This window comes from Phyllobates terribilis, unplaced genomic scaffold, assembly GCF_046119375.1.
Source record: "Phyllobates terribilis strain yellow unplaced genomic scaffold, ASM4611937v1 Scaffold_2__4_contigs__length_985480577, whole genome shotgun sequence".
Taxonomy (NCBI): Eukaryota; Metazoa; Chordata; class Amphibia; order Anura; family Dendrobatidae; genus Phyllobates; species Phyllobates terribilis.
Genome location: NW_027362762.1, coordinates 237,102,484 through 237,174,572, shown reverse-complemented (window position 1 = coordinate 237,174,572; position 72,089 = coordinate 237,102,484).

Sequence of the window (72,089 nt, the reverse complement as noted above, 5' to 3'; positions counted from 1 at the left end):
GTAAATTGGTGTGTGTGCAATATATGTAAGAGCACGTTCACACATGTCCACTAGACAGAAAAAAACGAAGACAGAAACACAATGCACAAATAACCTGAGGTAAGTAAATGAATTGCAAGTGCATGAAAATAATAAAGGGTACTAATTTTGATCAAAATAATGCATAAACCATCCCTCCTCGTCACGGCGACCCCCATGGTACAGTCCTAACTCTAATATTAAAAACCTTACCGTTTGTCAAGTGACATCATACATGTAAGATAAAGGCAGAGAGGCTGAACCACTGATGGACACAGAGACATGGAAGCAAGATGGGATAGACTTTCCAGCTCAGGCAAAAGGTGGACACACCCTTATATGCACTCATGCACATTAGACTGAAAAAAACTGAAGATCTGAACTGGAATGTAAATTGGTGTGCGTGCAATATATGTAAGAGCACGTTCACATATGGCGACTAGACAGAAAAAAATTGATCAAAATTATGTTAACTAAGTACCCTTTATTATTTTCATGCACTTGCAGTTTATTTACTTACTTCAGGGTATTTGTGCATTGTGTTTCTGTCTTTGTTTATTTCCAAAAATCAGTGGCAGACACCAGCAAAGTGGCATTTATTTCACTACAGTAGAAATTGTAGAATTAGCAACCAAAACCTCTTCCACTACAGCCAACTTAGCAGATGGAGACTCAATCAGAAGTGCACCATCCTCTCCAGTCGTTCACCACATGTCATACTTGTACTCTGTTGTGCAGGTGCACAAGCTGGTCTAAAAAGTGTGTGAAAGGACTCACAGAAATTGCTTCTGCCACTTACACTACTGCTGCTAATATTTTGGCGTTGGCGAATTAACGTGCTGTAGGTTGGAAGTGTAAAGCTGCAATGAACTTTATGTACCTCATTGCTGGCTTGGGGAAAACCTATGTTAAGGTTGTGTAAAAGCGTGTTTAGATACTCCATCATTCGAGGGTCCCTTTCCAGGGTAGGAAGCATCTGGCAAAATTTACTCTTATAATGTGGATTTAACAGAGTGGCAACCCAGTAGTCAGCACTATTTTCAATCATAACTATACGGGGATCATGTTGCAGTTAGTGCAGCAAGATAGCACTCATATGTCAGCCTCTTTCCTGATGTTCAAGCCCATGCTGTGTTGGTGGCTGGGTAATTCTGATGCTTGCTTCCTCCGTCCCCTCCCGCCAAACACGAACAGAGAGGGGATGATTATCCTCTTCATGTTCCAACTGTTGCTTGCCCATCACCTCTTCCTCTTCCATTTGCTCCTCGCCTTCACTAACACCTTCACTAGCAGTTTTTCTGGTATCGCCAACCCCCCTCGATCGCAGTGAACCACCCTCCCTTGGATCCCTTAGATGTCCCATAGTGTATGATGTTAGTAACAGAAGAAAGTATTTTTTAAGTGTGGATGAGGCCTGTATAACATAGGAGATATGCTACGAACAATTTCAAACTAAGATGTCCCCTACTGTATCACATTAGTAACAGAAGAAAGTATTTCTTTTATTGTGGATGAGACCTGTAAAACATACGAAATATTCTCCGAAATAATTCAAACTGAGATATCCCCTGCTGTATAACTTTAGGAATCGAAGAAAGTATTTTTTGACTGTGGATGAGGCCTGTATAACATAGAATATATGCTCCAAGATATTTCAAATTCAGATCTAGCCTGCTGTATCACGTTAGTCACAGTAAAAAATAGATTTTCTTACTCTGCATAAGCTCTGCATATAGCTGAATTTCACCACCACTAAAATAGTATGTGGCTTTTAGCCAATTGTATCACATTTGTGACACAAAAAATCTTTTGTGGACTCTGCCTAGCAACAGAAAAAAATCTATTTTTTTACTCTGAAAACAGCTGAAGTTCACCGCCACTAACGTAGTAGCTGACGTATAGCAGAGTGTATGACGTTTGCCACACAAAAAATTTTTGGTGGACTGTGGCTAGCAATAGAAAAAATATATTTTTTTATTCTGAAAACAGCTGAAGTTCACTGCCCCTAACGTAATAGCTGACGTATAGCAGAGTGTATCATGTTTGCCACACAAAAAAAAACTTTTGTGAGGTCTGCCTGCCAACAGAAAAAAAAATATTTGCTTTACTGTGCATACAGCTGAAGTTCACCCACCAAAAAAATGACAAACTGGGTTAACACAGCTTGCACTATCACATTAGCAAATGGAAAAAAAAAGTTTTTTGTGCTCTGCACTCATTCAGCTCTGCTGAATTTCAATCCCACAAAATAAAAAAGTGGCCTACAAGGGCTTGCTTGCTTGCATTATCACATTAGCAAGTTCAAAAATAGATTGAAGGTCTGCATGGAGCACAGACAGTACAACCGGTGCACAACACTGTTCTATGCCATAGGCCCTGCTCTTTCTGTCAGAATCTCAGTAATTGCAGAAGAATGAAAAAACATGCTACAAGGTAGATTGAACAGGTACACAGCACAGGACTTATCTACACTATCTGACTTCCACAGAAGTGCCCATCTATCTAGCTAATATCTCTCATTACACAGGAGCTGGGTGCAGGAGCAACTTCTATCACGAGTAACATGCATAAAATGGCGCTGAGGGAACATTGACGCTTTTTATATAGAGAGGACATATGATTTCAGCAGCCAATTGCAGAAGCCCTTGTGTCTGGGACACTGTGGATACTTCCTGCACTCTGATTGGCTAACCGCGCTTTCGTGACTTAAAGTTACCACCTATGGGAAAAAAAAACACAGCGCGCGACTGATCTGACCTGTTCTGAGCTATTACCAGCCCCTCCACTCATCTACTACGTCCCCCCGCTCATCATGCACAAGCACTATGCTAGCAAAACTGTTAAAAATGCTGTAGTTGCCCCGCAATCACGTAACCACGTAAATTCGCAAAACATTATCGATTTTCCCGAATTTAACAAATTTTGCTCGCCTTTCTGATCATGAATCTGAATGTGCCACATTCGTGTCGAACTTAAGTTTGGAGATTGGATTTCGAACATATTTGCTCATCACTAGTGCTGACTAGAGATGAGCGGTGTTCGACTAGAACTGTTCGCCAATCTCAAATTCGAGCTGTTTTGGGTGGTGTTCGAGTTGTTCGACGAACCCGAACGATTTGCAAAAAATTCGGCTGTTCGAGGTTATGTTCTATAACTGTTCGTGCACCAAAAGCGTGTCCTGCATGTCTGGCGCTATTTAGAGCACCAATCATGCAGGGATTGTCTGCCACTCACTGTAATGCCACAGCCATGGTGGTTGTGCCATTATAGTGATTGCCCAAATCGATGGGAACAGTGCTCACAGTGAAACATGAAAAGCCGGCAATTCAGCAGCGGCATACACCGGTACCCGACAATTTAGAACCGAAAGAATAGAGCTTCACACATAGATTATATAGATAGAAACATGTCAGTCACATATATATGAAGTACAGGGACAGTGTTGCTTACTGTACTTGTCATTTAGTGTAAAGGATTTATCAAAAAAAATAATAGTGTTTTCATGCACTGTCTCTTTAAAAAAGCCGGCCGGCAATTCAGCAGCGGTACCCGACAATTTAGAATAGAAGGAATAGAGAATCACACATAGATTAGATAGATAGAAACATGTCAGTCACATATATAAGAAGTGCAGTGACAGTGTTGATTACTGTACTTGTCATTTAGTGTAAAGGATTTATTTAAAAAAATAATAGTGCTTTCATGCACTGTCTCTTTAAAAAAGCCGGCCGGCAATTCAGCAGCGGTACCCGACAATTTATAACAGACAGAATAGAGCATCATACATAGATTAGATAGATAGAAACATGTCAGCCACATATATACGAAGTACAGTGACAGTGTTGCTTACTGTACTTGTCATTTAGTGTAAAGGATTTATTAAAAAATATAATAGTGTTTTCGTGCACCGTCTCTTTAAAAAAGCCGGCCGGCAATTCAGCAGCGGTACCCGACAATTTATAACAGACAGAATAGAGCTTCACACATAGATTAGATAGATAGAAACATGTCAGTCACATATATATGAAGTACTGTGACAGTGTTGCTTACTGAACTTGTCATTTAGTGTAAAGGATTTATTAAAAAAAATAATAGTGTTTTCATGCACCGTCTCTTTAAAAAAGCCGGCCGGCAATTCAGCATCTGTACCCAACAATTTATAACAGAAAGAATAGAGAATCACACAAAGATTAGGAAGATAGAAACATGTCAGTCACATATATATGAAGTACTGTGACAGTGTTGCTTACTGTACTTGTCATTTACTGCAAAGGATTTATTAAAAAAAATAATAGTGTTTTCATGCACCGTCTCTTTAAAAAAGCCGGCCGGCAATTCAGCATCTGTACCCGACAATTTATAACAGACAGAGTAGAGCTTAACACATAGATTAGATAGATAGAAACATGTCAGTCACATATATAATAAGTACAGTGACAGTGTTGGTTACTGTACTTGTCATTTAGTATTAAAATAAAGGATTTATTATTAAAAAAAATTGGCGTGGGGTTCCCCGTAATTTTAGTCTCTAGCGGAGGTTAAGCAGACAGCTGGGGCAGATGTTTGAAGCCTGGGAAGGGGGTAATACCCACGGAGCTTCCCAGGCTACTAATATCAGCCCCCAGCTGAATACCTAGCCTTTACTAGCTATTAAAATGGAGGACCCCCCCAAAAAAAATGACGTGGGGTCCCCCCTAATTTAATAGCTAGCAAAGGCTAGGCAGACAGCTGGGGGCTGATATTAATAGCCCAGGAAGGGAGCCATGAATATTGGCCCCCTCCCAGGCTAGAAACACCAGCCGTCAGCCGCCCCAGAAATGGCGCATCCATAGGATGCGCCAATTCTGGCACTTAGCCTCGCTCTTCCATGCTGCCCTGGTGCGGTGGCAGGGGGTAATAGGGTTGGGGTTGATGTCAGCTTATAATGCCAGCTGACATCAAGCCCAGGTTAGTAATGGAGAGGCGTCTATAAGACACCCCCATTACTAACCCCATAGTCAAAGTTAAAAGAAAACACAAACACTCAGAATAAAGTCCTTTAATTGAAATAAACACACAATTCTTTATTGTTCTAAATTAAACTATACTTACCGTCACGCCCATTCCAGCTGAAGCCAACGATCTCCTGCAATAAAAGAAAAATAATAAAGCAACCTCATCCTTACCTTTCCATGGTTCCCACGACAGCTTCAGCTCTGCTACATCGAGATGACAGGCTGGACCGCAGCAGAACGCTGCCATCCAGCCTGTCATCCCGCAGACACTGAGAAGCGCAGGCATGCTTGCGCTCTGCAGTGTCTGGCTGTGACGGCATAAAGATGAGACGAGTTCATGTCCAATGAACTCGGCGCACCTCATGCACGTCACTGACAGCGTGGGAGAATTCTCCTGCAGTCAGCACTTCAGCGTGAGAATTCTCCCACGCTGTCAGTGACGTGCATGAGGTCAGCTGAGTTCATTGGACATGAATGAGCTCACCTCAAGCACGTCACGGACAGCGTGGGAGAATTCTCACGCTGTAGCGCTGAGTGCAGGAGAATTTTCCCACGCTGTCAGTGACGTGCATGAGGTGAGCTGAGATCATTGGACATGAATGAGCTCACCTCATGCACGTCACTGACAGCGTGGGAAAATTCTCCTGCACTCAGCGCTTCAGCGTGAGAATTTTCCCACGCTGTCAGTGACGTGCATGAGGTGCGCCGAGTTCATTGGACATGAGCTTGTCTCATCTTTATGCCGTCGCAGCGAGACACTGAGGAGCGCAAGCATGCCTGCGCTTCTGAGTGTCCGCGGGATGACAGGCTGGATGGCAGCTTTCTGCTGCGGTCCAGCCTGTCATCACGATGTAGCAGAGCTGAAGCTGTCGTGGGAACCATGGAAAGGTAAGGATGAGGTTGCTTAATTATTTTACTTTTATTGCAGAAGACATTGGCTTCAGCTGGAATGGGCGTGACGGTAAGTATGGTTTAATTTAGAACAATAAAGAATTGTGTGTTTATTTCAATTAAAGGACTTTATTCTGGGTGTTGTGTTTTTTTAAATACTTTACAAGAAATTCATGGTGGTCATGTCTAATATTGGCGTGACCCCATGAATTTTGGGCTTAGGGCCAGCTGATAATGCCAAGCTGGCCTTAACCCCTTTATTACCCAGTGAGCCACCGCACCAGGGCCCTGGATGAGTTGGGTACAGCGCCAGAAGATGGCGCTTCTATGAACGCGCCATTTTCTGGGGCGGCTGTGGACTGCAATTTGCAGCGGGTGGGGCCCAGAAAGCTTGGGCCTCCCTGCGCTGCAGATTCCAGCTCCCAGCTGCCTAGTTGTACCTGGCTGGGCACAAAAATAGGGCGAAGCCCCACGCATTTTTTTTTTTAATTATTTCATGAAATTCATGGAATAATTAAGAAAAAAGGGCTTACCTATATTGTTGTGTCCAACCAGGTACAAATAGGCAGCTGGTGGTTGGGGGCAGCCCGTCCCTGCCTGCTGTACCTGGCTGGACACAAATATAGTGCGAAGCCCCACGTCAATTTTTTTTTAATTATTTCATGAAATATTTTTTTTAAAAAAGGGCTTCCCTATATTGTTGTGTCCGGCCAGGTACAAATAGGCAGCTGGTGGTTGGGGGCAGCCCGTTCCTGCCTGCTGTACCTGACTGGACACAAATATAGGGCGAAGCCCCACGTAAATTTTTTTTAAATTATTTCAGGAAATTCATGAAATAATGAAAAAAAAATTGATGTGGGGCTTTGCCCTATATTTGTGTCCAGTCAGGTACAGCAGGCAGGAACGGGCTGCTCCCAACCACCAGCTGCCTATTTGTACCTAGCCGGACCCAACAATATAGGGAAGCCCTTTTTTTCTTAATTATTCCATGAATTTCATGAATTTTAAAAAAAAATACGTGGAGCTTCGCCCTATTTTTGTGTCCAGCCAGGTACAACTAGGCAGCTGGGGGCTGGAATCTGCAGCGCAGGGAGGCCCAAGCTTTCTGGGCCCCACCCGCTGCAAATTGCAGTCCGCAGCCGCCCCGGAAAATGGCGCGTTCATAGAAGCGCCATCTTCTGGCGCTGTACCCAACTCATCCAGGGCCCTGGTGCGGTGGCTCACTGGGTAATAAAGGGGTTAAGGCCAGCTTGGCATTATCAGCTGGCCCTAAGCCCGAAATTCATGGGGTCACGCCAATATTAGACATGACCACCATGAATTTCTAGTAAAGTATTTAAAAAAAACACAAACACCCAGAAAAAAGTCCTTTAATTGAAATAAACACACAATTCTTTATTGTTCTAAATTAAACCATACTTACCGCCACGCCCATTCCAGCTGAAGCCAATGATCTCCTGCAATAAACGTAAAATAATAAAGCAACATCATCCTTACCTTTCCATGGCTCCCACGACAGCTTCAGCTCTGCTACATCGAGATGACAGGCTGGACCGCAGCAGAACGCTGCCATCCAGCCTGTCATCCCGCAGACACTGAGAAGCGCAGGCATGCTTGCGCTCCACAGTGTCTGGCTGTGACGGCATCCAGATGAGCCGAGGTCATGTCCAATGAATTCGGCTCACCTCATGCACGTCACTGACAGCGTGGGAAAATTCTCACGCTGAAGCGCTGAGTGCAGGAGAATTTTCCCACGCTGTCAGTGACGTACATGAGGTGAGCCGACTTCATTGTCGGCTCATCTGGATGCCGTCACAGCCAGACACTGAGGAGCGCAAGCATGCCTGCGCTTCTCAGTGTCTGCGGGATGACAGGCTGGATGGCAGCGTTCTGCTGCGGTCCAGCCTGTCATCTCGATGTAGCAGAGCTGGAGCTGTCCTGGGAACCATGGAAAGGTAAGGATGAGGTTGCTTTATTATTTTTCTTTTATTGCAGGAGATCGTTGGCTTCAGCTGGAATGGGCGTGATGGTAAGTATGGTTTAATTTAGAACAATAACGAATTGTGTCTTTATTTCAATTAAAGGACTTTATTCTGGGTGTTTGTGTTTTTTTTTTAACTTTGACTATGGGGTTAGTAATGGGGGTGTCTTATAGACGCCTCTCCATTACTAACCTGGGCTTGATGTCAGCTGGCATTATAAGCTGACATCAACCCCAACCCTATTACCCCCTGCCACCACACCAGGGCAGCGTGGAAGAGTGAGTCTAAGTGCCAGAATTGGCGCATCCTATGGATGCGCCATTTCTGGGGCGGCTGACGGCTGGTGTTTCTAGCCTGGGAGGGGGCCAATATTCATGGCTCCCTTCCTGGGCTATTAATATCAGCCCCCATCTGTCTGCCTAGCCTTTGCTAGCTATTAAATTAGGGGGGACCCCACGTCATTTTTTTGGGGGGGTCCTCAATTTTAATAGCTAGTAAAGGCTAGGTATTCAGCTGGGGGCTGATATTAGTAGCCTGGGAAGCTCCGTGGGTATTACCCCCTTCCCAGGCTTCAAACATCTGCCCCAGCTGTCCGCTTAACCTCCGCTAGAGACTAAAATTACGGGGAACCCCACACCAATTTTTTTTAATAATAAATCCTTTATTTTAATACTAAATGACAAGTACAGTAACCAACACTGTCACTGTACTTATTATATATGTGACTGACATGTTTCTATCTATCTAATCTATGTGTGAAGCTCTATTCTGTCTGTTATAAATTGTCGGGTACAGATGCTGAATTGCCGGCCGGCTTTTTTAAAGAGACGGTGCATGAAAACACTATTATTTTTTTTAATAAATCCTTTGCAGTAAATGACAAGTACAGTAAGCAACACTGTCACAGTACTTCATATATATGTGCCTGACATGTTTCTATCTATCTAATCTATGTGTGAAGCTCTATTCTGTCTGTTATAAATTGTCGGGTACCGCTGCTGAATTGCCGGCCGGCTTTTTTAAAGAGACGGTGCACGAAAACACTATTATATTTTTTAATAAATCTTTTACACTAAATGACAAGTACAGTAAGCAACACTGTCACTGTACTTCATATATATGTGACTGACATGTTTCTATCTATCTAATCTATGTGTGATGCTCTATTCCTTCATGTCTAAATTGTCGGGTACCGGTGTATGCCGCTGCTGAATTGCCGGCCGGCTTTTTTAAAGAGAGTGTCTTCTGAGCAGTTTGTCAGCTTTTGGACACCTTTGAAGGTGTTTTCTATGTGTTCCTATGTGTTTTTGTTTGCCTGCCATTGGTTTTAACGGTGTTCGACGGTGTTCTAAGGTGTTCGACGAACAGTTCGACGAACAGTTCCTCGAACATCCCGGTGTTCGACGAACCGAACCGAACCCGAACACTACGGGGGTGGCTCAACACTAGTGCTGACTACAAAATTGCATCATGCTTGTTCTTGTGTGGATTTTCTTTGTGGATTTTACTCTATTCTGTGCTCTTTAATAAAGTAGGATGAAAGCCGCAGACAAATCTGTATTCATTTATTATCCTTTTAGATTACTATACCAAAATTTCTCATCTTGTGCCGATTGTAATTTTCTTCTCCATTACATCACTATAAACTGTATTACACTTAAAGGATTCCTATTATAGTATGTTAAGTGACTCATTTTGACTTGGTCCAATACATGGGACATTTCATATACTTTGGCTCCAATTTACTCTTATTCATCAAATTGTGTTTTACTGTATTAAATATTTATTCACTGCATGAAATATTAATTTACTTGCTCTTTCCTTGCTCCTCTTCCTCTGCATATGCTGTGGTTCTAATTATGAGCCTTTGTGTCTTAAACATCATTGTATGGACATTGGATAGCTGATTTGTAAAAAAATAATTTATGATATTTTCCTAACTTGGTTGATTGAGTTTTCTTAGGTACGGTTTTTTGATTATATACTGCATATGGTATTGAATGTTCCTTACAGTGTAAGGCCAGATTGTATAATGGATACTTCCTTTTATTTTATCAGTTTCACAAATTCCACAATGAAATCCACTAGCAACACATGGATTTATTGCGATTTGTGACCAAATCCGCAGCTGAAATTTTCCACAACATATGAACATATCTGTCCCCTGTAGTGTTTCCTTCTTTGGCTTTCACTTTTAAGAGTTTATCTTGTTACACAATGTTCAAATGCTTAATAAGATCTTTGTAAGTTCTTAATATTGCTATCCAGTGTAATTTGTGCTGTCTTTAATACGGTACTCAAATGATATAATAATACAGGAAAATAGAAAATAAACTATATTATTATTTTGTAACATTGCTAAATTATAATATTGGTTGTTCAAAAATAATAGCTTACCATGCTTAATTGCTAGAGTTAATTGCCATGTAGTGTCTACTTAACAACATGATATAGTGTCCATTAACAGCACCATACAGTGTCTACATCAGAGTACTGTTTATTGCCCATAAAATAGTCGTATGCAATACTAAAATAATGGCATACAGTGCCAAGTTCCAATTAACACACTCATTTGTCCATGCACATGCATTTAAAACTTGGACATTTGGATACATACTCACATTTACTACGCACTTGTAATGTACATTTCTTTAGCATTTGCATGCTTATTCTCCTCAGAGAAGAAAATTAGCAGTGCTAGACCATCTTTACTCCTGATGCTGGTACCAATTAAAGATGAACGGATTGATCCATGGAGAATCAAATTTGAGTCAAAATTCATGAAATTCATGGTTTCATGCGAGTTCAAACATTTTGAGATCTGTTTACCTGCTCACAGAAACACCCCAAAACACTTGTACAGTAACATTTCCAACACTGCTGAAACATAAGAGAACAGGTTAACATAATTTTCCATTGCTGCGTATGCCTCTTCATAATGCCCTGTATAAGGTGCCAGAGGGTGCTTGCCATGCTTCAGCTGCTGCTCCATGACACCCTGGCGCTTTACAGGAAAATCATCCATCTGCCTCTATTCGGAAGGGATTAAGGTGCTCTTCATAGCACCTGTATTGAGCCTTAGGCTCCGGACGTTGCAGGAATGTCTGCAAGGAATTTTGCAAGGCCTCATACTGCACAAAACAATATGTACTCCACTTGCTATCAGTCCACTGCACCATGAACTTGACCTTGTCACAATAGCCAACGAATTCTAACTACTCTATCCAAGAAGCGCACAGTCTTGTCCCTATCACTAAGCCCTCCCCATGTGGGCTAGTCCCAATACACAACTATATCTGTCCCTGTATCTTGTTGCTGGGCACATGTCCCTTACAAACACTATGTATCTTATAACAGTATGCACTAAGCATAGTACACTTACAGTGCCTATCACACCCTATCTTATGTTCTAAATCTTATTCTATATCTTACCCTATACAGTGCTATGTTGTACTCTACAAGCATTATGCATTACATTTGCACTATGCATGTATCATATTACAGTCTATATCACAATACACAATAAATACTGCAGGATATAGTTCACACTTTTATTTATTTATTCTACTCACTTATATAGCGTCATTAATTCCACAGAGCTTTACAGACATTATTGGCTCTGTTTCCATTGGAGCTCACAGTCTAGATTCCCTATCAGCATGTCTTTGGACACTACACATGACACAATATATGTATAAAAACAAAAGCCACTTATGCACATGACGTCATTGTTGTATTTAGGGAAAAGAACATGACAGTAAAGTCCACACACACTTGCAGCCATGACATCTTACGGATCACACATTGTACAGTGGTGGTCAGTACCTGGGCCATCACAGATCAGCGCTTCCCAGCAGAGCACAGTTTTTACAGCAGAGCCATTTACCATCTACAGAATACTGGGTAAGTATCTCTCTCCTGTATAGTGTTAGCTCTTATGGTCAGCAGGTCCTGTCTCTCTCTCCCTCTCTCTCACCTGTAGAGTGTGAGCTCTTACAGTCAGCAGAGCTCTCTCACTCTCTTTGCTGTAGAGTGGAAGCTCTTATGGTCAGCAGGGTCACTTCTCTCTTGTTTGTAAAGTAAAGTGTTTGCTCTTATGATCAGCGGTGTCCTCGCTCTATCCTTTAAAGTGTAAGTTCTTATGGTCAGCATGGTCCTGTTTCTCTCTCCTGTAGAGTGTAAGCTCTTGTGGTCAGTGGGGTCCTCTATCTCTATCCTCTTCCCCACATGTATTTCTGAGCAATTACAAGCTTTTCAGTATTAAAATTCAACATTTTTTGAGAAAATTCAGCAAAGTCGGTGAATTTGAATTTCAAAAGATCCAGTCATCTCTACTATGAATAGTCTAAATATTCTATTCATTGCCTTGTATCCAGCACAATTTATTTAGAGGTCACACAAAGAAATATCATGTACTGGAAAAGTGCATTCAAATGATCTAATATATTACAGATTTCATCCAACGATTGTGGTCCCCACTATTACCTTTAATTTTTTTCTCTCTCTTCTTTCTGGGTCCATTTGTTTTCTTTTCATACTGTAGCTTTGAACATTTTAACAAGCTGCTGTCAAACACTTAATTAAGAATGCAAATCAGGTGATGCCAGTTTGATGGTTTACTATATACAAGGACTGCAGCATGATTGTAATTAAAAGTAATAATTTCTAAAAGCATTTTACCTGCTTCTCCTTCTGTTAATTTGTTGAGAAAATGCAAACTCAAGCAATGCAGATAAAATATACAGTACAGACCAAAAGTTTGGACACACCTTCTCATTTAAAGATTTTTCAGTATTTTCATGACTTTGAAAATTGTACATTCACACTGAAGGCATTAAAACTATGAATTAACACACGTGGATTTATATACTTAACAAAAAAGTGTGAAACAACTGAAAATATGTCTTATATTCTAGGTTCTTCAAAGTAGCCACCTTTTGCTTTGATGACTGCTTTGCACACTCTTGGCATTCTCTTGATGAGCTTCAAGAGGTAGTCACCGGAAATGGTTTTCACTTCACAGGTGAGCCCTGTTAGGTTTAATAAGTGGGATTTCTGGCCTTATAAATGGGGTTGGGACTAGTGTTGAGCCACCCCCGTAGTGTTCGGGTTCGGTTCGGTTCGTCGAACACCGGGATGTTCGAGGAACTGTTCGTCGAACTGTTCGTCAAACACCTTAGAACACCGTCGAACACCGTTAAAACCAATGGCAGGCAAACAAAAACACATAGAAACACATAGAAAACACCTGCAAAGGTGTCCAAAAGCTGACAAACTGCTCAGAAGACACTCTCTTTAAAAAAGCCGGCCGGCAAATTCAGCAGCGGCATACACCGGTACCCGACAATTTAGACAAGAAGGAATAGAGCATCACACATAGATTAGATAGATAGAAACATGTCAGTCACACATATAAGAAGCACAGTGACAGTGTTGGTTACTGCACTTGTCATTTAGTGTAAAGGATTTATTAAAAAAAATATTAGTGTTTTCATGCACCGTCTCTTTAAAAAAGCCGGCCGGCAATTCAGCATCTGTACCCGACAATTTAGAACAGAAAGAATAGAGCTTCACACATAGATTAGATAGATAGAAACATGTCAGTCACATATATAATAAGTACAGTGATAGTGTTGCTTACTGTACTTGTCATTTAGTGTAAAGGATTTATTTAAAAAAATAATAGTGTTTTCATGCACTGTCTCTTTAAAAAAGCCGGCCGGCAATTCAGCAGCGGTACCCGACAATTTAGAACAGAAAGATAGAGCATCACACATAGATTAGATAGATAGAAACATGTCAGTCACATATATATGAAGTACAGTGATAGTGTTGGTTACTGTACTTGTCATTTAGTATTAAAATAAAGGATTTATTATTAAAAAAATTGGCGTGGGGTTCACCTTAATTTTAGGCTCTAGCGGAGGTTAAGCAGACGGCTGGGGCAGATGTTTGAAGCCTGGGAAGGGGGTAATACCCACGGAGCTTCCCAGGCTACTAATATCAGCCCCCAGCTGAATACATAGCCTTTACTAGCTATTAAAATGGGGGACCCCCCAAAAAAAATGACGTGGGGTCCCCCCTAATTTAATAGCTAGCAAAGGCTAGGCAGACAGCTGGGGGCTGATATTAATAGCCCAGGAAGGGAGCCATGAATATTGGCCCCCTCCCAGGCTAGAAACACCAGCCGCCAGCCGCCCCAGAAATGGCGCATTCATAGGATGCGCCAATTCTGGCACTTAGCCTCGCTCTTCCACGCTGCCCTGGTGCGGTGGCAGGGGGTAATAGGGTTGGGGTTGATGTCAGCTTATAATGCCAGCTGACATCAAGCCCAGGTTAGTAATGGAGAGGCGTCTATAAGACACCCCCATTACTAACCCCATAGTCAAAGTTAAAAAAAACACAAACACCCAGAATAAAGTCCTTTAATTGAAATAAAGACACAATCCTTTATTGTTCTAAATTAAACCATACTTACCATCACGCCCATTCCAGCTGAAGCCAACGATCTCCTGCAATAAAAGAAAAATAATAAAGCAACCTCATCCTTACCTTTCCATGGTTCCCACGACAGCTTCAGCTCTGCTACATCGAGATGACAGGCTGGACCGCAGCAGAACGCTGCCATCCAGCCTGTCATCCCGCAGACACTGAGAAGCGCAGGCTTGCTTGCGCTGCTCAGCGTCTCTCTGTGACGACATCCAGATGAGCCGAGTTCATGTCCAATGAACTCGACTCACCTCATGCACGTCACTGACAGCGTGGGAAAATTCTCACGCTGAAGCGCTGATTGCAGGAGAATTTTCCCACGCTGTCAGTGACGTGCAGGAGGTGAGCTGAGTTCATTGGACATGAGCTCACCTCATGCACATCACTGACAGCGTGGGAGAATTCTCCTGCACTCAGCACTTCAGCGTGAGAATTTTCCCACGCTGTCAGTGACGTGCATGAGGTGAGCCGAGTTCATTGGACATGACCTCGGCTCATCTGGATGCCGTCACAGCGAGACAGTGAGGAGCGCAAGCATGCCTGCGCTTCTCAGTGTCTGCGGGATGACAGACTGGATGGCAGCGTTCTGCTGCGGTCCAGCCAGTCATCTCGATGTAGCAGAGCTGAAGCTGTCGTGGGAACCATGGAAAGGTAAGGATGAGGTTGGTTTATTATTTTTCTTTTATTGCAGGAGATCGTTGGCTTCAGCTGGAATGGGTGTGATGGTAAGTATGGTTTAATTTAGAACAATAAAGAATTGTGTCTTTATTTCAATTAAAGGACTTTATTCTGGGTGTTGTGTTTTTTTTAAATACTTTACTAGAAATTCATGGCGGTCATGTCTAATACTGGCGTGACCCCATGAATTTTGGGCTTGGGGCCAGCTGATAATACCAAGCTGGCCCTAACCCCTTTATTACCCAGTGAGCCACCGCACCAGGGCCCTGGATGAGTTGGGTACAGCGCCAGAAGATGGCGCTTCTATGAACGCGCCATTTTCCGGGGTGGCTGCGGACTGCAATTTGTAGCGGGGGGGGGCCCAGAAAGCTTGGGCCTCCCTGCGCTGCAGATTCCAGCCCCCAGCTGCCTAGTTGTACCTGGCTGGACACAAAAATAGGGCGAAGCCCCACGTACTTTTTTTTTAATTATTTCATGAAATTCATGAAATAATTAAGAAAAAAAGGCCTTCCCTATATTGTTGTGTCCGGCCAGGTACAAATAGGCAGCTGGTGGTTGGGGGCAGCCCGTTCCTGCCTGCTGTACCTGGCTGGACACAAATATAGTGCGAAGCCCCACTTCAATTTTTTTTAATTATTTCATGAAATTCATGAAATAATTAAGAAAAAAAGGGCTTCCCTATATTGTTGTGTCCGGCCAGGTACAACTAGGCAGCTGGTGGATGGGGGCAGCCCGTTCCTGCCTGCTGTACCTGGCTGGACACAAATATAGTGCGAAGCCCCACTTCAATTTTTTTTAATTATTTCATGAAATTCATGAAATAATTAAGAAAAAAAGGGCTACCCTATATTGTTGTGTCCGGCCAGGTACAAATAGGCAGCTGGTGGATGGGGGCAGCCCGTTCCTGCCTGCTGTACCTGGCTGGACACAAATATAGTGCGAAGCCCCACTTCAATTTTTTTAAATTATTTCAGGAAATTCATGAAATAATTTTAAAAAAATTGACGTGGGGCTTCGCACTATATTTGTGTCCAGCCAGGTACAGCAGGCAGGAACGGGCTGCCCCCAACCACCAGCTGCCTATTTGTACCTGGCCGGACACAACAATATAGGGAAGCCCTTTTTTACTTAATTATTTCATGAAATAATTTAAAGAAAATTGACGTGGGGCTTCGCAGTGTTTTTGTGTCCAGCCAGGTACAACTAGGCAGCTGGGGGCTGGAATCCGCAGCGCAGGGAGGCCCAAGCTTTCTTGGCCACCCCCGCTGCAAATTGCAGTCCGCAGCCACCCCGGAAAATGGCGCGTTCATAGAAGCGCCATCTTCTGGCGCTGTACCCAACTCATCCAGGGCCCTGGTGCGGTGGCTCACTGGGTAATAAAGGGGTTAGGGCCAGCTTGGCATTATCAGCTGGCCCTAAGCCCGAAATTCATGGGGTCACGCCAATATTAGACATGACCACCATGAATTTCTAGTAAAGTATTTAAAAAAAACACAACACCCAGAATAAAGTCCTTTAATTGAAATAAACACACAATTCTTTATTGTTCTAAATTAAACCATACTTACCATCACGCCCATTCCAGCTGAAGCCAACGATCTCCTGAAATAAAAGAAAAATAATAAAGCAACATCATCCTTACCTTTCCATGGTTCCCATGACAGCTTCAGCTCTGCTACATCGAGATGACAGGCTGGACCGCAGCAGAACGCTGCCATCCAGCCTGTCATCCCGCAGACACTGAGAAGCGCAGGCTTGCTTGCGCTCCACAGTGTCTCTCTGTGAGGGCATCCAGATGAGCCGAGTTAATGTCCAATGAACTCGGCTCACCTCATGCACGTCACTGACAGCGTGGGAAAATTCTCCTGCACTCAGCGCTTCAGCGTGGGAGAATTCTCACACTGAAGCGCTGAGTGCAGGAGAATTCTCCCACGCTGTCAGTGACGTGCAGGAGGTGAGCTTAGTTCATTAGACATGAGCTCACCTTATGCACGTCACTGACAGCGTGGGAGAATTCTCCTGCACTCAGCGCTTCAGCGGGAGAATTCTCACGCTGAAGCGATGAGTGCAGGAGAATTCTCCCACGCTGTCAGTGATGTGCAGGAGGTGAGCTGAGTTCATTGGACATGAGCTCACCTTATGCACGTCACTGACAGCGTGGGAGAATTCTCCTGCACTCACCGCTTCAGCTTGAGAATTTTCCCACGCTGTCAGTGACGTGCATGAGGTGAGCCGAGTTCATTGGACATGAACTCGGCTCATCTGGATGTCGTCACAGAGAGACGCTGAGCAGCGCAAGCAAGCCTGCGCTTCTCAGTGTCTGCGGGATGAGAGGCTGGATGGCAGCGTTCTGCTGCGGTCCAGCCTGTCATCTCGATGTAGCAGAGCTGAAGCTGTCGTGGGAACCATGGAAAGGTAAGGATGAGGTTGCTTTATTATTTTTCTTTTATTGCAGGAGATCGTTGGCTTCAGCTGGAATGGGCGTTACGGTAAGTATGGTTTAATTTAGAACAATAAAGGATTGTGTCTTTATTTCAATTAAAGGACTTTATTCTGGGTGTTTGTGTTTTTTTTAACTTTGACTATGGGGTTAGTAATGGGGGTGTCTTATAGACGCCTCTCCATTACTAACCTGGGCTTGATGTCAGCTGGCATTATAAGCTGACATCAACCCCAACCCTATTACCCCCTGCCACCGCACCAGGGCAGCGTGGAAGAGTGAGGCTAAGTGCCAGAATTGGCGCATCCTATGGATGCGCCATTTCTGGGGCGGCTGACGGCTGGTGTTTCTAGCCTGGGAGGGGGCCAATATTCATGGCTCCCTTCCTGGGCTATTAATATCAGCCCCCAGCTGTCTGCCTAGCCTTTGCTAGCTATTAAATTAGGGGGGACCCCACGTCATTTTTTTTGGGGGGTCCCCCATTTTAATAGCTAGTAAAGGCTATGTATTCAGCTGGGGGCTGATATTAGTAGCCTGGGAAGCTCCGTGGGTATTACCCCCTTCCCAGGCTTCAAACATCTGCCCCAGCCGTCTGCTTAACCTCCGCTAGAGCCTAAAATTAAGGGGAACCCCACGCCAATTTTTTTAATAATAAATCCTTTATTTTAATACTAAATGACAAGTACAGTAACCAACACTATCACTGTACTTCATATATATGTGACTGACATGTTTCTATCTATCTAATCTATGTGTGAAGCTCTATTCTGTCTGTTATAAATTGTCGGGTACCGCTGCTGAATTGCCGGCCGGCTTTTTTAAAGAGACAGTGCATGAAAACACTTATTTTTTTTGATAAATCCTTTACGCTAAATGACAAGTACAGTAAGCAACACTGTCACTGTACTTCGTATATATGTGACTGACATGTTTCTATCTATCTAATCTATGTATGATGCTCTATTCTGTCTGTTATAAATTGTCGGGTACCGCTGCTGAATTGCCGGCCGGCTTTTTTAAAGAGACAGTGCATGAAAACACTATTATTTTTTTAAATAAATCCTTTACACTAAATGACAAGTACAGTAATCAACACTGTCACTGCACTTCTTATATATGTGACTGACATGTTTCTATCTATCTAATCTATGTGTGATTCTCTATTCCTTCTATTCTAAATTGTCGGGTACCGCTGCTGAATTGCCGGCCGGCTTTTTTAAAGAGACGGTGCATGAAAACACTATTATTTTTTTTGATAAATCCTTTACGCTAAATGACAAGTACAGTAAGCAGCACTTTCACTGTACTTCGTATATATGTGGCTGACATGTTTATATCTATCTAATCTATGTGTGAAGCTCTATTCTTTCGGTTCTAAATTGTCGGGTACAGGTGTATGCCGCTGCTGAATTGCCGGCTTTTCATGTTTCACTGTTGGCACTGTTCCCATCGATTTGGGCAATCACTGTAATGCCACAACCACCATGGCTGTGGCATTACAGTGAGTGGCAGACAATCCCTGCATGATTGGTGCTCTAAATAGCGCCAGACATGCAGGACACGCTTTTGGTGCACGAACAGTTATCGAACATAACCTCGAACAGCCGAATTTTTTGCAAATCGTTCGGGTTCGTCGAACAACTCGAACACCGCCCAAAACAGCTCGAATTTGAAATTGGCGAACAGTTCTAGTCGAACACCGCTCATCTCTAGTTGGGACCATCAGTTGTGTTGTGCAGAAGTCTGGTGGATACACAGCTGATAGTCCTACTGAATAGACCGTTAGAATTTGTATTATGGCAAGAAAAAAGTATCTAAGTAAAGAAAAGCCAGTGGCCATCATTACTTTAAGAAATGAAGGTCAGTCAGTCTGAAAAATTGGGTAAACTTTGAATGTGTTCCCAAGTGGAGTTGCAAAAACCATCAAGCGCTACAAAGAAACTGGCTCACATGAGGACCGCCCCAGGAAAGGAAGACCAAGAGTCACCTCTGCTTCTGAGGATAAGTTTATCCGAGTCACCAGCCTCAGAAATCGCAGGTTAACAGCAGCTCAGATTAGAGACCAAGTCAATTCCACACAGAGTTCTAGCAGCAGACAAATCTCTACAACAACTGTTAAGAGGAGACTTTGTGCAGCAGGCCTTCATGGTAAAATAGCTGCTAGGAAACCACTGCTAAGGACAGGCAACAAGCAGAAAAGACTTGTTTAGGCTAAAGAACACAAGGAATGGAAATTAGACCAGTGGAAATCTGTGCTTTGGTCTGATGAGTCCAAATTTGAGATATTTGGTTCCAACCACCGTGTCTTTGTGTGACGCAGAAAAGGTGAACGATGGACTCTACATTAGTGTTGAGCCACCCCCGTAGTGTTCGAGTTCGGTTTGGTTCGTCGAACACCCGTGTGTTCGCCGAACTGTTCGTCGAACTGTTCGTCGAACACCTTCGAACACCGTTAAAACCAATGGCAGGCAAACAAAAACACATAGAAACACATACAAAACACCTTCAAAGGTGTCCAAAAGCTGACAAACTGCTCAGAAGACATAACTAACACATGGAAAAGTGCCAAGTACATATAGTCATGCGAAAATAAAAGAGGTGGAGGAGTAAAAGGAGGGGGAGACACAGATATAGGCATGTCATGCCCTTCTAAAATCCAAAAAGTGAGAAGCCGACACGGCCAGTCCGCTCCTGCCCGTGCCACCTCCGTGTCGCCAGGTTTGTGCCAGAGCCGCGGTGAACCCTGACGGCCAGCCCCCCTCTCCCAATACTGGTGCCTGTCCGCTGGTGGGTCGAGCGAGCCCCCCTGTGGTGGAGGCAGCTCTAAGCTTTTTAATTTAAATTGTCTCTCTAATTTGAATGAATACACTTTAAATCCATTTACAAGGATCTATTGGAGGGCAAGTCTCATGCCAGCAGCCGCGGTAATTCCAGCTCCAGTAGCGTCCACTAAAGCTGCTGCAGTTAAAAAGCTTTTATAAGGATCGAGCTCGGCTGTCCACCGCAAGGCATCCTACTGCCAGTCCCAGCCCCTATGCCTTGGGGTGCCTCCTGATGCTCTTCACTAAGTATCCCATGGTCCCGAAGCATTTCCTTTGAAAAAATTAAGTGTCTAAACTACAGGTGGTGTAGCTTGCTTAACAGCCGGGATAATCCGCTGACTAGCAGACACTGCTACTAGGCACAAAGTATTTCCTGGGCTAGATGCAGTTAAAAATTTGTAAGTAGATACTCTCGTTTGATGCTGAGAAAGCATTCCATAGAGTCTCCTGGCACGCCATATATGATTCTCTTAAAAAGCTTGGGGTAGGGGTCTAGGGGACCCTTTTATAGCCAAAATCACGGCCCTGTATCGCAATACGTCACCTAGGCTGAAGATAAATGGAACTGTAGCACCCTGAGGGCTCGGTTGCTACAGACGTATTGCACCTCACCCAGAGGTGTGATATCTCACTCTCAGGTAAGGATGGAGTGTGGATCAGGACCCGACACCTGCATGCATTACACCACATTGCCGTGGGGCAGGGCGACCAATATGCCCCTGAGATGGGCACGACAGTCCCTGTCCCTGGCTGGAGTGGGGGGAGGGAACACTGAGGAAGGGGAACCCTGTAGTGCAGGAGCAGGGAGGAAGCAGTTCCTGGGTGCATTGAGAAGGGAGTATAAAAGGTGGGCACCATCTTAGTTCAGTGCAGAGAAGTCTGAGCAGAAGTGGCAGGGAGCAGGGGCTCTGCATGAGCTCTGCTCCGGAGGCGGGCCTAGTAACAGAGGCCCAGGCCTGGAAAAGGGAGAAGGAAGGAAGAGGAGCGGAGAAGGCTCCAGGAACGAGGAATGAAGGGATCCCAGGGGTGCGGACGGGCGAGTCGCCACCGCACGCCCGAATCCACCTGCGTGGAGGGGTCAGGCCAAAGGGGGAGACCGGTCCCCGAACTAGTGGAGGCAGGAAATGACCCTCAGCTAGAATCCGGAGGCTCTGACATTTTATGTGGCGCAGCCCCTCGCTACACCCGCTAGGAAGGCACCACATAGGGTCAGGGAAACTGGCGCCAAGTTTACCAAGAGGAGGCCCGAGGCAGCCGGACAGAAGTGTTGGTAAGAAAGGCCAGACAAAGGACACACAAAGGGGGTCCTGTGAAGTGCTCCAAAGTTATCTGGGAGTTGTCTGAGCCCCTCACCTGGTGAGCACAGTACGACGTGGGCAGCCGTTACCTGCAGACGTGGTCTGGATAATAAGAACTGTGAGTAAAGGCCCTGGACTGCATCACTGACTCCGTGTCGTTACTGCTGCTGCCCTGCACCATCACCCCCATCCTCCGCATACACTGCCCTGAGGCTATACTCCTCCCATGGGGAGTTATGCTACGCTCTGCTGCACCCACAACACCAGCCTCAGCGGTCTGCCCTGTAGCGGCGGTTCACTCTGACCGCAATCCACGGGTGGCATAGTCGGACATTTAAACATCAAAACCACATAAATAGTTCCGCCACTGGTTTGACCGCCCTGAGCAACGGAACCGGGTCGCCGCCACGAAGACTACAACCACCAGTATCCACCAAAAAGGGTCCGGCTTCGGGTGTCCCAAGGCACAGGGGGTGCGTCAGAACATTTTCATCACCTTTCACAATCACCAATGGGACAAGGTAGGGATGTCCTCTGTCCCCTCTCTTATACATCCTAGTGACGGAGCACCTGCTCTCATCAATTCGCCATAACCCCAATATTAGGTGGATTGAGGTGGGAGGCACCGAGTACAAGTGCTCTCTATTTGCTGATGATGTCCCAGTATATATCACTCAATCACATATATCCATCCCTGCTGTTATGGCTGAAATAGATCACTTTGTTACATGGTAAAATTTTAAAATCAATGCAGCGAAGTCTGAGGCCCTCGATGTCTCCCTCCCCAAATCCATATAGGATTCCATCCAGTCCAACTTTCCCTTTGCCTGGCCCTCACAGGGTATCAAATACTTAGGAATTCCTATTCATAGAGAACTCTCCCATCTATGTTATCTTAATTTTGGGCCCTTTATTGAACAATTCCATACAGACCACGGTCGGCAAGTTAGAACTGTAAGATTCACTACGTGAACCACTGGTGTTTTGTGGAAAAGCACATGTACACTGCGTTCCAAATTATTATGCAAAAAGTGTTTAGGAGTGATAAGGGAAGAATTTGTTTGTTTGTCAGTTAAACTCATTGATGGTGATGTGTGTCAGGGCTCTTTATATCACTGTAAGCAATTGCAGACACCTGTGCTAATTAGTTTGGCAGGTGTGTCCAATGAAAGGCAAGACTACTTAAGAAGGCTCTCTCACATTATTAAGCAGCCTACATTTTCTGCCAAAATGGGAAAGAAAAAGGATGTGTCGGCTGCTGAGAAGCAACAAATTGTGGAGTGTTTAGGTCAAGGCATGACTACAATCAACATTGTGCGATGATCAGGATGAAGTGTCTTGGCAATCAAGAAGTATGGTGCTGATTCACAGTACACACGTGTGCGTGCTGATAAGGGCAAATTGAGGACTCTTTCCTACAGGCAATTACGTCAGGTTAAAAGAGCAGCGGCAAGAAAGCCTTGTCATAGCAGCAGACAAGTTTTTGAAGCTGCTGGTGCCTCCAACGTCCCCCGAACAACAAGATGCAGGGTCCTTCAGAGGTTTGCAGCTGTGCATACGCCATCCTGTCGACCTCCTCTATCCACTTCACACAAGCAGAAACGGCTCCAGTGGGCCAAACATTACATGAAGACTGATTTCAAAACTGTTTTGTTCACGGATGAGTGCCGTGCAGCGCTCGATGGTCCAGATGGATGGAGTGGAGGATGGCTGGTTGATGGACACCCCACGCAAACACGGCTACAGCGCCAACAAGGAGGAGGTGGAGTAATGTTTTGGGCTGGAAACATGGGGAGAGAGATTGTCGGCCCCTTTAGGATCCCTGAAGGCGCTAAAGATGAACTCCATAATGTATGTGGATTTTCTCAAACAGCACTTCCTGCCATGGTTCAAGAAGAAGAACCGTGTATTTCACAGCAAGATCATTTTTCTGCATGATAATGCACCATCTCATGCTGCACATAAAACATCTGCATCTCTGGCTGATATGGGCATAAAAGGGGACAAATTTATGGTGTGACCCCCATGCTCCCCTGACCTCTACCCCATTCAGAACCTTTGGAGCATCATTAAAAGGAGTGTCTATGATGGCTGGAGGCAGTTCACATCTAAGCAACAGCTCTGGGAGGGTATTCTGTCCTCATGCAAAACAATTGAAGCAGAAACCATCCAAAACCTGACAAATTCAATGGACGAGAGAGTTCAGAAGCTCCTTTCGAACAAGGGGTCCTATGTGAAAATATAACATCACCTACAATAAAGTTTTGAGTTGAAAGCTGTTTGATTTCAGTTTCTAACAACCTGCTAATGCTTATAATTTCAAAAATGACCATTTTTTTGGTCTTTATTAAAATGAAAAGGTTGATCGAAAAGTTTGGGGGATCTAAGAGTGTGGCAACCCAGTAGTCATGATTACTTCGAATTCTGACAATATGAGGGTCATGCTGCAGGTAGTGCAGCAAGAAGGCACTTATGTGTCTTGCGCATCTCGGAGCCCCAAAATTATTTTCCGGGCTAGATGCAGCTAAAAATTATTTTTAATTTTAAATCTGGTGGAGCTTATTATAGATGGCCTAATAGGATCAGTGCTGCACACTGCTACAAAGCCCAAATTATTTTCCAGTCAAGATACAGATAAACATGATTAGTAATTTGAAAGCTTAAAACGGTTGGTAGGGTGATTTTAACCAATCATCAAGCTTTTACTCTCCCCAGGATGACACAGGGGTAGAAAAGTCGTTTCGGATCCATGATTTGTTCATCTTTATGAACGTGAGTCTGTCTACATTATCAGTGGAGAGCCGCGTGCGCTTATCTGTCAGCACACCACCAGCAGCGCTGAACACACGTTCAGACAGAACGCTGGCTGCGGGGCATGACAAGATCTCCAAGGCGTAAGTGGCTAGCTCCGGCCATTTATCCAGATTGGAAGCCCAAAAAGAGCAAGGGTCCAGTGACACAGTCGTGGCTTCAATGTTTACTTGGAGATACTCCTGTACTATCGTCTCTAGGCGTTGACTATGTGTCAGACTTCTTGTCTCCTGTGGCCTTGCAAAGGATGGGCTAAAAAAGTGGTGAAATGATTCCGCAAAATTGATGTTACCAGCAGATACTGTGGTTCTGTTACGGTTTGAGTGCTGAACACTTGACGGTCCCACGGTTGGCAAGTTGGAACTGTGAGATTCACTACGTGCACCACTGGTATTTTGTGGAAAAGCACATGTAAGATTCTGCAACAGTCTCTGCTGATACTCCTGCATGCGTGCATCCCTTTCTTTGGCAGGAATAATTTCTGCAAATTTACTTTTGTACCAGGGATCTAACAGTGTGGCAACCCAGTAGTCAGGATTATTTCTAATTCTCACAATTCGAGGGTCATGTTGCAGGTAGTGCAGCAAGAAGGCACTCATGTGTGTTGCGCATCCAGGAGCACCAAGTCCCTGTTGTGTTGGTGGCGAGGTAACAATCATGCTTCCTTCCTCTGTCCTCTCCCCCCAACCTCGCACAACAGAAATGTGATCAAGGTCTCCCTCATCTGATGAGTCTTCCATCAGTTCGTCCTCCACTTCTTCCTGGGCTCCTGCACCTTCCTCACTAGTTTGGCTGCTACCATGCGCCCTGGTAAAACCATCTCCCCCACCCTCACATGCCTGCCGCCTTGGTGCTGCCGACCGTCTGGACCTTGCAGATGTTAGCCCTTCCGCATACAACTCCTCCTCCTCTACTTCCTCCACCTCCTCTTGTGCCAACACCTGACTCCGAATTCTGTTTAACATGTGCTCCAGCATGTAAATCACCGGAATAGTCATGCTGATAATGGCATCGTCAGCACTAAACATCTTCGTCGCCATTTCAAAACTGTGCAGAAGGGTGCATAGGTCCCTGATCTGAGACCACTCCTCCAGCGTGATTTGCCCCACCTCTGAATCTCGTTGGCCCAGGCTATACGTCAGAACGTATTGCACCAGGGCTTGTCGGTGCTGCCACAGTCGCTGCAACATGTGCAGAGTTGAATTCCACCGGGTAGGCACATCGCATTTTAGCCGGTGAAGTGGCAGGCCCAACGACTTCTGTAGAGATGTAAGTCGCTGAGCTGCGGGATGCAAACGGCGGAAGTGAGCACACAGCGACCGTGCCCTCTGCAGAAGGCCATCTAGTCTGGGATAGTGGGCTAAAAATTGCTGGACAACCAGGTTCAACACGTGAGCCATACAAGGCACGTGTGTGACATTGCCCCGGCGAAGGCCCGCACCCAGGTTTGCAGCATTGTCGCACACGGCCTTCCCTGGTTTCAGGTCCAGTGGAGACAACCATTCATGAAATTGGTTCTCCAGAGCTGACCACAACTCCTCAGCTGTGTGACTCACATTTCCCAGACATTTCAAAGTAAAAACCGCCTGATGACGTTGAGCCCTACTGCCAGCATAGTAAGGAGTTGTGCAGGATCCCTTCTGCGCAGTTAGAAAGCTTGTGGCATGACCAGACAGGCTTTGGGTGCAGGTGGAAGACCGAGAGGAGGTTGAGGAGGCAGAAGCAGTGGAGGAACTTTGACATAAAGAGGATTGACGCACAACTCGTGGGGACGGCAAGACTTGGACAGCAGCCCCTTGTCCTGCTGTCACCATAGTTACCCAGTGCCCAGTCAGCGACATGTAACGCCCCTGTCCATGCCTACTCGTCCAAGTGTCTGTGGTGAAATGCACCCTGTCACACACAGAGTTTCTCAAAGAAGCGGTGATGTTGTGTGCGACATGCTGGTGGAGCACAGGCACACCTTTCTTTGAGAAGTAGTGCCGACTGGGCATCTGGTACTGGGGCACTGCGACGGACATAAGGTCTCGAAAATCCTCTGTGTCCACTAGGCGGAAAGGCAGCATTTCTGTAGCCAAGAGCTTGCAGATGGTGAAATTCAACCTCTTAGCTTTCTCATGGCTAGGAGGAAATGGTCTTTTACTTGTCCACATCTGAGGGACCGAGGGCTGGCTATTGTGCTTAGACGGGGTTGATAAGGGTGTCCCCGGCAAACTGCCGGTCTGTGAGGAAGATGCAGGCGGACATGTTAGGTTGCTTTGATCCAAAGGTGGTGCTATCGATGTCGGACAGCGCTCAACACCAGCTGGTGTTACCACCTCCAAAGAAAATGATGACCTGCCAATCACGCTGGCTGTTGCGGGTAAAGAGGTGGCAGGTCTGCGCCCCAAAACAGGTGTGACTGCTGTCCCCCCAGTCACAGAGGATGAAGAGGCCGCGGATGCACAAGATATGGCAGACGGTGGTTGGCCCGGCCGGCTAGGCCACATTGTAGCACACTGAGCTTCCCACTGCAACTTATGCTTCATGTCCATGTGCCGGTTCATGCATGAAGTACTCAAACTATGTATTTTTTGGCCTCTACTTAGCTTTTGCTGACAAATGTTACAGATAACACGAGTTGGGTCATCTATATCGATCTGAAAAAATGCCCAGGCTATGCAAGGCTTAGCACCCATGCGACCTGAAGAGCCACCACGACTTGTGGTGAGAGGCAGAGTTGTGTTTGAGGATGCAGTTGTTGACGTGCTTCCAGTACTACGTCTCTGTCCAGGAAGGCGCAACCTGACCTCGTCGTCACTAGCATCTTCCTCCACCTCCTCTGCTGACCTCATCTCTTGGCTGAATGTGGGTTGACAGTAAGTGGGATCTCCAACCTCATCATCATCACCCTGTGTGTTATCACACCCGTCGTCCTCAGAGCCAACCTGTTCCTGCCCTGACAAAAAACTAAAGTTGTCGCTCCAATCAGGTATTTGAGTCTTATCATCGTCTTCCTCATTGTCTCCACCAACAGGAGTTACAGTTTGGGAATGAGGGTCTACATTATGGTCAGAACCTTCTGCGTCTGGTCCTGGATCCGACTCATAAAGATTCTGGGCATCAGTGCAGATCATTTCCTCATCTGGATTCACAGAAGCGCTGGAGTCGACCTCTGATTCCCAGGCTATAGTATGAGTAAACAGCTCTGCAGACTCAACCATCTGTTCTACCTCATACTCAGACGGGCAGCTGGAGATTTGGGAGCTGTGAGGAAGCAAGTGCGATTTTTGTGACACCTTTGAGGACTGGAGTATTTGTGATGTTGAAGTTGATGTGGAGGAGAGCCCACTTAAAGGAGCACTTGATATCCGTTGAAGCACCTGCTGTTTTTGTGCCTCATCTGGAATTTGTAGCGATTGGCGTGGCCGTAAGAAAGGGATCTTATCACATTGTCCGCTAAAAGAAGTAGACATTTTAGTTTGGCTGGAAGATGGTCTTTCTTCTGCAGATTTTACTGTTGCTTTTTACACCTACCTCACGGACACAACCTTTTTTCCCCTTCCCAACACGCCTATTCCCCTTTCCACCAGCAGCAGGCCTTTTTCCACTCATTTTGGTGGTTAACTAATTCACAACTCTGGAGTTGTTTGCACAAAAAAACAATGGATGGTAACCGAGCAGAGCTGAGTGGCCAAACTGTGGAATTAGGCCAAAACTATTGGCTGGGTTAGATGCAGAAAAAAATTATATTCAATTTGCAACCTGATGGAGGTCAGTATAGATGGACTAATACAACAAGTCTCACACACAGCTAGAAGCCCAATATTTTTTCAGAGGTAGATGCAGAAAAAAATATATTCAGTTTGCAACCTGATGGAGGTCAGTATAGATGGACTAATACAACAAGTCCCACACACAGCTAGAAGCCCAATATTTTTTCAGAGGTAGATGCAGAAAAAAATATATTCAGTTTGCAACCTGATGGAGGTCAGTATAGATGGACTAATACAACAAGTCCCACACACAGCTAGAAGCCCAATATTTTTTCAGAGGTAGATGCAGAAAAAAATATATTCAGTTTGCAACCTGATGGAGGTCAGTATAGATGGACTAATACAACAAGTCCCACACACAGCTAGAAGCCCAAATATTTTTTCAGAGGTACTGTAGATGCAGATTAAAATTATTTTGAATTTGCAACCTGATGGAGGTCAGTATAGATGGACTAATAGAGAAAGTCCGACACACTGCTAGAAGGCCAAATATTTTTTCAGAGCTAGATGCAGAAAAAAATTATATTCAGTTTGCAACCTGATGGAGGTCAGTATAGATGGACTAATACAACAAGTCCCACACACAGCTAGAAGCCCAATATTTTTTCAGAGGTAGATGCAGAAAAAAATATATTCAGTTTGCAACCTGATGGAGGTCAGTATAGATGGACTAATACAACAAGTCCCACACACAGCTAGAAGCCCAATATTTTTTCAGAGGTAGATGCAGAAAAAAATATATTCAGTTTGCAACCTGATGGAGGTCAGTATAGATGGACTAATACAACAAGTCCCACACACAGCTAGAAGCCCAAATATTTTTTCAGAGGTACTGTAGATGTAGATAAAAATTATTTTGAATTTGCAACCTGATGGAGGTCAGTATAGATGGACTAATAGAGAAAGTCCGACACACTGCTAGAAGGCCAAATATTTTTTCAGAGCTAGATGCAGAAAAAAATTATATTCAGTTTGCAACCTGATGGAGGTCTGTATAGATGGATTAATAGAACAAGACCCACACACAGCTAGAAGCCCAATATTTTTTCAGAGGTAGATGCAGAAAAAAATATATTCAGTTTGCAACCTGATGGAGGTCAGTATAGATGGACTAATACAACAAGTCCCACACACAGCTAGAAGCCCAAATATTTTTTCAGAGGTACTGTAGATGCAGATTAAAATTATTTTGAATTTGCAACCTGATGGAGGTCAGAATAGATGGACTAATAGAGAAAGTCCGACACACTGCTAGAAGGCCAAATATTTTTTCAGAGCTAGATGCAGAAAAAAATTATATTCAGTTTGCAACCTGATGGAGGTCAGTATAGATGGACTAATACAACAAGTCCCACACACAGCTAGAAGCCCAATATTTTTTCAGAGGTAGATGCAGAAAAAAATATATTCAGTTTGCAACCTGATGGAGGTCAGTATAGATGGACTAATACAACAAGTCCCACACACAGCTAGAAGCCCAAATATTTTTTCAGAGGTACTGTAGATGCAGATAAAAATTATTTTGAATTTGCAACCTGATGGAGGTCAGTATAGATGGACTAATAGAGAAAGTCCGACATACTGCTAGAAGGCCAAATATTTTTTCAGAGGTACTGTAGATGCAGATAAAAATTATTTTTAATTTGCAACCTGATGGAGGTCAGTACAGATGGACTAATAGAGAAAGTCCGACACACTACTAGAAGGCCAAATATTTTTTCAGAGGTAGATGCAAAAAAAAATTATATTCAGTTTGCAACCTGATGGAGGTCAGTATAGATGGACTAATACAACAAGTCCCACACACAGCTAGAAGCCCAATATTTTTTCAGAGGTAGATGCAGAAAAAAATATATTCAGTTTGCAACCTGATGGAGGTCAGTATAGATGGACTAATACAACAAGTCCCACACACAGCTAGAAGCCCAATATTTTTTCAGAGGTAGATGCAGAAAAAAATATATTCAGTTTGCAACCTGATGGAGGTCAGTATAGATGGACTAATACAACAAGTCCCACACACAGCTAGAAGGCCAAATATTTTTTCAGAGGTACTGTAGATGCAGATAAAAATTATTTTGAATTTGCAACCTGATGGAGGTCAGTATAGATGGACTAATAGAGAAAGTCCGACACACTGCTAGAAGGCCAAATATTTTTTCAGAGGTACTGTAGATGCAGATAAAAATTATTTTTAATTTGCAACCTGATGGAGGTCAGTATAGATGGACTAATAGAGAAAGTCCGACACACTACTAGAAGGCCAAATATTTTTTCAGAGCTAGATGCAGAAAAAAATTATATTCAGTTTGCAACCTGATGGAGGTCAGTATAGATGGACTAATACAACAAGTCCCACACACAGCTAGAAGCCCAATATTTTTTCAGAGGTAGATGCAGAAAAAAATATATTCAGTTTGCAACCTGATGGAGGTCAGTATAGATGGACTAATACAACAAGTCCCACACACAGCTAGAAGCCCAATATTTTTTCAGAGGTAGATGCAGAAAAAAATATATTCAGTTTGCAACCTGATGGAGGTCAGTATAGATGGACTAATACAACAAGTCCCACACACAGCTAGAAGCCCAAATATTTTTTCAGAGGTACTGTAGATGCAGATAAAAATTATTTTGAATTTGCAACCTGATGGAGGTCAGTATAGATGGACTAATAGAGAAAGTCCGACACACTGCTAGAAGGCCAAATATTTTTTCAGAGCTAGATGCAGAAAAAAATTAGATTCAGTTTGCAACCTGATGGAGGTCAGTATAGATGAACTAATAGAATGATGCTATGCCCAAAAGATTTACTTCACTAGGTGCAGTAAAAAAATTGGTATTCTATACACAGGTGGTATATCTTGCAACACAGATAGGCTACTCCACTGACTAACACACTCTGCAATAGGCCAAAAAGGATTAGCTTTGCTAGATTCAGCCAAATGCTGTGAAAAAAACTTGCACAGCACTGGCACAGACCTGCCTGGCAAAAACTGATAGGAACTGATGTAACCTAGTCCTGAAAAGGACTCCAATTACAATTAGTCTTTACTCCCACAACCTTTCTATTTAAGAGCACAGACCTGCCTGATAAAAGTCGTAGGAAATGCTGTAACCTAGTCCTTAAAAGGACTGCAATCACAACTATTCCCTACTCCCAAGCTATCTGTATATTTGTGCGAAAATTGGCTTGAAATTAACAAGGTATAGCGCACACAGCAACAGCGGTGCATTCTAACACGCAGCTGCAGCAGTGAGAAAATGGTGGCGACGGGGAAAATGGCTTGGTCTTATAGGGCAAGGACATGTGACATACACTGCCAATGACACATGCCCTTGCTTGTGTGAAAAAAAGCACTTCGCTCCGTGTGTGCGCTGCTGATAGGCTGACAGATTGCACCTCCCCACTGTAAATGCGGGAAAGAGAAAAAAAAATGGAGATCTTCATTGTTCCTGCAGAGATCCATCCCCTGCCCCTCCCCCCACCCCGCTGTACACTCAAACTGCGTATTAACATTAATTTTCATCATTACTGAGAAAAAATCCAGTTATGATTTTGGTGCACGAACAGTTATCGAACATAACCTCGAACAGCCGAATTTTTCTCAAATTGTTCGTGTTCGCCGAACGGCTCGAACACCGCCCAAAACAGCTCGAATTTGAGATTGGCGAACAGTTCGAGTAGAACAACGCTCATCTCTACTCTACATGCCTGGTTCCCATCGTGAAGCATGGAGGAGGAGGTGTGATGGTGTGGGGGTGCTTTGCTGGTGACACTGTTGCGGATTTATTCAAAATTGAAGGCATACTGAACCAGCATGGCTACCACAGCATCTTGCAGTGGCATGCTATTCCATCCGGTTTGCGTTTAGTTGGACCATCATTTATTTTTCAACAGGACAATGACCCCAAACACACCTCCAGGCTGTGTAAGGGCTATTTGACCAAGAAGGAGAGTGATGGGGTGCTACACCAGATGACCTTGCCTCCATAGTCACCAGACCTGAACCCAATCGAGATGGTTTGGGGTGAGCTGGACTGCAGAGTGAAGGCAAAAGGGCCAACAAGTGCTAAGCATCTCTGGGAACTCCTTCAAGATTGTTGGAAGACCATTTCCAGTGACTACCTCTTGAAGCTCATCAAGAGAATGCCAAAAGTGTGCAAAGCAGTCATCAAAGCAAAAGGTGGCTACTTTGAAGAACCTAGAATATAAGACATATTTTCAGTTGTTTCACACTTTTTTGTTAAGTATATAATTCCACATGTGTTAATTCATAGTTTTGATGCCTCCAGTGTGAATGTACAATTTTCAAAGTCATGAAAATACAGAAAAATCTTTAAATGAGAAGGTGTGTCCAAACTTTTAGTCTGTACTGTATGTATATATATATATATATATATATGTATATATATATATATATATATATATATATATGTATATATATATATATATATAAATATATATTTTTTTAAATCAAAAGCAAAACACAGCAAAAGAACACAAAAAGAAAAAAAGAAAACAGCAGACTCTGTGACTGGTGCCCTATACAAGCCTTATCTTATGTGCAATTCTAATAGGAGGCAGCCATGCCCTACCTATTGTGAGTGGCTACTTCAGCAGTACTTTGCACCTGTTATCTCCACCCTTATAAAGGAGGCCTGCTGCATCCTATAAGTGCATTAGTTGCGTGACCTATATTGGTAAATATGGCTGCTGTTTTTCTGCAATTTCTTTTGTGACCTTTTGCTGTCTTTTTGCTTTGATTTTAGTGTAGGGACTCGCAAGACAATGAAGACCCTTTACAAGGGTTGCGAGCTTGCATATTTTCCCTCAAAATATCTATGAATATCTCATGTTTATTACAGATATAAGGTATATTTAACCGCACACATTTTAATTTTTTATGCAAGATGCAGCCAGGCCCATCAATTTTGGCCTTGTAAACAAGGGTTTCTCTCCCTGTGGGGTGCACTTATACAGTGCTGGGCAGCCTGCCTAATCTAATAATATAGCGTCACTAATAGGCTTTAAGCCAGACACTGTGCACTATGTCTGTTTGTGCCCTATGTAAGCTTTATCAATGTGCAATTCTATTACTAGGCAGTAGTGTTGAGCCACCCCCGCAGTGTTCGAGTTCGGTTCGGTTCGTCGAACACCCGTGTGTTCGCCGAACTGTTCGTCGAACTGTTCGTCGAACACCTTCGAACACCGTTAAAACCAATGGCAGGCAAACAAAAACACATAGAAACACATAGAAAACACCTTCAAAGGTGTCCAAAAGCTGACAAACTGCTCAGAAGACACAACTAACACATGGAAAAGTGACAAGTACATATAGTCATGCGAAAAGAAAAGAGGTGGAGGAGTAAAAGGAGGGGGAGACACAGATATAGGCATGTCATGCCCTTCTAAAATCCAAAAAGTGAGAAGCCGAGACGGCCAGTCCGCTCCTGCCCGTGCCACCTCCGTGTCGCCGGGTTTGTGCCAGAGCCGCGGTGAACCCTGACGGCCAGCCCCCCTCTCCCAATACTGGTGCCTGTCCGCTGGTGGGTCGAGAGAGCCCCCCTGTGGTGGAGGCAGCTCTAAGCTTTTTAATTTAAATTGTCCCTCTAATTTGAATGAATACACTTTAAATCCATTTACAAGGATCTATTGGAGGGCAAGTCTCATGCCAGCAGCCGCGTAATTCCAGCTCCAGTAGCGTCCACTAAAGCTGCTGCAGTTAAAAAGCTTTTATAAGGATCGAGCTCGGCTGTCCACCGCAAGGCATCCTAGTGCCAGTCCCAGCCCCTATGCCTTGGGGTGCCTCCTGATGCTCTTCACTAAGTATCCCGTGGTCCCGAAGCATTTCCTTTGAAAAAATTAAGTGTCCAAACTACAGGTGGTGTAGCTTGCTTAACAGCCGGGATAATCCGCTGACTAGCAGACACTGCTACTAGGCACAAAGTATTTCCTGGGCTAGATGCAGTTAAAAATTTGTAAGTAGATACTCTCGTTGGATGCTGAGAAAGCATTCCATAGAGTCTCCTGGCACGCCATATATGATTCTCTTAAAAAGCTTGGGGTAGGGGTCTAGGGGACCCTTTTATAGCCAAAATCACGGCCCTGTATCACAATACGTCACCTAGGCTGAAGATAAATGGAACTGTAGCACCGAGGGCTCGGTTGCTACAGACGTATTGCACCTCACCCAGAGGTGTGATATCTCACTCTCAGATAAGGATGGAGTGTGGATCAGGACCCGACACCTGCATGCATTACACCACATTGCCGTGGGGCAGGGCGACCAATATGCCCCTGAGATGGGCACGACAGTCCCTGTCCCTGGCTGGAGTGGGGGGAGGGAACACTGAGGAAGGGGAACCCTGCAGTGCAGGAGCAGGGAGGAAGCAGTTCCTGGGTGCATTGAGAAGGGAGTATAAAAGGTGGGCACCATCTTAGTTCAGTGCAGAGAAGTCTGAGCAGAAGTGGCAGGGAGCAGGGGCTCTGCATGAGCTCTGCTCCGGAGGCGGGCCTAGTAACAGAGGCCCAGGCCTGCAAGAGGGAGAAGGAAGGAAGAGGAGCGGAGAAGGCTCCAGGAACGAGGAATGAAGGGATCCCAGGGGTGCGGACGGGCGAGTCGCCACCGCACGCCCGAATCCACCTGCGTGGAGGGGTCAGGCCAAAGGGGGAGACCGGTCCCCGAACTAGTGGAGGCAGGAAACGACCCTCAGCTAGAAACCGGAGGCTCTGACATTTTATGTGGCGCAGCCCCTTGCTCCACCCGCTAGGAAGGCACCACATAGGGTCAGGGAAACTGGCGCCAAGTTTACCAAGAGGAGGCCCGAGGCAGCCGGACAGAAGTGTTGGTAAGAAAGGCCAGACAAAGGACACACAAAGGGGGTCCTGTGAAGCGCTCCAAAGTTATCTGGGAGTTGTCTGAGCCCCTCACCTGGTGAGCACAGTACGACGTGGGCAGCCGTTACCTGCAGACGTGGTCTGGATAATAAGAACTGTGAGTAAAGGCCCTGAACTGCATCACTGACTCCGTGTCGTTACTGCTGCTGCCCTGCACCATCACCCCCATCCTCCACATACACTGCCCTGAGGCTATACTCCTCCCGTGGGGAGTTATGCTACGCTCTGCTGCACCCACAACACCAGCCTTAGCGGTCTGCCCTGTAGCGGCGGTTCACTCTGACCACAATCCACGGGTGGCGTAGTCGGACATTTAAACATCAAAACCACATAAATAGTTCCGCCACTGGTTTGACCGCCCTGAGCCACGGAACCGGATCGCCGCCACGAAGACTACAACCACCAGCATCCACCAAAAAGGGTCCGGCTCCGGGTGTCCCAAGGCCCAGGGGGTGCGTCAGAACATTTTCATCACCTTTCACAATCACCAATGGGACAAGGCAGGGATGTCCTCTGTCCCCTCTCTTATACATCCTAGTGACGGAGCACCTGCTCTCATCAATTCGCCATAACCCCAATATTAGGTGGATTGAGGTGGGAGGCACCGAGTACAAGTGCTCTCTATTTGCTGATGATGTCCTAGTATATATCACTCAATCACATATATCCATCCCTGCTGTTATGGCTGAAATAGATCACTTTGTTACATGGTAAAATTTTAAAATCAATGCAGCGAAGTCTGAGGCCCTCGATGTCTCCCTCCCTAAATCCATATAGGATTCCATCCAGTCCAACTTTCCCTTTGCCTGGCCCTCACAGGGTATCAAATACTTAGGAATTCCTATTCATAGAGACCTCTCCCATCTATGTTATCTTAATTTTGGGCCCTTTATTGAACAATTCCATACACACCACGGTTGGCAAGTTAGAACTGTAAGATTCACTACGTGAACCACTGGTGTTTTGTGGAAAAGCACATGTACACCGCGTTCCAAATTATTATGCAAAAAGTGTTTAGGAGTGATAAGGGAAGAATTTGTTTGTTTGTCAGTTAAACTCATTGATGGTGATGTGTGTCAGGGCTCTTTATATCACTGTAAGCAATTGCAGACACCTGTGCTAATTAGTTTGGCAGGTGTGTCCAATGAAAGGCAAGACTACTTAAGAAGGCTCTCTCACATTATTAAGCAGCCTACATTTTCTGCCAAAATGGGAAAGAAAAAGGATGTGTCGGCTGCTGAGAAGCAACAAATTTTGGAGTGTTTAGGTCAAGGCATGACTACAATCAACATTGTGCGATGATCAGGATGAAGTGTCTTGGCAATCAAGAAGTATGTAGCTGATTCACAGTACACACGTGTGCGTGCTGATAAGGGCAAATTGAGGACTCTTTCCTACAGGCAATTACGTCAGGTTGAAAGAGCAGCGGCAAAAAAGCCTTGTCATAGCAGCAGACAAGTTTTTGAAGCTGCTTGTGCCTCCAACGTCCCCCGAACAACAAGATGCAGGGTCCTTCAGAGGTTTGCAGCTGTGCATACGCCATCCTGTCGACCTCCTCTATCCACTTCACACAAGCAGAAACGGCTCCAGTGGGCCAAACATTACATGAAGACTGATTTCAAAACTGTTTTGTTCACGGATGAGTGCCGTGCAGCGCTCGATGGTCCAGATGAATGGAGTGGAGGATGGCTGGTTGATGGACACCCCACGCAAACACAGCTACAGCGCCAACAAGGAGGAGGTGGAGTAATGTTTTGGGCTGGAATCATGGGGAGAGAGATTGTCGGCCCCTTTAGGATCCCTGAAGGCGCTAAAGATGAACTCCATAATGTATGTGGATTTTCTCAAACAGCACTTCCTGCCATGGTTCAAGAAGAAGAACCGTGTATTTCACAGCAAGATCATTTTTCTGCATGATAATGCACCATCTCATGCTGCACATAAAACATCTGCATCTCTGGCTGATATGGGCATAAAAGGGGACAAACTTATGGTGTGACCCCCATGCTCCCCTGACCTCTACCCCATTCAGAACCTTTGGAGCATCATTAAAAGGAGTGTCTATGATGGCGGGAGGCAGTTCACATCTAAGCAACAGCTCTGGGAGGGTATTCTGTCCTCATGCAAAACAATTGAAGCAGAAACCATCCAAAACCTGACAAATTCAATGGACGAGAGAGTTCAGAAGCTCCTTTCGAACAAGGGGTCCTATGTGAAAATGTAACATCACCTAGAATAAAGTTTTGAGTTGAAAACTGTTTGATTTCAGTTTCTAACAACCTGCTAATGCTTATAATTTCAAAAATGACCATTTTTTTGGTCTTTATTAAAATGAAAAGGTTGATCGAAAAGTTTGGGGGATCTAAGAGTGTGGCAACCCAGTAGTCATGATTACTTCGAATTCTGACAATATGAGGGTCATGCTGCAGGTAGTGCAGCAAGAAGGCACTTATGTGTCTTGCGCATCTCGGAGCCCCAAAATTATTTTCCGGGCTAGATGCAGCTAAAAATTATTTTTAATTTTAAATCTGGTGAAGCTTATTATAGATGGCCTAATAGGATCAGTGCTGCACACTGCTACAAAGCCCAAATTATTTTCCAGTCAAGATACAGATAAACATGATTAGTAATTTGAAAGCTTAAAACGGTTGGTAGGGTGATTTTAACCAATCATCAAGCTTTTACTCTCCCCAGGATGACACAGGGGTAGAAAAGTCGTTTCGGATCCATGATTTGTTCATCTTTATGAACGTGAGTCTGTCTACATTATCAGTGGAGAGCCGCGTGCGCTTATCTGTCAGCACACCACCAGCAGCGCTGAACACACGTTCAGACAGAACGCTGGCTGCGGGGCATGACAAGATCTCCAAGGCGTAAGTGGCTAGCTCCGGCCATTTATCCAGATTGGAAGCCCAAAAAGAGCAAGGGTCCAGTGACACAGTCGTGGCTTCAATGTTTACTTGGAGATACTCCTGTACTATCGTCTCTAGGCGTTGACTATGTGTCAGACTTCTTGTCTCCTGTGGCCTTGCAAAGGATGGGCTAAAAAAGTGGTGAAATGATTCCGCAAAATTGATGTTACCAGCAGATACTGTGGTTCTGTTACGGTTTGAGTGCTGAACACTTGACGGTCCCACGGTTGGCAAGTTGGAACTGTGAGATTCACTACGTGCACCACTGGTATTTTGTGGAAAAGCACATGTAAGATTCTGCAACAGTCTCTGCTGATACTCCTGCATGCGTGCATCCCTTTCTATGGCAGGAATAATTTCTGCAAATTTACTTTTGTACCGGGGATCTAACAGTGTGGCAACCCAGTAGTCAGGATTATTTCTAATTCTCACAATTCGAGGGTCATGTTGCAGGTAGTGCAGCAAGAAGGCACTCATGTGTGTTGCGCATCCAGGAGCACCAAGTCCCTGTTGTGTTGGTGGCGAGGTAACAATCATGCTTCCTTCCTCTGTCCTCTCCCCCCAACCTCGCACAACAGAAATGTGATCAAGGTCTCCCTCATCTGATGAGTCTTCCATCAGTTCGTCCTCCACTTCTTCCTGGGCTCCTGCACCTTCCTCACTAGTTTGGCTGCTACCATGCGCCCTGGTAAAATCATCTCCCCCACCATCACATGCCTGCCGCCCTGGTGCTGCCGACCGTCTGGACCTTGCAGATGTTAGCCCTTCCGCATACAACTCCTCCTCCTCTACTTCCTCCACCTCCTCTTGTGCCACCACCTGACTCCGAATTCTGTTTAACATGTGCTCCAGCATGTAAATCACCGGAATAGTCATGCTGATAATGGCATCGTCAGCACTAAACATCTTCGTCGCCATTTCAAAACTGTGCAGAAGGGTGCATAGGTCCCTGATCTGAGACCACTCCTCCAGCGTGATTTGCCCCACCTCTGAATCTCGTTGGCCCAGGCTATACGTCAGAACGTATTGCACCAGGGCTTGTCGGTGCTGCCACAGTCGCTGCAACATGTGCAGAGTTGAATTCCACCGGGTAGGCACATCGCATTTTAGCCGGTGAAGTGGCAGGCCCAACGACTTCTGTAGAGATGTAAGTCGCTGAGCTGCGGGATGCGAACGGCGGAAGTGAGCACACAGCGACCGTGCCCTCTGCAGAAGGCCATCTAGTCTGGGATAGTGGGCTAAAAATTGCTTGACAACCAGGTTCAACACGTGAGCCATACAAGGCACGTGTGTGACATTGCCCCGGCGAAGGGCCGCACCCAGGTTTGCAGCATTGTCGCACACGGCCTTCCCTGGTTTCAGGTCCAGTGGAGACAACCATTCATGAAATTGGTTCTCCAGAGCTGACCACAACTCCTCAGCTGTGTGACTCACATTTCCCAGACATTTCAATGTAAAAACCGCCTGATGACGTTGAGCCCTACTGCCAGCATAGTAAGGAGGTGTGCAGGATCCCTTCTGCGCAGTTAGAAAGCTTGTGGCATGACCAGACAGGCTTTGGGTGCAGGTGGAAGACCGAGAGGAGGTTGAGGAGGCAGAAGCAGTGGAGGAAAAATGACATAAAGAGGATTGACGCACAACTCGTGGGGACGGCAAGACTTGGACAGCAGCCCCTTGTCCTGCTGTCACCATAGTTACCCAGTGCCCAGTCAGCGACATGTAACGCCCCTGTCCATGCCTACTCGTCCAAGTGTCTGTGGTGAAATGCACCCTGTCACACACAGAGTTTCTCAAAGAAGCGGTGATGTTGTGTGCGACATGCTGGTGGAGCGCAGGCACACCTTTCTTTGAGAAGTAGTGCCGACTGGGCATCTGGTACTGGGGCACTGCGACGGACATAAGGTCTCGAAAATCCTCTGTGTCCACCAGGCGGAAAGGCAGCATTTCTGTAGCCAAGAGCTTGCAGATGGTGAAATTCAACCTCTTAGCTTTCTCATGGCTAGGAGGAAATGGTCTTTTACTTGTCCACATCTGAGGGACCGAGGGCTGGCTATTGTGCTTAGACGGGGTTGATAAGGGTGTCCCCGGCAAACTGCCGGTCTGTGAGGAAGATGCAGGCGGACATGTTAGGTTGCCTTGATCCAAAGGTGGTGCTATCGATGTCGGACAGCGCTCAAGACCAGCTGGTGTTACCACCTCCAAAGAAAATGATGACCTGCCAATCACGCTGGCTGTTGCGGGTAAAGAGGTGGCAGGTCTGCGCCCCAAAACAGGTGTGACTGCTGTCCCCCCAGTCACAGAGGATGAAGAGGCCGCGGATGCACAAGATATGGCAGACGGTGGTTGGCCCGGCCGGCTAGACCGCATTGTAGCACACTGAGCTTCCCACTGCAACTTATGCTTCATGTCCATGTGCCGGTTCATGCATGAAGTACTCAAACTATGTATTTTTTGGCCTCTACTTAGCTTTTGCTGACAAATGTTACAGATAACACGAGTTGGGTCATCTTTATCGATCTGAAAAAATGCCCAGGCTATGCAAGGCTTAGCACCCATGCGACCTGAAGAGCCACCACGACTTGTGGTGAGAGGCAGAGTTGTGTTTGAGGATGCAGTTGTTGACGTGCTTCCAGTACTACGTCTCTGTCCAGGAAGAAGCAACCTGACCTCGTCGTCACTAGCATCTTCCTCCACCTCCTCTGCTGACCTCATCTCTTGGCTGACTGTGGGTTGACAGTAAGTGGGATCTCCGACCTCATCATCATCACCCTGTGCGTTATCACACCCGTCGTCCTCAGAGCCAACCTGTTCCTGCCCTGACAAAAAACTAAAGTTGTCGCTCCAATCAGGTATTTGAGTCTTATCATCGTCTTCCTCATTGTCTCCACCAACAGGAGTTCAGTTTGGGAATGAGGGTCTACATTATGGTCAGAACCTTCTGCGTCTGGTCCTGGATCCGACTCATAAAGATTCTGGGCATCAGTGCAGATCATTTCCTCGTCTGGATTCACAGAAGCGCTGGAGTCGACCTCTGATTCCCAGGCTATAGTATGAGTAAACAGCTCTGCAGACTCAACCATCTGTTCTACCTCATACTCAGACGGGCAGCTGGAGATTTGGGAGCTGTGAGGAAGCAAGTGCGATTTGGGTGACACCTTTGAGGACTGGAGTATTTGTGATGTTGAAGTTGATGTGGAGGAGAGCCCACTTAAAGGAGCACTTGATATCCGTTGAAGCACCTGCTGTTTTTGTGCCTCATCTGGAATTTGTAGCGATTGGCGTGGCCGTAAGAAAGGGATCTTATCACATTGTCCGCTAAAAGAAGTAGACATTTTAGTTTGGCTGGAAGATGGTCTTTCTTCTGCACCTACCCCACGGACACAACCTTTTTTCCCCTTCCCAACACGCCTATTCCCCTTTCCACCAGCAGCACGCCTTTTTCCACTCATTTTGGTGGTTAACTAATTCACAACTCTGGAGTTGTTTGCACAAAAAAACAATGGATGGTAACCGAGCAGAGCTGAGTGGCCAAACTGTGGTATTAGGCCAAAACTATTGGCTGGGTTAGATGCAGAAAAAAAATATTTTTAATTTGCAACCTGATGGAGGTCAGTATAGATGGACTAATAGACCAAGTCCCACACACCGCTAGAAGCCCAAATATTTTTTCAGAGCTAGATGCAGAAATTTTTTTTATTCAATTTGCAACCTAATGGAGGTCAGTATAGATGGACTAATAGACCAAGTCCCACACACTGCTAGAAGCCCAAATATTTTTTCAGAGCTAGATGCAGAAAAAAATTATTTTTAATTTGCAACCTGATGGAGGTCAGTATAGATGGACTAATAGACCAAGTCCCACACACCGCTAGAAGCCCAAATATTTTTTCAGAGCTAGATGCAGAAAAAAATTATTTTTAATTTGCAACCTGATGGAGGTCAGTATAGATGGACTAATAGACCAAGTCCCACACACCGCTAGAAGCCCAAATATTTTTTCAGAGCTAGATGCAGAAAAAAATTATATTCAATTTGCAACCTGCTGGAGGTCAGTATAGAAGGACTAATAGAACAAGTCCCACACACTGCTAGAAGCCCAAATATTTTTTCAGAGCTAAATGAAGAAAAAAATTATTTTTAATTTGCAACCTGATGGAGGTCAGTATAGATGGACTAATAGACCAAGTCCCACACACTGCTAGAAGCCCAAATATTTTTTCAGAGCTAGATGCAGAAAAAAATTATTTTTAATTTGCAACCTGATGGAGGTCAGTATAGATGGACTAATAGACCAAGTCCCACACACTGCTAGAAGCCCAAATATTTTTTCAGAGCTAGATGCAGAAAAAAATTATTTTTAATTTGCAACCTGATGGAGGTCAGTATAGATGGACTAATAGACCAAGTCCCACACACCGCTAGAAGCCCAAATATTTTTTCAGAGCTAGATGCAGAAAAAAATTAAATTCAATTTGCAACCTGCTGGACATCAGTATAGAAGGACTAATAGAACAAGTCCCACACACTGCTAGAAGCCCAAATATTTTTTCAGAGCTAAATGAAGAAAAAAATTATTTTTAATTTGCAACCTGATGGAGGTCAGTATAGATGGACTAATAGACCAAGTCCCACACACTGCTAGAAGCCCAAATATTTTTTCAGAGCTAGATGCAGAAAAAAATTATTTTTAATTTGCAACCTGATGGAGGTCAGTATAGATGGACTAATAGACCAAGTCCCACACACCGCTAGAAGCCCAAATATTTTTTCAGAGCTAGATGCAGAAATTTTTTTTATTCAATTTGCAACCTGATGGAGGTCAGTATAGATGGACTAATAGACCAAGTCCCACACACTGCTAGAAGCCCAAATATTTTTTCAGAGCTAGATGCAGAAAAAAATTATTTTTAATTTGCAACCTGATGGAGGTCAGTATAGATGGACTAATAGAACAAGTCCCACACGCTGCTAGAAGCCCAAATATTTTTTCAGAGATAAATGAAGAAAAAAATTATTTTTAATTTGCAACCTGATGGAGGTCAGTATAGATGGACTAATAGACCAAGTCCCACACACCGCTAGAAGCCCAAATATTTTTTCAGAGCTAGATGCAGAAAAAAATTATATTCAATTTGCAACCTGCTAGAGGTCAGTATAGAAGGACTAATAGAACAAGTCCCACACACTGCTAGAAGCCCAAATATTTTTTCAGAGCTAAATGAAGAAAAAAATTATTTTTAATTTGCACCCTGATGGAGGTCAGTATAGATGGACTAATAGACCAAGTCCCACACACTGCTAGAAGCCCAAATATTTTTTCAGAGCTAGATGCAGAAAAAAATTATATTCAGTTTGCAACCTGATGGAGGTCAGTATAGATGGACTAATAGAATGATGCTATGCCCAAAAGATTTTACTTCACTAGGTGCAGTAAAAAAATTGGTATTCTATACACAGGTGGTATATCTTGCAACACAGATAGGCTACTCCACTGACTAACACACTCTGCAATAGGCCAAAAAGGATTAGCTTTGCTAGATTCAGCCAAATGCTGTGAAAAAAACTTGCACAGCACTGGCACAGACCTGCCTGGCAAAAACTGATAGGAACTGATGTAACCTAGTCCTGAAAAGGACTCCAATTACAATTAGTCTTTACTCCCACAATCTATCTATTTAAGAGCACAGACCTGCCTGATAAAAGTCGTAGGAAATGCTGTAACCTAGTCCTTAAAAGGACTGCAATCACAACTATTCCCTACTCCCAAGCTATCTGTATATTTGTGCGAAAATTGGCTTGAAATTAACAAGGTATAGCGCACACAGCAACAGCGGTGCCGTCTAACACGCAGTTGCAGCAGTGAGAAAATGGTGGCGACGGGGAAAATGGCTTGGTCTTATAGGGCAAGGACATGTGACATACACTGCCAATCACACATGCCCTTGCTTGTGTGAAAAAAAGCACTTCTCTCCGTGTGTGCGCTGCTGATAGGCTGACAGATTGCACCTCCCCACTGCAAATGCGGGAAAGAGAAAAAAAAATGGAGATCTTCATTGTTCCTGCAGAGATCCATCCCCTGCCCCTCCCCCCGCCCCGCTGTACACTCAAACTGCGTATTAACATTAATTTTCATCATTACTGAGAAAAAATCCAGTTATGATTTTGGTGCACGAACAGTTATCGAACATAACCTCGAACAGCCGAATTTTTCTCAAATTGTTCGTGTTCGCCGACCGGCTCGAACACCGCCCAAAACAGCTCGAATTTGAGATTGGCGAACAGTTCGAGTAGAACAACGCTCATCTCTACTAGGCAGTCATTCCTGCCATGAATTGGTAGATATATCAGTGGTAGTTTCATCAGTATTTTTCACCTGAGTTGCCTACGCCTTTATCAAGGAGGGCTGCTGCATCCTATAAGTGCATTACTTTTGTGACCTGTGTTGGTAAATACTGTATGACTTCCTTTTTTCTGCTGTTATTTTTTTCTCTGTTTTAGTTTATCCTAAAGTTGGTTGATGCGGTTGAGGTCAGAGCTCTATGTGGGTCAGTCCAGTTATTCCACACCACATTTATCCAACCATACCTTTATGGAATATGATTTGTTCAGTGGGGCTGGAAAGAAAATGAATTTCCAAGTGCTGTTCCCACAAAATTGGAGCATACAACTGTCCACAATGTCTTTGTATGCTGAAGTATTAGGATATCCCTTTGATAGAACTAATGGGCTTAGATCAGCCCATAAAAAACATCTATATTGCATTGTCACTTTTGCACAAAAGTTTACAATTTGCATAAAGGCCAGATAACCCTCTCCTAAGATCTCCAAGCTGAGACTTGTACTTAATACTGTAAGAAAGAGAATTGTGATTCCTTACTCCACAGAAGACATTTCCATTGTTATAAAAATTATTGGTTTCATGCATTACATCACTCAATATGACGCTTAAAACTGGGCTTGCATGCAGCTGCTTGACCGCAGAAACCCATACAATGAAGTTACTAAAACACTATTTTGTACTAATGTTAATGCCACTGGAGGATAAAGTTCTGCCATTGGAATTCAGCAGTTGGTGACTTTCATGCACTATGTGCCTCAGCAATCGTCGACCTCACCCTGTGACTTTCTATGATTTGTCACTTCATAGGTGAGTTGCCTTAATTCCTAAATTCTTCTACTTTTCAATTATACCACTCAAATTTGATGATTATTTAAGTAGGAAGATATTTTATAAATTGACTTACTACAAAGATGGCATCCTATAACAGAACCAAACTCAAATTCAGTGAGCTCTTTAGGCTGAGCCATTCCTTCACAAATGTATATAACATCAGACTGTTTGGCTATGGGCTGGATTTTGTATATCTGTGGCAATGAAACTGAATGAAAAAGTTGAACTCGAGTCCTTTTTAGCATTTTCACAGATTTTTCTGCAATTTTACTGACTTCAATATAAGGACCACTCTTAGTAGCTGAAAGCTGTCAACACAGAGGTTATTTTAAGTTGATAAATCCTTATGTTATTTTAGCAGCTGCCTTTTATACTTTAAATGGTTCATCCAATTTATCCTTATTTTAACATATGTGTTGGGGACATGATTTTGTGGCACTTCCTAATATATAAGTATTGTAGGTTCTCCTCACACGATTGTAAATGCAGTCTTCCCCACATACTGCACAGCTGTCCTGTTTTCATAATAGCTGCTGGTAAAGAAGTATGTACTCAGACCTGTCCATCAGCCTCCTGCAATTGAAAAACAGCTGTTCTATATGCAGTGTTTTTCAATTGAATGAGGAAAGAAAGGCAATATTAACAAGTACAGGAGGAGAACCTTTAATACTTATATATTTGTACAAAATCCTTTCTCTGACATATATGTTAAAATAAAGATAAAGTAAACATCACTTTTAACCCCTTCATGATATATGATGCATATATGTCATATGTCATGTCTAGTGTTGAGCGATACCTTCCGATATCGGGAAATATCGGATCGGATTGGATCGGACCGATACCCAAAAAGTATCAGATATCGCCGATTCCGATACCGGATACCAATGCAAGTCAATGGGACACAAATATCGGAATAAAAATAAACCCTTTCTTTCCTTGTAGGTTAATTCTACATGAAGGAAAACAATTAAGAATAATGTAGAATGACATGAAAAGCCGGCAATTCAGCAGCAGCATACACCGGTTCCCGACAATTTAGAACAGAAAGAATAGAACATCACACATAGATTAGATAGATAGAAACATGTCAGTCACATATATAAGAAGTACAGTGACAGTGTTGCTTACTGTACTTGTCATTTAGTGTAAAGGATTTCTTTAAAAAAATAACAGTGTTTTCATGCACCGTCTCTTTAAAAAAGCCGGCCGGCAATTCAGCAGCGGTACCCGACAATTTAGAATAGAAAGAATAGAGAATCACACATAGATTAGATAGAAACATGTCAGTCACATATATAAGAAGTACAGTGATAGTGTTGATTACTGTGCTTGTCATTTAGTGTTAAAATAAAAGATTTATTAAAAAAAAAATTGACGTGGAGTTCCCCGTAATTTTAGGCTCTAGCCAAGGTTAAGCAGACAGCTGGGGCAGATGTTTGAAACCTGGGAAGGGGGTAATACCCACGGAGCTTCCCAGGCTACTAATATCAGCCCCCAGCTGAATACCTAGCCTTTGCTAGCTATTAAAATGGGGGACCCCAAAAAAATGACGTGGGGTCCCCCCTATTTTAATAGCTAGCAAAGGCTAGGCAGACAGCTGGGGGCTGATATTAATAGCCCAGGAAGGGTGCCATGAATATTGGCCCCCTCCCAGGCTAGAAACACCAGCCGTCAGCCTCCCCAGAAATGGCGCATCCATAAGATGTGCCAATTCTGGCACTTAGCCTCGCTCTTCCCACTGCCCTGTAGCGGTGGCAGTGGGGTAATAGGGCTGGGGTTGATGTCAGCTTATAATGCCAGCTGACATCAAGCCCAGGTTAGTAATGGAGAGCCCTCTATAAGACACACCCATTACTAACCCCATAGTCAAAGTTAAAAAAAAAAACACAAACACCCAGAATAAAGTCCTTTAATTGAAATAAACACACAATTTTTTAATGTTCTAAATTAAACTATACTTACCATCACGCCCATTCCAGCTGAAGCCAATGTCTTCAGCAATAAAAGTAAAATAATAAAGCAACATCATCCTTACCTTTCCATGGTTCCCACGACGGCTCCAGCTCTGCTAAATTCACATGACAGGCTGGATCGCAACCGAAAGCTGCCATCCAGCTTGCCATGCTGCAGAGACTCAGAAGCGCAGGCATGCTTGCGCTCCTCAGTGTCTCGCTGTGACGGCATCCAGATGAGCCGAGGTCATATCCAATGAACTCAGCTCATCTCATGCACGTCACTGACAGCGTGGGAAAATTCTCCTGCTCAAGCGCTGAGCGCAGGAGAATTTCCCCACGCTGTCAGTGATGTGCATGAGGTGAGCTGAGTTCATTGGACATGAGCTCACCTCATGCACATCACTGACAGAGTGGGAGAATTCTCCTGCTCAAGCGCTGAGCGCAGGAGAATTTTCCCACGCTGTCAGTGACATGTATAGTTTATTTCTTATTTAAGCATTGAAAATAAATTCTGAAATTTGTATTAAAAAAGTTTTTGCGCTTGTCAGGTGCTTTACCTGGAAGCACCTGCCTGTTACCTGCCTGTTGCCTGCCATGTCCGCCAGCCTGCGTTACCTGGAAGCACCTGCCTGTTACCTGCCAGCTACCTGTTGTGCCCGCCAGCTTGCCTACCCGGAGCACTCGCCTGATTATTAGTCTAATCAGCCTGCTTGTCTACCCGGACCACCCGTCAGCCTGCCTGCCGAGCTCATCCGCTGTACCGGTCAGTTCCTGCCTTCTGACCCGTGGGAGTCACCTGCTCTCATACAAGGTCGGTCCCAGAGTGGCATCTGGTCCCTCTGCTCGGTTCCTCCCTGGTTCATGGAGTCGACTGAGCCGCCGTGCGACCTTGGTCAGGCCAAGTAGATACATAGTCATGCCCTTCTGGCCCCTCCTTGCACCGCAGCACAGAGGTTCCACCGCCGGGACCCGTAACATCAAATAGAGAATGCACTGATAAAATGACAGTGCAAGGTAAAAAAAAATTGATTAGGCAAATAATGTGTTAGATCAAGTGACAGTGCACTGTTAAAGTGACAGTGCATAGTACAAAAGAGAAGTAACGAAAGGTATATAGTATCAGAAGGTGAGGCAAATGGTGTACTAGCTAAAGTGACAATGCACTGTTAAAGTGACAGTGCATAATAACAAGATGATGGACAAATAAGAATAACTTGCATACCATAGCAGTCAGGTAAAGTTATTGTTGTGTAGCCTTCTGTAGGTATATAAAGTTTGAATGAAGTAAAAGCAACCAGCTTGCTTATGGATACTTTTCAGGTATCAAAATACATTTTTTTATATTGTTACATTAATGTCTCCTAAAATAATTGAAAACATAAAAAAATTATATACAGTACTGTGCAAATGTTTTAGGATTGTGTGGAAATAGTTTATTTTCATCAATTTACAAAATGTAAAGTGAATGAACAAAAGAGACAACTGATTAGCTCCACATTTATTCATCAGCAGGACAATGACCCCAAACAGCCAAACAATTATCTTTATAACTATAGTTTGTGTGGGATTATATGAAGAGTCACAAGGATTTGTGCAATCCTACATCCACAGAAGATCTGTGATTACTTCTCCAAGATGTTTGGAACAACCTCCGTGTTGAGTTTTTTCAAAAACTGTACGAGTGTATCAAGAATTAGTACAAGAATTGGTGCTGTTTTGAAGGCAAATAGCGGTCACACCAAATATTGCTTGGATCTAAATTTCTTTTTTTTTCATTTATTTTGCGTTTTATTACTTGATAAACATAAAATATTAACACAATTAACACTTCTATATTTGAAAGCATTCTTACATTGCATCTTTCTTTTCACAGCTGCCTAAAACTTTTGCACAGCACTGTGTATTATATCACATTTAGGGTTAGTATTTGCAGAGTAAATAGTCAGTATTTATCAAAATAGGAACTTTAATTTCAATTTCTAATTTTCTTTTTTATTGACAAGTTTTCTTATTGAGTAATGTCACTAGTACTTTGCAATTTATTTTGATCCAGTTCATAATGATTGCTGCAAAAAAAAGATTTAATGCTTGGCATGGATGGGACAGGTCCCTGTAGAGTTTTATGTAAATTAAAACTATAAATTCTGTCACTTTCACAAATAAATGCAATCAAACAATAAATATTCTGCTATAATGGAATTTAAATTAGAGATGAGTAACTCAAATCTCCTGCTGTTTTTGAGCTGGGAGCCTAAATTCAACCTCTCCTGTATTTTAAAGACATTAGAAGCCCAGGAAACTAAGATGCAATATGCATCGCTACAACAGGAATTTAATTTTTATTAGTTAAGAAAAATAAATTTTAAACCAGGACAAAAGTTGCTTGTTCATAACTCCAGTTATAAACATTGGCAGCATAATAAAAAAAACCCTGATGATTACGTCTTTACAATAGGATATGTTCTTTATCCAAATTCACATTGAGCAGTATTTTAATAGCTTCTGAAAATTGGAAGCTGTGGGTAGCCCGCAGCTACCTCATAGAAATTCAGTTAAAATACCATAACCTCCAAATAAAATCTTTCATCTATTTTAGCTTCAGCTCTGCAAGAAACAACCTCTTCCATTAACATATTCATGTCACTGACTTCTGCAGGAGATTTGCTCTCAGTAAAATTTACATACCTTTAGATCTGTTTACAATAACCCTTCTTTTTTTAAGCATGGAAATAATTGTAGAACCTTACTGTCTCCAGACAATCATTAATTGCAGACACGTCCTTTTTTTCTATATTAACATTGCACCATTAATTACTACAAAAAGACAAATTTAGAAGGTGGTGGCTTTGCTAGTGAGGTTGATGGAACCAGAGAAGACGATCAAATTTGTCTATTTTAATGATTTTTATGATGATTTTGCTGCCTTAGGTCCTTTAATTCCTTTTATTGCAAATAGTATTAATAAGTGAGCAGTAAACCGTTATAACACTTGCTGCTCACAAAGTATTGACAGCAAGAGTAAAGATAGAATTCTTTACTGACACTATTCTTGTCAACTATTTAACAACAGTTTTCTTTTCAATGTATCCATTTATTTAAAGACTAAATCCAGTTAATATGTAGAAGCAGTGGGCAATTACATTGCTTAGGTAGGCTATATTTTGATCTTTCAAAAGCCTTCTCTCAACTGTTGGAAAGAGAATTTTATGGGCACCACCGAATAGTTGGGAATTACCTAACATACAATAGAAGAGCAAATTGAAGACAAAGAGAGAAAAAATATTATGCAAATGCTATGAGATCACCATATAAGTACAATTTTATTAATTACAGAAGACGCACAACTAATGTCACAAACAGAAAAAGTTAAAAACATTAAAAGGTCAAATGGCCATACATATTAACAGAGGTGAGAGACTATAATAGGTCTAACACCTATTCTCATTTGGCAACCAAATAAAAAACAAGAGACAAGGTGACCAAGGTATCCAGTAAAAAGGTAATAAATATGCAGCACACTCATTCATACATGGGATACAAATAATGAACAATATAATAGGAAAGAATGTCCAATGTTAGTCTAGATAGGGTAGCTATAGTACATATGAGCATTAAGCAAAGGCATATCTGATGGAAAAATGAGCTTCACGGGTAACAATGTATTTGGAGCAGGCATGACAAGAATTTGAGCTATAATAAGAACACTATATTGAAAGTAGCAAAAGACAAACAAACCTAACCTGAATGGTGAGCCTGCAAACAGCAGACTGTAAGGAAGTATAGCAAAACAAATTAGATAAACCTAAGTTCAATAAGAGGAGAGAAACCTTGGATGAGTCACATTATAATGAGGACCAGAATCCCATGCATATTGCCACATCGATTGTGGCTTCCTCAGGGATAAGAGTGAATGTGTATGCCACACAGTGTCACTTTTATATAGATACATGATTAAATGTATTAAAACGCATGGTAATAATTACCAGTAAAAGTGGAATGCCTGACAAAGGCATCAGGTCAGCACCCGGAAGAAAAGAATGTGCATGCGCGAGACCTAAATACAAAATAAAGCTTGTTCTATTGACACACAGATGCAAACAACATGAAGCAGAATCCAATGTAATGGAAAGAATATAATGCGCATGCGTTAGATGGGTACTAGTATGGCCATGCGCAGGCGTTAAAAAGCAGAGTCACAAGGAATTATTGGTGAGTGTAGAAAGTGAGTATAAATAAACTGCACATGTGTTAGGCGGATAATGATGGTACGTGACCAAAATTATGTCCAACGATGCACAAGCGCAGAAAAAGGCCAACAAGATTAATGGAAAGAATACAATGCGCATGCACTTGATGGGTACTAGGACAGTGGTGCGCAGTCGCAGACAAGGAAAGTCACAAAGAAATATTGTCATGTGTAGCAAGTGAGTATCTAAAAACTGCACATGAGTTAAGTGGATAATGATGGTAAGTGGATACAATTATGTACATCGGCGAGCATGCACAGTAAAAGACTAGTGATGAGCGAGCATGCTCGCTACTGCTCGAGATGCTCGGCGCTCGCCGAGTATTTCCAGGGTTGCTTGACTCCCCTCCCTACTTATTTGGCGCTTTTTTGAGCGCCAATCAACATGCAGGGATTGCCTGCCACTCATTGTAATGCCGCAGCCATGGTGGTTGTGGCATTACAGTGATTGAATGGCTGCATAGTGTCATCAGGTCTATATCAGAACTGGCGCCGCAGTCACTCCGGAATCAGGCAGAGTAGGGAGAGGTGCTGCTGCGTCAGGGAGAGATTTGCTTGTGTATTAGGTAGTGTAGGGAGAAAAACCGTACATTACACATATCCATCTTGACAAACAGTCCTTTTGAGGACTAACTAATCCATCTGGAGAGATATCAGGCAGGGTATATAAGCAGGCAGTGTATATAGCAGACTACAGTGTAAATAGCACAAGAGGCTCCTTTCCAATTCTGCCTTTTGCTGCTGTTAGATATTTCTATACAAAGGCCCAGGTCTCAGGGACCAGGAATAATTTTTTTTGGATCTTAATCCTCATTGTTTGCTTAAAAAGCAATCCAGAGAACACCGTTTTTCTGCGCCATTTGCTTGTTCGCACTGCAGAATACAGCCAGGTCTTTTCCATGTTACAGCGCTAGAAATCTAACTGTTTAAAACTGTGTTTTCTCCGTAACACGGATCACACATGTGTTTTCAGAAAATACTGCCATTTCTGGCCTCCATTCCAATTTTTTTCACTGAGTCTGCGAAGTTTTTGACACCGGTTTGCTGTTCAAACAAGTTACCTACAGGCCAGGTATTTAAAACCCCCTTTTCTCCGTCACACGTAGCACATATACGTTGTCAGAAAATACTGTCATTTCTGGCCTCCATTAAAAATTTCTTTCAGTGTGTCAATGAAGCAATTCACACCAGTTTACTGTTCAAAATAGTTACCTACAGGCCAGGTATTTAAAACTCTGTTTTCTCCGTCACACGGATCACATATACGTTGTCAGAAAATACTGCCATTTCTGGCCTCCATTAAAAATTTCTTTCAGTGTGTCAGTGAATCAATTCACACCAATTTGCTGTTCAAACTAGTTACCTACAGGCCAGGTATTTAAAACTCTGCTTTCTCTGTCACACAGATCACATATATGTTGTCAGAAAATACTGCCATTTCTGGCCTCCTTGGAGGTCCTGGCCTGCCCTGCTGCCAGCATTTTATAAAAGCTGGTTTTTAGTGCCTCAGGTGGAATTATAACTGATAAGCGCATCCGCCTGTCAACTGAAAATACTGACAGGCTGCTGACTCTTATAAAAATGAACAAGGTCTGGATTGGGCCAGACTTCTCAAGCCACCGAATGATAGCAGCATAACATAAACTCAAATCCAGTGTCTTTTCTTGAGAGGTGTATTCCCATGCACCTTTTCACACCCACACATAGGTATACGCTTCCTGATTTCGGCTATTTTCTCTTGTCCTCCTCCTTCTCCTCATCCTCATCCTCCACCACCATATCACCAGGGTGACCGTGGTCCGTGATGCAACACCCACATAATTTTTTTAAAGGGTGTTTATGATGCCCGTAAAAAATTTTTTTTATACAGTATGTTCATGTATACTCCCCAGGGGTAAATGAATGCACATACACTTAGTGCATGGACATTACAAGTATAGGGGGCTAGCTCCTTTCTAATGGGAACATTTTTTCATGAGGCCCTCCTTCACGTCTCTTCCAAGGGGCATTAGAGTGCCTCCAAATTTTTGGCAACCCTTGCATTTACTGCATAGGCCAACGCTATGGGAGATCCACTTCCTAATAATGGGAACATTGTTTTGAGGAGGCCCTCTGACCTCCATGTCTCTTCCAAGGGGCATTGAAACATTGAAGTGCCTCCAAATTTGTGGCAGCCCATGAATTCACTGCATAGGCCAACACTATGGGAGACTGTCTCTTTTTTAAGGGAATTTGTCGTTACTGAGGCCCTGCTCTTTGTCTCTTTAAATTGTTAGTGGGGTTTTTCCTAAATTTGGTCAGCTGTTGGACTCACTGCATACCCTATAATTGTGTAGCAGACTCTCTCCTTTCTAATGGGATTCTGTCGTTACTGTGGCCCTGCTGTATTTGTCTTTAATTTCTTAGTGGGGTTTTTCCTAAATTTTCAGCCGTTGGACTCACTGCATACCCTATAACTGTATAACAGACCCTCTCCTTTCTAATGGGAACATGTCGTACTTGTTACTGTGGCCCTGCTCTATGTGTCTTTAATTTCTTAGTGGGGTTTTTCCTAAATATGGTCAGCTGTTGGACTCACTGCATACCCTATAACTGTGTAGTGGACTCTCTCCTTTCTTATGGGAATTTGTCATTACTGTGGCCCTGCTCTATGTGTCTTTAATTTCTTACTAGGGTTTTTACTAAATTTGGTCAGCCGTTGGACTCACTAAATACCCTATAACTGTATAGCAGACTCTCTCCTTTCTAATGGGAACATGTCATACTCGTTACTGAGGCCCTGCTCTATGTGTCTTTCAGAGTCCCTCCATCATCAATGAAACAGGATGTGTCTGATGATGTGTCACACACCACATTGCCAGATAAGGTTGTAAAATGTCATTTCCCGGTGAATGCATTTGTCTTAAAAATTAAGGTAAAAAAACCAAAACAATAGGGTCTTTCTTTAGTATAAAAACAGAGTTGCCAATGTATCCTCAATGTAATCACTTTGTTCAGCTCGTGCACCTCCTCCTCCATCTCCGAAATGACTACATCAGTCACAAGCTGAAAGCACTGCAGCACTGCCTTGGCCAAGCGGCAACAGGCTGTGCTGAAGATAACATGCTTAATGCTTAGTTAACAAACTGCCCAGCGCTGAAGAGTTGTTGAAAGCTGTAACACAGCAGCTTGATCTGTGGCTCTCACCGCTGAACATGTAGCCAGGCATGGTCGTGTGTGACAATGGGCGGAACCTGGTGACGGAGAAATGACAGCCGGAGTAGATACGGTTTCCCTCTATGCCAGTCCTTTCACCGAGCTAAAGAATATGGCTGTGGTAAAATACAACTCCCACTGAGAAGCTGTTTCAGATTAAAAAACATTGTGCCAATCAGAGGATTTGATTCTGAGGGCTCACCTTTCCACCCCGCTCAAGAGCCCCATAGCAGCTGCAAAGTTAACGCTATCATGAACTCTCCTGAAGTAGAAGCCAGGGCACACCAGATGATTCTCTGGTGGGACCGTCCAACCCTGCCGAGAAGCAGTCCTGGCTAAGAAAAGTGTGTGGGAAGGTTCCCGGACACTATATGGCTGCTTTTTTACTGAGGTGGAAACCCCCGCAAACATGGGGAGAACATGCAAAGTCCTTGCAGATGTTGCCCTTGCTGGGATTTGAACCCAGGGTGCCAGCGCTGCAAGTCTTCAGTGCTAACCACTGATCCAATGTGCTGCCGTTCACCCTCTAATATCTAACAGGCTGGAGAAACTTGCACCTACTGCCACTCTATCTTCAGCTCCTTTGTGAGAAACTAATGTATTTGGGCAGCCACTCAGTCTACCAAATAAAATTCCAAAGAAGGAAATTGGGGATGGCTTCGCTACTGTTACTTGGGGCAGTGCTAATACCATGGCGTGGTACCAGAGTTTACTGGAAATATTCCAGGCTGGTAGGGGCCAAGCAAATTCCCACTGAAAAGTACCAGCAGTAATGCTCAGGGACCCGTGCTTGTAGAAGGCGGAGACAACACCGGGAGAAATAGTGACGGCTGGGGACCGAGTATGGACCCGAGGCATGAGGTTGTGAAAAGCTTCCGCCTCCACGAGCCTAAAATCCCACATTTCAAGTGCAAGCAGCTGCCCAGAAATCTGGCAGTTTAGTATTGCAGCCTGTGGATGGGTGGCTAGCTGCATACTTGCACTTACATTCCAAGTAACAGAAAAGTAAGCAGATGGTGGCCACTATCATCATCATGGCCTCACCTTGGCACTAAGAACTCTCCTGAAGGAGAAGCCAGGGCCCACCGGAGGAGTCTCCGCTTTTCTGGTGGGTCCGTCCAACCCTGCCGAGAAGAAGCCCTGGCTAAGAAAAGTGTGGGGGAAGGTTCCCGGATACTCTATGGCTGTTTTTTTAATGTGGATTGGACGTGCTTATGCATGTTATTTTTCAAACCGGATTGTAGATCAGGCCATTGTCCAACTCTGTAGTCATGAAATTAAATGCGCAAAGAAAGATGTTTGTGTGTCAAAGCACCACCGAGAAGTGCGAGTTGATGTTGGACGGGCTGCCATTGCTTCTGCAAAAGCTGCTTTAGAGGACTTCCTGAGAGAAATGACACCCAGAGTAGATACGGTTTCCCTCTATGCCAGTCCTTTCACCGAGCTAAAGAATATGGCTGTGGTGAAATACAACTCAGCAAAAAAAGCTGTGGACTGGCTCTGTACCATCCCTGGCCACATTCACCTGTCCACATGTATGTGGTTAGGCAGTCCTTCCCAGTAATTGCACTGGGGAGGGCACGGGTAATGTTTTGGGACCTGTGCTTGTGGAAGGCGGAGACAATACCGGGAGAAACAGTGGCAGCTGGGGACTGAGTATGGACACCCGGCCGCCCCTGGCATGAGGTTATGAAAAGCTTCCGCCTCCATGAGCCTAAAAGGCCACATTTCAAGTGAAAGCAGCTTTAGAGGACTTACTGGGAGAAATGACAGCTGGGTAGATATGGTTTCCCAAGTCCTTTCTCCAAGCTAAAGAATATGGCTGTGGTGAAATATAGCTCAGTAAAAAAAGCTGTGGACTGGCTCCAAACCGTCGCTGGCCACATTCACCTGTCCACGTGTTTCGGGGTTAGGCGGTCCTTCCCAGTAAGAGCACTGGGGAGGGCATGGGTAATGTTGTGGGACCCGTGCTTGTGGAAGGCGGAGACAATACCGGGAAAAATAGTGGCGGCTGGGGACCGAGTATGGATACCCGGTCGCTACCGCCATAAGATTTTGGACAGCTTCTGCCTCCACGTAGCTAAAAGGCCACATTTTAAATGCAAGCAGCTGTCAAAAATTTGGCAGTATAGTATTGCAGCCTGTGGGTTGGTGGGTGGCTGGCTGCATACTTGTGCTTGCATTCCAAGGAATGGGGTAGGGACTAGTGTTGAGCCACCCCCGTAGTGTTCGGGTTCGGTTCGGTTCGTCGAACACCGGGATGTTCGAGGAACTGTTCGTCGAACTGTTCGTCGAACACCTTAGAACACCGTCGAACACCGTTAAAACCAATGGCAGGCAAACAAAAACACATAGAAACACATAGAAAACACCTGCAAAGGTGTCCAAAAGCTGACAAACTGCTCAGAAGACACTCTCTTTAAAAAAGCCGGCCGGCAAATTCAGCAGCGGCATACACCGGTACCCGACAATTTAGACAAGAAGGAATAGAGCATCACACATAGATTAGATAGATAGAAACATGTCAGTCACACATATAAGAAGCACAGTGACAGTGTTGGTTACTGCACTTGTCATTTAGTGTAAAGGATTTATTAAAAAAAATATTAGTGTTTTCATGCACCGTCTCTTTAAAAAAGCCGGCCGGCAATTCAGCATCTGTACCCGACAATTTAGAACAGAAAGAATAGAGCTTCACACATAGATTAGATAGATAGAAACATGTCAGTCACATATATAATAAGTACAGTGATAGTGTTGCTTACTGTACTTGTCATTTAGTGTAAAGGATTTATTTAAAAAAATAATAGTGTTTTCATGCACTGTCTCTTTAAAAAAGCCGGCCGGCAATTCAGCAGCAGTACCCGACAATTTAGAACAGAAAGATAGAGCATCACACATAGATTAGATAGTTAGAAACATGTCAGTCACATATATATGAAGTACAGTGATAGTGTTGGTTACTGTACTTGTCATTTAGTATTAAAATAAAGGATTTATTATTAAAAAAATTGGCGTGGGGTTCCCCTTAATTTTAGGCTCTAGCGGAGGTTAAGCAGACGGCTGGGGCAGATGTTTGAAGCCTGGGAAGGGGGTAATACCCACGGAGCTTCCCAGGCTACTAATATCAGCCCCCAGCTGAATACATAGCCTTTACTAGCTATTAAAATGGGGGACCCCCCAAAAAAAATGACGTGGGGTCCCCCCTAATTTAATAGCTAGCAAAGGCTAGGCAGACAGCTGGGGGCTGATATTAATAGCCCAGGAAGGGAGCCATGAATATTGGCCCCCTCCCAGGCTAGAAACACCAGCCGTCAGCCGCCCCAGAAATGGTGCATTCATAGGATGCGCCAATTCTGGCACTTAGCCTCGCTCTTCCACGCTCCCCTGGTGCGGTGGCAGGGGGTAATAGGGTTGCGGTTGATGTCAGCTTATAATGCCAGCTGACATCAAGCCCAGGTTAGTAATGGAGAGGCGTCTATAAGACACCCCCATTACTAACCCCATAGTCAAAGTTAAAAAAAACACAAACACCCAGAATAAAGTCCTTTAATTGAAATAAAGACACAATCCTTTATTGTTCTAAATTAAACCATACTTACCATCACGCCCATTCCAGCTGAAGCCAACGATCTCCTGCAATAAAAGAAAAATAATAAAGCAACCTCATCCTTACCTTTCCATGGTTCCCACGACAGCTTCAGCTCTGCTACATCGAGATGACAGGCTGGACCGCAGCAGAACGCTGCCATCCAGCCTGTCATCCCGCAGACACTGAGAAGCGCAGGCTTGCTTGCGCTGCTCAGCGTCTCTCTGTGACGACATCCAGATGAGCCGAGTTCATGTCCAATGAACTCGGCTCACCTCATGCACGTCACTGACAGCGTGGGAAAATTCTCACGCTGAAGCGCTGATTGCAGGAGAATTTTCCCACGCTGTCAGTGACGTGCAGGAGGTGAGCTGAGTTCATTGGACATGAGCTCACCTCATGCACATCACTGACAGCATGGGAGAATTCTCCTGCACTCAGCACTTCAGCGTGAGAATTTTCCCACGCTGTCAGTGACGTGCATGAGGTGAGCCGAGTTCATTGGACATGACCTCGGCTCATCTGGATGCCGTCACAGCGAGACAGTGAGGAGCGCAAGCATGCCTGCGCTTCTCAGTGTCTGCGGGATGACAGACTGGATGGCAGCGTTCTGCTGCGGTCCAGCCAGTCATCTCGATGTAGCAGAGCTGAAGCTGTCGTGGGAACCATGGAAAGGTAAGGATGAGGTTGCTTTATTATTTTTCTTTTATTGCAGGAGATCGTTGGCTTCAGCTGGAATGGGTGTGATGGTAAGTATGGTTTAATTTAGAACAATAAAGAATTGTGTCTTTATTTCAATTAAAGGACTTTATTCTGGGTGTTGTGTTTTTTTTAAATACTTTACTAGAAATTCATGGCGGTCATGTCTAATACTGGCGTGACCCCATGAATTTTGGGCTTGGGGCCAGCTGATAATACCAAGCTGGCCCTAACCCCTTTATTACCCAGTGAGCCACCGCACCAGGGCCCTGGATGAGTTGGGTACAGCGCCAGAAGATGGCGCTTCTATGAACGCGCCATTTTCCGGGGTGGCTGCAGACTGCAATTTGTAGCGGGGGGGGCCCAGAAAGCTTGGGCCTCCCTGCGCTGCAGATTCCAGCCCCCAGCTGCCTAGTTGTACCTGGCTGGACACAAAAATAGGGCGAAGCCCCACGTACTTTTTTTTTTAATTATTTCATGAAATTCATGAAATAATTAAGAAAAAAAGGGCTTCCCTATATTGTTGTGTCCGGCCAGGTACAAATAGGCAGCTGGTGGTTGGGGGCAGCCCGTTCCTGCCTGCTGTACCTGGCTGGACACAAATATAGTGCGAAGCCCCACTTCAATTTTTTTTAATTATTTCATGAAATTCATGAAATAATTAAGAAAAAAAGGGCTTCCCTATATTGTTGTGTCCGGCCAGGTATAAATAGGCAGCTGGTGGATGGGGGCAGCCCGTTCCTGCCTGCTGTACCTGGCTGGACACAAATATAGTGCGAAGCCCCACTTCAATTTTTTTTAATTATTTCATGAAATTCATGAAATAATTAAGAAAAAAAGGGCTTCCCTATATTGTTGTGTCCGGCCAGGTACAAATAGGCAGCTGGTGGATGGGGGCAGCCCGTTCCTGCCTGCTGTACCTGGCTGGACACAAATATAGTGCGAAGCCCCACTTCAATTTTTTTAAATTATTTCAGGAAATTCATGAAATAATTTAAAAAAAATTGACGTGGGGCTTCGCACTATATTTGTGTCCAGCCAGGTACAGCAGGCAGGAACGGGCTGCCCCCAACCACCAGCTGCCTATTTGTACCTGGCCGGACACAACAATATAGGGAAGCCCTTTTTTTCTTAATTAATTCATGAAATAATTTAAAGAAAATTGACGTGGGGCTTCGCCCTGTTTTTGTGTCCAGCCAGGTACAACTAGGCAGCTGGGGGCTGGAATCCGCAGCGCAGGGAGGCCCAAGCTTTCTGGGCCACCCCCGCTGCAAATTGCAGTCCGCAGCCACCCCGGAAAATGGCGCGTTCATAGATGCGCCATCTTCTGGCGCTGTACCCAACTCATCCAGGGCCCTGATGCGGTGGCTCACTGGGTAATAAAGGGGTTAGGGCCAGCTTGGCATTATCAGCTGGCCCTAAGCCCGAAATTCATGGGGTCACGCCAATATTAGACATGACCACCATGAATTTCTAGTAAAGTATTTAAAAAAAACACAACACCAAGAAAAAAGTCCTTTAATTGAAATAAACACACAATTCTTTATTGTTCTAAATTAAACCATACTTACCATCACGCCCATTCCAGCTGAAGCCAACGATCTCCTGAAATAAAAGAAAAATAATAAAGCAACATCATCCTTACCTTTCCATGGTTCCCATGACAGCTTCAGCTCTGCTACATCGAGATGACAGGCTGGACCGCTGCAGAACGCTGCCATCCAGCCTGTCATCCCGCAGACACTGAGAAGCGCAGGCTTGCTTGCGCTCCACAGTGTCTCTCTGTGAGGGCATCCAGATGAGCCGAGTTAATGTCCAATGAACTCGGCTCACCTCATGCACGTCACTGACAGCGTGGGAAAATTCTCCTGCACTCAGCGCTTCAGCGTGGGAGAATTCTCACACTGAAGCGCTGAGTGCAGGAGAATTCTCCCACGCTGTCAGTGACGTGCAGGAGGTGAGCTGAGTTCATTGGACATGAGCTCACCTTATGCACGTCACTGACAGCGTGGGAAAATTCTCCTGCACTCAGCGCTTCAGCGGGAGAATTCTCACGCTGAACCGCTGAGTGCAGGAGAATTCTCCCACGCTGTCAGTGACGTGCAGGAGGTGAGCTGAGTTCATTGGACATGAGCTCACCTTATGCACGTCACTGACAGCGTGGGAGAATTCTCCTGCACTCACCGCTTCAGCTTGAGAATTTTCCCACGCTGTCAGTGACGTGCATGAGGTGAGCCGAGTTCATTGGACATGAACTCGGCTCATCTGGATGTCGTCACAGAGAGACGCTGAGCAGCGCAAGCAAGCCTGCGCTTCTCAGTGTCTGCGGGATGAGAGGCTGGATGGCAGCGTTCTGCTGCGGTCCAGCCTGTCATCTCGATGTAGCAGAGCTGAAGCTGTCGTGGGAACCATGGAAAGGTAAGGATGAGGTTGCTTTATTATTTTTCTTTTATTGCAGGAGATCGTTGGCTTCAGCTGGAATGGGCGTGACGGTAAGTATGGTTTAATTTAGAACAATAAAGGATTGTGTCTTTATTTCAATTAAAGGACTTTATTCTGGGTGTTTGTGCTTTTTTTAACTTTGACTATGGGGTTAGTAATGGGGGTGTCTTATAGACGCCTCTCCATTACTAACCTGGGCTTGATGTCAGCTGGCATTATAAGCTGACATCAACCCCAACCCTATTACCCCCTGCCACCGCACCAGGGCAGCGTGGAAGAGCGAGGCTAAGTGCCAGAATTGGCGCATCCTATGAATGCGCCATTTCTGGGGCGGCTGACGGCTGGTGTTTCTAGCCTGGGAGGGGGCCAATATTCATGGCTCCCTTCCTGGGCTATTAATATCAGCCCCCAGCTGTCTGCCTAGCCTTTGCTAGCTATTAAATTAGGGGGGACCCCACGTCATTTTTTTTGGGGGGTCCCCCATTTTAATAGCTAGTAAAGGCTATGTATTCAGCTGGGGGCTGATATTAGTAGCCTGGGAAGCTCCGTGGGTATTACCCCCTTCCCAGGCTTCAAACATCTGCCCCAGCCGTCTGCTTAACCTCCGCTAGAGCCTAAAATTAAGGGGAACCCCACGCCAATTTTTTTAATAATAAATCCTTTATTTTAATACTAAATGACAAGTACAGTAACCAACACTATCACTGTACTTCATATATATGTGACTGACATGTTTCTATCTATCTAATCTATGTGTGAAGCTCTATTCTGTCTGTTATAAATTGTCGGGTACCGCTGCTGAATTGCCGGCCGGCTTTTTTAAAGAGACGGTGCATGAAAACACTATTATTTTTTTTGATAAATCCTTTACGCTAAATGACAAGTACAGTAAGCAACACTGTCACTGTACTTCGTATATATGTGGCTGACATGTTTCTATCTATCTAATCTATGTATGATGCTCTATTCTGTCTGTTATAAATTGTCGGGTACCGCTGCTGAATTGCCGGCCGGCTTTTTTAAAGAGACAGTGCATGAAAGCACTATTATTTTTTTAAATAAATCCTTTACACTAAATGACAAGTACAGTAATCAACACTGTCACTGCACTTCTTATATATGTGACTGACATGTTTCTATCTATCTAATCTATGTGTGATTCTCTATTCCTTCTATTCTAAATTGTCGGGTACCGCTGCTGAATTGCCGGCCGGCTTTTTTAAAGAGACGGTGCATGAAAACACTATTATTTTTTTTGATAAATCCTTTACGCTAAATGACAAGTACAGTAAGCAGCACTTTCACTGTACTTCGTATATATGTGGCTGACATGTTTATATCTATCTAATCTATGTGTGAAGCTCTATTCTTTCGGTTCTAAATTGTTGGGTACAGGTGTATGCCGCCGCTGAATTGCCGGCTTTTCATGTTTCACTGTTGGCACTGTTCCCATCGATTTGGGCAATCACTGTAATGCCACAACCACCATGGCTGTGGCATTACAGTGAGTGGCAGACAATCCCTGCATGATTGGTGCTCTAAATAGCGCCAGACATGCAGGACACGCTTTTGGTGCACGAACAGTTATCGAACATAACCTCGAACAGCCGAATTTTTTGCAAATCGTTCGGGTTCGTCGAACAACTCGAACACCGCCCAAAACAGCTCGAATTTGAGATTGGCGAACAGTTCTAGTCGAACACCGCTCATCTCTAGTAGGGACAACTGAATGCTGCACTGGGACAAGGACGTGGATGGTGATTGTTGCACGTCTGCAACGACAGGTGCATGGCGGGAGGCATCTTCGCATGCGCCAAGGATCACTTATGATGGGCACACTTTTAGGCAGTGACCTGGGAGTGCTTCCAGAGGTCTTCCCCATGCTGTTCCCATGTCTTTTCAGCACTGTATGCATGTGTCTGATGATGTGTCACACACCACATGGCCAGATAAGGTTGTAAAATGTTAAAATAACATTTCCTGGTGAATGCAGTTGTCTTGGTTGAAAGCAATTCAAAAGTGCAAAAACGCATCAAAAATGCTACGCGTGAACATAGCCCAAGGTGTGGAGGAGTATTTTTGACTTACAATGGGCTCGTTGCTCGGGTCGAGCACCCGAGTATTCCAATGTGCTCGACCTGAGCAACGAGTTCCCGAGCATTTTTGTGATGGCTCATCACTATAAAAGACCAACGAAACTAGACTGAAGGGTTCGAGAATACAACCACGCATAAGATCAAGTGTATAAATGTACAAATATATATCCTATGCAGCACAACATATTTAGAACAGGTAAGTATAAATGGTGCAGGCCTGAAAGGATATACACAGGTGATCAAATTAAATAGTAAGATATGTAATATAATAGTCAACGGCAAAGCCTGCGTGAATGTAAATCATGCAGGTACCAACCAAACAAGATAGATTAAAAATAAAGTTAAGTAGAGTTCATACAAGGGAAAAATATATAAAAAAACAATATATGAGTGTATATAATTATAAATATAAAAGGACACAATGGTGACATGTGAAAAAGTGAAAAAAATATTGAATAAAAAAAAAAAACGCTAAAATAAAAGCACAAAATAGTTTGTATGAGTAAGTTAAAAATTAATGAATGTGTGCGTAAAATAAACGCGGTAGATGGTGGAGAATGTGAACGGTAAATCTATATGAATGAAGATGAATAAACATATAACTGTGAAGTGATCACTGTGAACGCATCCATCTATGTTTTTTACAGTTTTTAAGTCCCAAAATCTGTCAGCAAAACTGTGTAAAAAAGAAAAAAACTGTAAGACACATAAAACAAGAAACATTTGAAGCTTATTTTCTTCAAGTGACATGTGTATTAGAGGGTGAATACTCTAATGTGCTGAGGGTAAACCTATTTTTTGTTAAGCCCTTGTAAAACGTAACTTCACTAAGACGATGTGGAGGAAGTGTATTAAGATTATAGATTTACATGGACTCACATCAAAAAAGCTCACACGTAGCATTTTCCCCCTGGATAGTTGTTTGTACCCTGGTTACCATGACTGCATAGATAGTTGTAGGAGGGATTTGCCTCTGGGTCCTGGGCGTGAGCGTCGCGGTAGGGGGCGGTAATGTGACTGCTCTCTGTGTGACGTCCGCAGCTTGCGTCCCAATTACCATGACTGCAGAGATATCTGAAAGGGAGATCCGCCGTTAGACTCTGGGCGTGGACATCGCGGAGGGGCAGTCATGTGACCACTCTCTATGTGACGTCCATGACACTTGGGACTGGATTGGTTGATGTTTGTGCTTGCGCATTTAGATATTAAAGGGATAGAAGATGATGATAGGCTCCCTGGTGACCATGGAGATGGGATGCCATGAAGGGATTTGTCTATTCTCGTCCACATAATCAGGTGAAACATATCTCTCCTATTAGGGATGTTTATTCATGATCTGATATAAGGGGATTGGTGATCTGTATCCATGGTGTTACTGCAATTCACTGATTGGTGGTCAGATGCATCGCACATATGGGAAATGTGTTTACATATGAGTTAGGTTTCATATTTTTTTTATCTATTATGTGATAATTTGTTGTATTAATGTCTTTATATACTATGGAATTCTCTGATGTGTAATATTTGATGTACAGTACAAACCAAAAGTTTGGACACACCTTCTCATTTAAAGATTTTTCTGTATTTTCATGACTATGAAAATTGTACATTCACACTGAGGGCATCAAAACTATGAATTAACACATGTGGAATTATATACTTAACAAAAAAGTGTGAAACAACTGAAAATATGTCTTATATTCTAGGTTCTTCAAAGTAGCCACATTTTGCTTTGATGACTGCTTTGCACACTCTTGGCATTCTCTTGATGAGCTTCAAGAGGTAGTCACCGGAAATGGTCTTTCAACAATCTGGAAGGAGTTCCCAGAGATGCTTAGCACTTGTTGGCCCTTTTGCCTTCACTCTGCGGTCCAGCTCACCCCAGACCATCTCTATTGGGTTCAGGTCCGGTGTCTTCCTGCTCCCCTTACTGCTGCTGCTGTGGAGCGCACCGTGCGTAGCCACCCAGCCACTGTGCTCCGGCAGCACCTCAACCCAGTGGCGCTGTGGCACCCGGCTTTGGACCCCGGCTCTCTGCGCCTCCACGTTTTGGTGATGACCCCGTGTTATTTTGGGGCTTCATAAATCAGTGCACGCTACACTTTGAACTCCTGGCACACCAGTTCACCTCCGACCGGGCCAAGGTGGCATTCATCATGTGTCACCTCACCGGGGAGGCATTGGCATGGCTAAAACCTCTGTTGGAAAGAGGGGATCCCCTGGTGTCCGATCTTCTGGCTTTTCTCGCTGCCTTCTGGAAGGTCTTTGATGACCCCGGATGAAAATCTTCTACTGCCTCCACACTTCTCTGTCTCCGTCAAGGGAGTCTCACTGTGGGCCAGTATGCCATACGTTTCTGAACCCTTGCATCTCAACTTGCCTGGAACAACGAAGCTCTGGTGTCCACCTTTTGGGAGGGTCTTTCCAGACGAATCAAGGATGAGCTAGCCGGTCGTGACATTCCATCCACTCTGGACGACCTGGAGTCATTAGCTACCCGGATTGACATCCGATTTCTGGAACGTGTTAAGGAGACTGCCCGGGAGAGAAGATTTCCGCGTCTTGTTCCAGCATTCCAAAGGCCAGCCTCGCAACTAGCAATTCCCCGGGCGTGTTCACCTGAGCCTATGCAAATTGACCAAACCAAGATGGTCACGTCTCGCCTGGAGACGCGCCGAGCCGAGGGGAGTTGCTTCTACTGTGGCAGTATAGAGCATCCGATCCATTCCTGCCCGGTGAGGCTGGGAAACTCCAGTGTCTAGGACCACTCAGAGAGGTCGTCCTAGGCAAGAGTAAATCCTCTCCGTCTTTGACTCTGTCTGTTTCTATTTCCAGTAGTGAGACCCGCTTCTTCGAGACTGCCCATCTGGATTCCAGAGCCACTGGGAATCTCATTCAACAGGCTTTTGTGGAGCGCTATGAGATTTCCACCGCACATCTGGCTGAACTGTTGCGGTTGCCTCCGTGGATGGGAGGCTTCTTCCAGAGACCATCTTGCTTGTTACAGAGCCTGTAACCCTTCAGGTGGGAATTTTACACTCAGAGAAGATCTCCTTTCATGTGCTGTCTGGTCTCTCTCCCCCGTCCTGAATTGGAAAGCTGGTGAAGTGTTCTGTTGGGGTCCTGAATGCCATGAGTCCTGTCTGGTTCCAGTTCGTCCTGCTTGAGCCCCCTCTACTCCGGCTAATCTACCTGGTCTGCCAGCACCCTACTGGTCCTTTGCAGACGTCTTTGACAAAAAGGAAGCAGAGACACTACCACCTCATAAGCCGTTTGATTGCCCCTTCGACCTGTTACCTGGTGCTTCATCTCCCTGCTGGCGAATCTACCCCTTGTCGCTGGCTGAGACCTGGGCCATGTCTGAGTACATAGAAGAGAATCTTGCTAGGGGATTTATCCAGAAATCCACCTCTCTGGCTGGAGCAGGATTCTTCTTCAAGAAGAAAGACGGCTCTCTACAGTACGTCCCTGTATTGATTAAATGGGCCTTAACCAGATTAACATAAAAAATAAGTAGCCCCTGACTCTCATCTCAGAGTTGTTTTACGGAGTTAAAGGCGCGAAGATCTTCACCAAGCTCGATCTTTGTGGGGCATACAATTTGGTCCGGATCCGCCAGGGAGTCGAGTGGAAGACAGAATTCAACACCGAAATCTGTCTTCGGTGATGCCCTTTGGTCTCTGTAATGCTCCAGCAGTCTTCCAGGAGCTGGTTAACGACATCTTCCGTGATCTCCTGTATTCTTGCGTGGTGGTGTACCTGGATGATATCTTGGTTTTCTCTCCGGATCTGCCCTCACACAGGAGGGATGTTCGTCAAGTTCTGCTAAGGCTCCGGAAGAATCGCCTATACGCTAAATTTGAGAAATGCCTCTTTGAGCAGACTTCCCTACCGTTCCTGGGCTATATTTATCTCCGAGACTGGACTGTGCATAGATCCCGACGGGAGGGGTTGAAGGTTATTCAGCGATTCCTGGGTTTCGCAAACTATTACCGCTTCTTCATTCCTCATTTCTCCTCCCGGACTGCTCCCATCTCCGCGCTCACCTGTAAAGGAGCAAATCCCAGGGAATGGACTTCCGAAGCGGAGAAGGCCTTCGCCTCCCTTAAACAAGCCTTCTCTTCCGCTCCTGTGCTGCACCGTCCAGATTGCAACAAGCAGTTCTTCCCGGAGGTTGATGCATCCTCCTCCAGAGCCGGAGCAGTGCTCACCCAGAAATCCTCGTCCGGAAGAATGGTAATCTGCGGCTTCTTCTCCAAGCACAACTACTCTATAGGAGATCGTGAGCTGCTGGCCATCAAATTAGCGCTGGAGGAATGGCGCTACTTGGTGGAGGGGGCTCTGCACCCGGTGGTCATCTACACTTACCACAAAAACCTTAAAGCTGATGCTCTATCCCACTCATGTCTGTCTTCCGACCAAGAGGAGGAGCCTCTACATATCATTGACCCCTCCAAAGTGATGACTGTTGCTCCGTTGGACCTGTCTCATCTTCCACCGGGTAAGACCTTTGTAGCGGTTCCGGATTGAAAGAAGGTTCTACTCTGGGGCCATTCATCCAAACTAGCCTGTCATGCTGGCCAGAGGAAGACCTTTCTGCTCATCGCCCAACATTACTGGTGGCCTTCCCTGCGCAAGGATTTTGCGGACTTTGTGGCGGCTTGTTCCTCTTGTGCCCGTAACAAGGTTCCCAGGCACATTCCAGCCGGCCGTCTCCTTCCTCTTCCCATGCCTTCCACTCCATGGCAACACATTGCAATGGACTTCATCACGGATCTCCCTGTTTCTGCCGGTTGCACTGTCATTTGGGTGGTCGCTGACCGCTTCTCTAAAATGGCCCTCTTCATCCCTCTGCCTGGTCTTCCATCTGCATCTGTGCTAGCTAAGGACTTCATCCATCACATCTTCCGTCTTCATGGCCTACCCTTCCACATTGTGTCTGATCGCGACATTCAGTTCACTTTGCGCTTCTGGAGAGCTACATGCAAGCTGCTGGATGACTCTTTGGATTTCTCTTCTGCTTATCATCCTCAGACCAATGGTCAAGTGGAACGTATCAACCAGATCCTTACCAGCTTTCTTCGCACTTTGTCAACGTTCACCATAACGATTGGGTTGAGCTCCTGCCCTGGGCTGAGTTCTCCTATAACAACCAAGAGAGCGGGTCTTCTTCTAAATCCCCGTTTTTGGTGGTCTACGGTCGGCACCCCCAGATTTCGTTTCCCGTCTTCTCTTCAGTGGACAATCCTGCTGCGGAGTCTCTTGTCAGCGAATTTTCGGCTATTTGGGAAGACGCTAGATCTGCACTTCTTCAGTCCTGCGAGAGGATGAAGAGACATGCTGATAATAGACGCCTGGATCCGCCTCAATTCCGTCCGAGAGACAAGGTCTGGCTTTCCTCCAAATATGTCCGTCTCAAGATACCTTCTTATAAGGTTCCTTCGAGGTTCTGAACCAAATCAATCCCGTGGCTTACAAAATGAAATTCCCAGTCACCTTACGGATTCCCAACTCCTTTCATGTATCCCACCTCAAATCAGTTGTCCTTCATTCTTTCTCTGACGATCCAGGTACCATCCCAGCTCCTGTATCCGCTGAGGACGTCTTTGAGGTAGAAAACATTTTGGCCACCAAGAGGGTAAGAGGAAAGACTTTCTTTCTTGTGGATTGGAAGGGGTTTGGCCCGGAGGAGAGGTCTTGGGAGCCCAGGGAGAACATTCATGCCCCTCATCTTCTTAAAAAATTTCTCGCGGGCCTAAAGAAGAGGAGGCGTAAAGGGGGGGTACTGTAGCATCGGCATCTCTGCCTCCTGCGGGGCAGAGATGCCGTTCCCCTCACCGCCGCGGTCACGGTCCGGCGTCTTCCTGCTCCCCTCCTGCTGCTGCTGTGGCACGCTACGTGCGCAGCTTCCTGGGCACTATGCTTACGGCGCGCTCCCTCCCTCTTAAAGAGGCCGCGTGCGCCATCCTAAAGAGTCCCCGACCAATGACCGGAGGACTTCCCCTTTATAAGGCACCTCCTCCAAAATGAAGGTGCCTGTGCAAGGTTGTTGTTCCGTGTGCTAACACTCAGGTCCCGCTGCCTGTCAGTCCAGCCCTCCAGTCTGTCTACAGTCCAGCACGCCAGTCTGTCTATAGTTCTGCCCGCCAGTCTGCCAGTTACCTGCCGTGCCCGCCAACCTGTCTACCTGGAGCACCTGCCTGTTACCTGCCTTGTACGTCAGCCTGCCTACCCAGAGCACCTGCCAATTACCTGCCGTGCCCGCCAGCCTGCCAACCCGGAGCACCTGCCAAGTAACCTGTCATGCCCGCCAGCTTGCCTACCCGGAGTGCCTTTCTGGCTATCAGCCGTACCTGCCTGTTTATCTACCCGGACCACCCGCCAGCCTGCCTGCCATACTCATCCGCTGTACTGGTCTGCTCCTGTCATCTGACCCGTGGGAGCCGCCTGCTCTCACACAAGGTCGGTCCCAGAGTGGCACCTGGTTCACCTGCCCGGTCCCTCTCTTGTTCACGGAGTTGACTAAGCCGCCGTGTGACCTGTGTCAGGCCGAGTAGGCACTTAGTCATGCTCCTCTGGTCCCTCCTTGCACCGAAGCACAAAGGTTCCACCACCCAGACCCGTAACACATATGTAATTGTAATCATTTTCTGGGAGAAATATTTAATTTTGTGGAATAATTTCAAGTGGGCCAATAATTTCAGCCATGACTTTATATTTATATATATATATATATATATATATATATATATATATATATATATATATATACACTCACATATACAGTATATAATACCTGTAATGCACCGACTTGCGGCATTACGGTAATGGTCCAGGATGTGTTTTGGCTGACCATGTACCTCCCCCTCAGGTGACTGGTCACATGACTGTGACATAGCACAGGGCCTGTGCACACAGAATATCTGGTCACATGACTGTGACATAGCACAGGTCCTGTGCACACAGAATGTCTGATCACATGACTGTGACATCAGCACAGGTCCTGTGTGTGTGTGTACTACAGGATATATAAACCCTGGTAGTCTTGAGGCAGGGTGTGTAAGACATGAGGCCTGTTCCTGTGTGGGACACCGCTAGAGTGTGAGGCCTAGTGAGGCCTATTGAAGTCTGGTGAAGCCTGAAAGGCGGAGGCTGGATCCTTAGCTGTGTAAGCGATCCCAGTAGCCTAGGAGGGCCAGAGGCTTGGAAGGCAAGAGCCTGAAAGGCAGAGGCTGGATGTTGGCTGTGTAAGCATACCAGTAGCCTTGGATGGTACAAGGGCTGAAGACCCCCATCTGGAAAGCCGTAAAGCCACAGTGGTGGCAGAATAAGTCTGAAGCAGCTAAAACCCGGCGAAGGTAAAAACACTGATTGATGTGGACATTTCTATAAGTGACTTTGCTGGGGGCTGTAACTGGAGCCAAGTGGGCCTGTCTGCCACTTGAAAGGCTCCTGGACATTATATATAATATGTCGGCGAGTCACTGAGTTGGACTCGATTATAGCAGTTATGATGTTTAATAAACTGCTGGAGTGTGAAAACTGAAAAAACGTGGCTGGTGTGCTTTAATTGACCCGGTGCAGCGAGTGTCCCCCAGTATGATGACAAGCGCTGCCTTACATACCGTATATCGAATCAGTATGTCTAATTGGATGTGTTTATGTCAAATATATACATGTAGCATCATCTATTTAGGTATACAACAATCTTTCATTCTAATCAATCGACACTGTGATGTAATGAAGCTACCAGCAATTAATTCTTTACTAATCCTAAAGCTTGTTAACCTTACAAATCAGCACAACCCATCATAGCAAAGGCCTCTGACATTGTGCATATAATTGTGCAATCACACCAATTATACAACTTTGGTTGATAAATATAACTTGCAATTATTAATACTAGGACTATGGAAAGGTCACTAAACATTAGGTATCAACGTTTATTTCCTAGCATGCATTATACTTTATTGTATTTCCCCATACAATTATCACTGCATATACAGCAGCTAATGAAGACAAAGGCTTTTGGTGTCTTACAACAGATGAAGTTGGAATTGTTGTTTAGTAAAAGAAATCTGAATGGGTTGAGTAATGTGCACTCCTATGTCAACTTAAGAGATGTAAATTTCTAGATAAATACATCATTTGTGTGTTTTTTTAGCAGCCAATCATTTAGATTAGCATTGACCTCTAATCAAAGATGTATCCACACAACATTGGGCTCTGACCCCAGTGATAAAATCTATCTGACAATTTATATCTCTATATCCCAGGTATGTAATCCACAGTACTGTGCATTTCCATTCATATTTTTTAAATCATATCTAAAAATGATTATAAAATTATTTCCTTCCCATAGCGTAAGAAATGTGGGAAATATTTTTCATAATGGTAAATATGATTAATGCAGAATCATGATTACTCTCAATCCAGCCATGAAAATTTAAATGGAATTACTCGTCTATTGAAATTCCAGCATGCTCACTTTTTATAGAACGTCTTTCACATAGAGTTCTCAATGACTTCACCCGATGTTGACCTTACAAGCTGATATAACATCTTATGCTTGAAAGCTTAGAGGTGCTGTAGAGTCTTTTCAGTCTAGAATGCATATTACTCTTCAAGCAGAAAGCCATGAAAGAAGCAAAAATATAAAAAGCCAAGAGGGACCAATGATATTTATTCAAATGCCCCCCGAG